This window comes from Suricata suricatta, chromosome 10 (genome assembly GCF_006229205.1).
Source record: "Suricata suricatta isolate VVHF042 chromosome 10, meerkat_22Aug2017_6uvM2_HiC, whole genome shotgun sequence".
NCBI classification, from domain to species: Eukaryota; Metazoa; Chordata; class Mammalia; order Carnivora; family Herpestidae; genus Suricata; species Suricata suricatta.
The window spans coordinates 92,788,538-92,859,571 of NC_043709.1; the positions used below are offsets into that span (position 1 = coordinate 92,788,538).

The window sequence follows — 71,034 nt, forward strand, 5'->3', positions numbered from 1 at the left end:
TATAATTGGAGTGGGGAGAAGAATATACACATGTATTTGTCTATGTCCAAAAAGAAATCTGGAAAATATAGCTGAAAACAATGTAACCTATTTCCCTTTCTCAGAAAGGTAGGTAGCTGAGAAGCAGGGGCTAAAAGGAAACTTTACTATATCTCCTTCAGTACATTTTGGAGATCTGAAATTTGCATATACTCTAAAAAAATGCATGAAAAATTTTAAAAGATAACTGTTCTCCAGTTGTCCCCTCCCAGAGATTCTGATTTGGGGCCAAGGAATCTGCATTGATACAAGAGATACAGGAGATGCAAACAACACACTGTGAGGAACTCAGATCCACATCACAGGTCCACATATCAAAGTCTTCCAAGAGTGGTATCACCCGAAAGTGACAGTAAAGACAGCCAAAGATGACATCCAGGTCATATAGAACGGAGAAATTATAACACTGTTTTGATACTGAAAAAATTGGAAGGGGAATTTCCCAAAATAAAGGACAAACCAGTCCATGTAACTATGATTGGGAACTAGATCCTTCTTGTCATTCTAACTGCAATTTTAATAGAGATTCTGTCATCAAAAAGAAATCGCTGGGGGCGCCTGGGTGGCTCAGTCGGTTAAGCTTCTGACTTCAGCTCAGGTCATGATCTCGTGGTTCATGGGTTCAAGCCCCGAGGCTCTGTGCTGAGAGCTCAGAGCCTGGAGGCTGCTTCAGATTCTGTGTCTCCCTCTCTCTCTGCCTCACCCCCTCTCATGCTCTGTCTCTGTCTCTCAAAAATAAATAAACATTTAAAAATTAAAAAAAAAAAAAGAAATCGCTGACATTGCAATGAAGTTATGAGTATGTCAATAAAGTTCCTCTCTTTGATTCCTCTTTTTCCCCAAAACTGCTGATTATGATCAACTCTAATTTTCAAACAAGCGCATTTTTATTTTTTCCTTCGCCTTCCTAAAACAGTGTACTTGGTATAGGACAGAACATGAGATACTAACATACACACACACACACACACACACACACACACACACACACACACACGCCTTTCCAATAGCTGTGTTCATGTTGCCCACTTTCCTGCCCCTCCCACCATCTCCCCCCACCACCCTTTCCCACTCCCTCCCGTCTTCATTTATTCAACAAATATATACTGAGAACTTACGTTTCTGACACTGAGTACTGGAAGCAGAGTCCTAACCAAGGTCCCTCCTCTCATGATATGTCCCTACTAATGGAAAGAGCTAGAAAGAAGAATAAAACCCATAGAAATCAAGAAATACTTTCAAATAATGGTAAGTGGGGGAGAGAAAACACTGGAGGTTGGGTAGTCAAGGGAAGTTTCTCTAAAAGGTTAACTGAGACCTGAATGATGAGAAAGAGCCAGTCAAGTGAATTTCTGGGGCAAAAAACATTCCAAGCAGAGGAACAGTTGAGTGCAAAGGCCCTGATTCTTGAAGAATACAAAGAAGACAGTATGGTTGGGGCAGAGTAAATTAGGACGAGGGCACTAACGTATTAGGCAAAAGAAGTAGCCTATGTGGGTGAGCGCACACACCAACTACAATTCATCTCCACACCTGTTGATAGTAGGCTGCATCCGTCATGCCATCTGCCACCTTCAGTGCCTGTTCCCTAAGAACAAGGATAGTCTCTGTACAACCACAATACACGTATTAATTTCAGAAACTTTAACGTTGGTACGTTTATCTAATCTACAGCTTTATTCCAATTTAAACAATTATTCCACTAAGGGTCTTTATAGCATTTCTTAGTACAGAGTCCGGTCCACGGTCACAGACAACATTTACCTGTCAAGTCTCCCTAGTTTCGTTTAAACTGGATCAACTTCTCAGCCTTTTCTTGTCTTTTAAGATATTGCCATTTTAAAAGAACACAGGCCAGTAATTTTTGTTTTTTTTTTTTTAAGTTTTTTTTCTTTTGAGAGAGAGAGAGAGAGAGAGAGCACAAGTGCATGAGAGCAGGGGAGGGGCCGAGAGAGAGGGAGACAGAGAATCCCAATCAGGCTCCACATGGTCAGGGCAGAGCCTGATGTGAGGCTTGACCTCATGAACTGTGAGATCATGACCTGAGCCAAGATCAAGAGTCAGTCATTCAACCTACTGAGCCACCCAGGTGGCCCCAGTCTGGTTATTTAGAGAATGTTCTTTTATGTGAGTTTTTCTGATCTCTTTATCATTTGACTCAGGCATGCCACATTTGCCGGTGGGCAATTTTCTGTCCTCAGAATATTAGTCCAGAGGCATATCATGCCTCGTTGATGATGTTAGTTTTGATCATTTGGAGAAGAGATCATCCAGGTTCTCCACTGTGCTGTTACTTAGTGGGGAGATACACATTAATTTATACCCAACAAAAAATTGACTGACATTCCTGGGTTCAATTTTATGAAGTAGTTAGGAAAAAATATTAGTGTGTTTCAATCAGGGTCCAGAGAAGGACCATATAATGCGTTTGGTCGCTACGTCTCTTAAGCCTCTGTCAGCCTCTGACAAGGGATCATAAACTCTTACCAATTCGTACAAGCACGGAATTCCACGATGGAGGAGAGGCATCAGGGGGCACACAGTGCAGGGTCATTATCCTAGTTCCGGCACCTGGCGCAGACAGCTCAGGAATGTTGGATGAAGTGCGGGATCCTCACTTTCCTGACTTGCACACACAGGGTCTCATTCTGCTGCAGGGAGGAGCCGTGCGGGGGCTCTCCAGTCTCCAAAAGCTCAATGCTGGGCACGGAGAAGAACTGGGCCAGGGTTCTAAGACATTGGCATGACCAAAGTCCCAGCAAGGCCTGGGCAGAGCCCTTTCATGGCATGGAAATACCCAAGCGCCACCCATGTGCTCCTTGTTCTGACAGCTGGTGTGAAGAGCTTAACTCTTGGGTGAGGATGGGCCATAAAATATTTAGATACCATTATTGGCCAGGATAGAAGCTGGAAAAACTCCCTTCAGACACTGCAACCTTGTTGGGAGGGCTGTGTACGCATGTGTGTTACAGCAAAGCCTTGACTCCGTCCTTAGTGCAGGCTACAGTGTTTGTGGAAACTGCTCAGACAGCCCCGTAGTTCACTGAGTGTGAAGCAGAGTCCGTGGTGGGAAATGCCAACATTTGGGAAGCTGTGGTCCCCAGGCACTAAAGGACTCTGACCACTGGCAAAAGGGGTCATCTGTGTGTGAGCGGAGGTCAGCTGTGCAGACTGCCTCCTTTAGGGGGAAAAAATGTCAGTTTTTAAGTATGAACTTCGACTGTGCTATAGTGAAAAACTAATGGTTATTGGGTGGGGGACATATCCTTGTTCTTATTTAGGCAGTTACAACCAAGAGGGGAGTATCTTTGCCAAGAGGCAAAGAGGACTGCAGGGCAGACTGTCAGGACCTCACTCCTGAGCAAGAGCCCAAAGACAGTAACTGCTGCTGTCCTACATACTGTATTTTTAATGTTCTTCGTCCTTCCAGTTTCTTGAGCCAAACACCTTGGAGTCATCCTCAATGCCTGACTCCCCATTTCACCTACTAGCAGAATCCTATGAGCCGTACCTTCAATTTCACCCAGAACTCAACCACATCTCGCCACCCCTGATACCCCCACCCTTGTCTGAGCCATCAACACGCCTTGCCTACATTAATCCCCTCAAGGACCTGCTAGCTGGCCTCCTGCTTCCACCCATGCCCCCACCTCCAGTGGCTTCCCATCTCACTCAGAACGAACCCAAAGTCCTTATGATGAATGACCTAAAAGGTCCTGCATGATCTGCCCTACATGCCCTCCGTATTAGGCAGGGTTCTTATACAAATTTATATGAATGTACTTATTAATTTAAATATGTCTAATTGTTTATTTAAAATTTATATTTATATATTTATATTAGTATTTGTATATAATCTTTTAACTTTATATATTGCATATATACATTATTATTGTAAAGAACTGGCTCATGTTGTTATGGGGCTGAGAAGTCCCACGTTCTGCTGTCTGCAAACTGGAGACCCACAAGAGCCCATGGCAGAAGTTCAGTCTGAGTGGAAAAGACCACTGTTCCAGCTCAAAACCAGGCACGATCTCGAATTTTCCATTACCCCTCCTTCTGTTCCCTTTGGGTCTCTACCAAATTGGATGAGGCCCACCCACAATGAGGAGGACAATCTGGTTTACTGGTCTACTGATGTTAGATGTTACTGGTCTACTGATCCTGATGTTAGTGTCATCCAGAAACCCCCTCAAGGACATACACCAAATAATGTTTAGGCAAATATCTGGGTGTCCCCGTAATCCAGTCAGGTTAACACATGAAGTTAACCACCACACCATCTCAAGTCATCTTTCTTCTTTCCTAGTTGAAAATTCATTATAGAGCACTTACTGTGTGCTAAAGCACTGTCCTTGGGGCTTTACAATCCTTTATCCTTATAACAAGCCTATGAGGCAGGTATGTATTATCATTATCCTCATTTTACAGATGAGAACCTTGGGGCACAGAAAGGACAAATAACTTGCCCAAGGTCACCTAACTTGTATGCAGTGGGAACTGGGCTTGTACCGGGGAAGCCTGGCTCTAGAGCCCAGGCCTACAGCCACTCTTGCTACTACTACCTTCTTCCTTTCTCAGGCACCTCCAACCACAGTAGCTTTCTCATTTGCCTCAACACACCAGGAATTTTCCTACCTCAGGACCTTTGCACATGTTCTCACTGGCTTGAAAACTTCTCCTCTCGCTATCTCCTCATTTATGCCCTCATTTCTTTGGGTCTCTGTTCAAATGTCACTGCCCTATCTAAACTGGCACACACAGTGGGGCACCTGGATGGCTCAGTTAGTTAAGCGTCTGACTTTGGCCTAGGTCATGATCTTGCAGTTCATGGGTTTGAGCCCTAAGTCCGGCTCTGTGCCAATAGCTTGGAGCCTGGAACCTGCTTTGAATTCTATGTCTCCCTGTCTCTGCCCCTTCCTCACTTGTACTCTGCCTCTCTCTTTCTCTCTCAAAAATAAATAAAACATTAAAAAATGTTTAAATAAAGTGGCACACACTGACACACCTCTGCCTCACCACACACCATCTGCCCTATTACATATTTATTGGTGCATTTATTTACTACCTGTCTCCCACATTAAAATGTTAACTCCAGAAAAGCAAGGCCTTTTGTCCATTCTGCTGACTGCTCCAGTACAGAGTCTACCTAAACATGAAAAAGTGTTGAAAATGAAAGGAAATGAACTGGACCTGAAGAAGCGTTGAAAATTAAGGGAAATTACCTTTTGTTTTTGTAATTTGGAAGCAAAATTGCAAGGAAGCAATTCCCTGGTGTATAAATATCTGTGGAACTGATTTTTTGATACGTTCTAAGAGGAGACAGAGGAAGAGTCATCACTACCATGGGCAGAGAGTGCATCTTCCCCGAGGTCGGAACATGTGAACAGTCAAAAAGGATGACAGCCTTGATGAGAAAGGCTGACCAGGGAGGCAGTCTTTGCACAAACGGGGGAAGGAGGTAATGAGGAGGGAGGTCCCTCCTCTCTGAGCCGCACTCTCAGACCTCACTCAGAAGCCTTTGGGTTGCACGAGATGGCCCTCTCTGCTAGCATGAGTCAGGAACACCAATTATTTAGCCCCCACTATGTAAAGTCTTAGTGGGATAGATCCCCACCACCTGGACCAGACGCTCCAGCCTTCTTAGAATTGATACAACTGTGTTTTTCTGCCATTTAAAGTGTCTCTCCTACAAATCTACCTCTCTCCTCAGCAGCTGAATTCTCTCTCCTTACCACCCTCACATCACCAGCCTCTCTTCCCACAGCTCCTCGTTTTACTCTCTTTTCCCTCTAAATGGTGGGTAGGTAATTCAACAGGCATACAACTTTGCTTGCTAGAGCTCTGCTTGGTTTTGCCTCACATGTAAACATGACTACCTGTGTGATTTTGCTCTCAGCCTAGGTAAACCTGGCTTCTGAGTGTTCCTCCCATCAAGCTCCGCATTTTAAGTGAGTTCTTTGGCTGTAGATATCAACCCCCACATCCACTCCCCATCTCTTGATTCATCTCTCTTCCAAGATATCATTTCCAAGGAAACAAAAGCAGCATTGCTTTGATTCATTGTGCAGTCTCCGAGTGCCTTCTTGCCCACCCTCTTCAGCACTTGGTATTTTGGAAGTTGGGGGGTCATACTTCCTTCTCTAGCATCGCTCTGGCCCCACAGTACCTGCTTTTAAACCCTACGCTTATCATTACTAGCTGCTTGCACTTAGGCAGATTACCTAGCCTGTGTATGCCCCTGTTTCCTAATCTATGACATTGGGGAAGTACTAGTCCCTTTCTCCCAGGGCCAGTGTCAAGATTAAATGAGATAAACCACATAGAGCACTTTGGATGCTTACTGGTTTATACGCAGCCCTCATGGACTGTTATTATTATCCCTCCCTACCAGATTCTGCTTCATTGTAACTCTGGATCCTTAAAACCACTGCATAAACAATACACACACTATCTTTTGTCTCTAGTACACACACAGTCAACATTATTCAATTTTAATAGCTATTAAATTGCAAAGAGAAGTATCTTACAACATATCAAAGTTTGCAGATAAAGGAAAACTAGTAATCTGTGCTTTAAAATGATGCATCCATACAATGTTCTTGAAGCAGCTGGGTGCAGTTCTTGGTAGTAGAACCAACTTGACCCTAGGGATGGAGAGAGTCTAGCGCTTAACAGTCCACACAGAGCTTTCAAGTGCCTGAGCTATTTTGATCCTGCAGACAGCACTGTAAGGGGACATTATAACCCCAATGTTGCAGATGTAGGAACTGAGGCCTGCAGCCGATAGGGACTTTGCAGAGGAGATCCTAATCAAGGTAGCAGGACAGAGCCAAGATAGAATCCAGATCTTCTGATTCCCAAATGTTTCTGCTACTTGACCAAGCGAGAAATAGGCCCCATTTCACTGTAAGTAAAATAGACAATTAGATCTAATGTCAAGAATAATTCTGTTAATCATTGGAAAGTCATTGAGCAACCCTTGGAGGAGGGTAAAGCTAAAGAAAAATAGATCTTTGCCCTGTAATAGACTAGTTTGTAATAAAGGGGACATGGCTGTGAAAAGGAAAGACTCAGGCACTCTTATAAAGCAACATACAATCTCTTGAGAATTGTAATCTCACACTATTTCACATTTTAATGTCTCTGGATGATTTCAAATCAGTTAAATGTCATAGCTTACTAGGTAACATTTGTTTCTTCCTTGGTGGCATATAAAATAACAGTGCCTCATAATCAGTATCATCAAGAAAATGTAAAATAATTAACCATTTATTTTATAGCAATCAACAAATATTAGTCAAAAGTAGATCTTTTTTATACATAGTCAATATAAGTTAAAGTATGTTACCACAAAACTGGAAGTCATCAGCTTGATTCCCACTATCTAGCTCAGGTTCAAGGCCCTGTCTGTCAAGATGCAGGCACAGCAGGGAGTCCTTCACGACTGGGGCAGAGCAGCCTGCACAAATGAGGCTAACAATTAGGTTAACAACTCCAGATGACAATTATAACCAGTGAGTTAAACGTGCATTTAAACTCCTCATAAACAAACAACACGGTAGGGGAGTTCAAACAGAAGGACTGCACAGTGTTTCCAGAGACCCAATGAACGGTGTGCTGTCAGAGAAGTATTCTGGATATTGACGCCATGTTCACGGATTCAAATCCTGGCCACCCTGCACACTGGTTTTCCACCTTCAGAAAATCAGTTACTCTGAGCATCGAGCTCTCCTTCGTAAAATGGCTATTAAATGTAGCGGTGTGAGGAGGTGATATTTGTAAAATGCTTGCCAGGGGGAACAGGCACCCAACAAATGGTAATAACATTGGTTGGAAGGTTTTCGAATAGAAGGGATGAATGAGCAAAGCCATGCTTTGGGAAATTAACGTGGAATTTGTGATTAAAGCTGGTTGGAGGAAAGAAAGTAATGAGAAAAGTAATGAGTAATAAGATGCTTTTTCAATCGTAAGAGGAGAGGTAATAATGGGGTGGAGGGGGAGACAAACTAGGATGTCAGTGGAGATGCCGCAATCAGGAGTCAGGAGCTACCGAGACTTTGAACCTACTCAGTCTCTGCAGGGGACAGAGCCTCAAAAGTGAGGGCCAAAAAAGCCCGAGAGGAATCCAGAGGCTTGGAAGTGGTGTCCAGGTATCTAAGAGTGGAAGCAGCCGTGGACAGAGAGGAGGGCAGCGGGACGTAGGAAGTTCTCCATTACCGCTGCCTAAATCAGGACGTGGGAGAATCTGTTTCTAGGCCCCGCGAGAACAGTCTGACTCAGTGGAGGGGCGGGCCGTGGGCGGGAGCGGAGGCGGAGGCGGAGGCGAGGGCGGAGCGCAGCCCCTCCGCCGCCGCGCCCGCCGAGCCCCGCCCACCTCCCAGTGCCGCTCCGCTGGGCGGAGCCCCAGGAGCCCAGCCCGCCTCCAGCTGCCCGGCTCGCTCAATCCACCCTTGCAACCCCGCGTCCGCAGGTGCTTTCGGGGCGCCGGAGCCGCACCATGCTGGGCATGATCAAGAACTCGCTGTTCGGGAGCGTAGAGACGTGGCCTTGGCAGGTCCTGAGCAAAGGGGGCAAGGTAGGCCCGCAGGGCTGCCGAGGACCAGAAACGGGGCTGCGCCTCCCACCGCACCCTGATCTGGGGGTGGAGCGGGTTCTGACGGCCAGGTGGGACAGCACCGGGCACCGGAATGTGCGTCCTGCCGGGGGCACGGCCCCCCAGTGCCCAGCACGTGAACTGGGAAGGAGGAAGTAAGGGAAGTCCAAAACAGGCCTAGGGCTCTGCTGGGAGGAGGGGAGACCAAAAGGAGAGGTTGCTTTGAGGGAGGAGTCCTCCCCTGCGATACAACAGCGCCTGTTGATTGCGTTCCTTCATTTAAACCTCCCAAGCATTCTGATCTTTTGCATCCTGGGAGACCTTCGGTTGCAGAAAGACCGAAAACGTGCTTGTCCTTAAGACACTCCCAACTCCTGGAGGACTGAGTATAGTGGAACAAGATCTGGACTCCACAGAGGCACCGGGGCAGGAACAAGCCATTCTGCCAGGGGCTGATGATGGGGCCTGCCCTGAGGAGGTGTCTTCAGCTGGGCCTCCGGGAGGTTAGAGGTGCACAGAAATGGAAAGAAGCGAAGAAATGGCGCAAAGGCCCAGAGCTGTGAAGTGGTATGTTGGCTAGTGGAACTCTCAAGAGTTGAGTCCTAGAATTCAGGCTGGGGAAAGAGGGCATAACTACTGTCTCCCCCCAAATTTACATCAGTGCTAACACAAGCAAATTGGACTGCCACCTGAAGACAGAGTCCACCACTAGATTACAGTCTCCCTGCAGACAAGTACTTTGTGCATTTTGTAGACTCAGCTCCCAACGCCGCATCTCATATGTTAGACTGTGTTATCTGGCGGCCAAGTTTTGGTACCTTTTACAGATGGTCACACAAAAGCCCTCAACTAGACTCTAGTCTGCACTCTTCAAGCAACTATATCCAGATGCCTGTCCCTTTGTCTGTCTGTCTGTCTCTCAAGTTTCCACAACAGCATGTAGAATGACCAAAGTTAGCCCAGATCAAGGGTGATATATTCATATGCCTACAAGCATCCAGGCAGGTAATGGGAATGAGTGGCGCTGGCCATGTGAGGCACTAAGGCAAGGTGGGGACTGAGGCAAATCAGAGGGAACTCAGGGCCTCCCGTAGAAAGGCAGTAATGTGCCTTTAAAGACATGTTAACCTGGGTTGCCAGATTTTGAAGGAAAACCAGAACTCCAGATTCTTCATGTGAACTCTCCCAAGTTAAGATTAATTTATTCAACAAGAAACTATTTGTGGAGTGTCATCTGTGTGCCAGTCACTCTTACAGGCCGTGGAGATAAAGCATTGAACAAAACCAAGAAAATTCCCTGTCCTCATGGGGCTTAAGTCTTGTGGCTAGTGAACAAATAAACAGGTCAAACATACCGTTATCAGATGGTGATCAGGGCTATGAAGAAAAGCAAGCAGGGGAGAGAGGAAGGAATGGGGAATTCTGGGAGAGAGGCTGTGCAAATATGTCGGTTTTAACTGCTGACAGCTGCCTACAAATGTTTGTAAACTGCAGGCCATAGAATCTGTCTGTGACTAGACTGTGCCCATGTGCCCGTGTGCCTGCCAGTCTGTGGCCTCAGCCCAGGGAGGTCTAGGGTGCTCGTTGGCCCTCATGCTTAAAGAACCCACATGTTACCAACAGGTTCCAAAGAGCATTCCTTTCTGTAGTGGAATCCAGTTCACATGGTCTCTGCGCTGGTCTGCTGCCTGTTTGCCCTCAGGTCCCTTCCTCACCCACTCCCTGCTTTGCTGTCTCTCTGTGTGGAGTGGGTGAAGAAGGGACCTGAGGACCTGGGGCGGACCCCAGTTGCCTGTTTCCCAGGCTGTGATGTCAGGTGGTTGGCAGTGAGGTTCACCCAGTGGGATGTACTAGTGGGAGATAAGAGGGAGGGAAGAAGGGAAGAAGGTATTTCTCCAAACACCTGTTTCTCAGGTCTCTGGCACCAAGAGTTTCTCTGTGGCTCCAGCTCTTTCTAGACAGGGCACCATGGTTCTAGCTTCCACCAAGTGATCCAGGTGTCTGAGCCCAGGTAACATAATCCTCCCTCTGCCTCTCCTGAGGTGCTCACTCAGCTCTGGGTTGTGCCACCGCTCCCTGCGGCGGCATCTCCGCTCTTCTGTTATCTATGAAATTAGTTCCTTGAATCAAGGTGCTACTGTTCAAAATACTCCAGTAGCTTCTGTTTCCCTTATAGATACAGTGTCACCTGCCACTGATTTGGTGCCTCTAGGGACAAACACAGCTCCCTGATAAGCATCTTCCCTCACCATTTGATGGGAGTATGGTGCCATAGGGGATGTTGCTATCAGACTGATGCAAATCATTTAACCTGACAGATCTTAGTTTCTGCAGCTGCAGAATGGATATAAAAATATCTTTCCCATCTGCTCCCAGTGTTACTATAAATATTAAGTGTTTAAAAAGTGTGTAAAGGCAGAATGCCTGGGTGGCTCAGTTGGTTAGGCATCTGACTCTTCATTTCAGCTCAGGTCATGATCTTGGTAAGATTGAATCCTGCATAGGGCTCTGCACTGAGCATGGAGCCTCCTTGGGATTCTCTCTCTACTTCTCTCTGCCCCTTCTCCACTTTGTGCTCTCTCTCCCTCAAAATGAATAAATAAACATTTAAAAAAACATGAAAATGCTTTGTAAACTAACACACCCCACAAATGTAACATTATCATATCATATCAGAACTCAGCTCTGCTCTTACTGGCTGTGTGGTCACAGGCAGCTTCCTTAACCTTTCTGAAGTTAAGCCTGAGAGGAAATAATAATATATATCTTATAAGAGTGTTTGGAGGTTTAAATGAGATAACCAATTATAAATGGTTCTAGCGCTTGGTCGGATATGTCATTAGTATCCCTTTAGCTTCACAGGTAATTTTGGGTAAGCTACTTGACCTCCTGACTACTCTGAACCCTGAAATTCCTCAACTGTAATATAAGAGTGACCATGGCTATGTGATAATTACTTGAATATTCAAAGGTACTTATAAGCCTTTTTAAATATATATGTATGTATACACAAATTCAGGGTGTTACTATTTTGAAAATGACTCTCCCTGAAATTGTCTCTCTTACCCTGGAAAGAGTGTGGGTCAGGAACTGTTGCCTACCTTCCCAGGCAAATTGATGGCAGACAGTGTACCCTGTGTAGGTCAGGTTCAGGCTCACCAGATGTTCAGGACTGATTGTGATGGGGGAGGTGTAGGCTGCTGCAGACCTTATCAGGTGCCTTCCACATCGCTTCAGGAGAGAGGAGGGCACACTGCTCTCTGTTGGATTGGGTGGGTCTTGTGGGTGCTCAGAGCAAGACTGATATTAATAACTGATGTTTTTATGGGAATTTTTTCCAGCCTGTGCACATTGGTTAGGACCCGACAGCCTGGGTTTGAATCCTGGCTCAACCACCTGCCCACTGTTACTTGGGCATGTTATTTGACCCCTCATGCTCCAGTTTCATCTGAAAATGAAGATAAAAATACTAAATTCTTCACAGGATCATCAGAGGGATTGAATGAAGGAATCCATACAAAATATTTAAAATAATACCTGACATAGAAAGTACTGAATTAGGTTGATTGTTATTATTATTTTTTTATAATGAGAAAGTTGGCTTCCAGAATTAATATGTACATCTACCACATCAGGTGGCAAGGGAAAAACGACTGACCTTGCAGAGGACCTTGCATATACCATTATGGGAGGCATTGTGGTAAGGTCCCTGTCTGGGATTTGAACTTGACCAGGGTTCCCACTGAATGTTAAATATTGGTGTTAGTAGTTCCGGGCCAGATCCTTATCTGATTGGGAGCATGAGCCATCTGCATCTGAGACAGAGCTGGGCTTGTTATTATGTTCCTTGTGACAAAGAAGCACACTAAAGACATTAAACTGGAAGAACCAAATGTGTTAACTGGGTTAACCTAGGCACTTTATTCTCTGCAGAAATAGAACGCTATTTAAATTCTCCCTGGAGAACTAGAGTAGTTTTGTAATATCGGTCTCTCAGACCTAAATCCTCACAGTGATCCAGTGTTCAAATGAAAGCTTATGGACGTAGATGCTGTAAAAACAGGTGGGATCTGTCACAGTTCCACCTTTAGACATTGTGACCCTGCTTTTCTCCAGCGCAGATGCAATTAGACTGGTTTTTCATCTGCCTACCCTGCTGTCTATTGTATTTCTTGTCGTTAGGGGAAGACCAGTCTTTCCTCCTCAGCCTCCTTTCCCACAGACACTTCTAGTGCCTACTATACGCAAGACACAGTAGTATATGCTAAGAGATACAGACAGCCCCTGGCCCCATGGGGCCTACGGTTGCAGATGGAGGTTAAACACATTATTCTTCAGTTACAATAACTATTGTCTCATGAAAGACCAAAGGCCTATACAATATGCCATGGGAACTTGTTTTAAATTGGGATCCTCTTTGAGGAAGTGACTTTTCAGTGGGGACTTTTTGGATAAGTAGGGGTTCATCAGGCAGAGACAGGAAAGAGATGTTCCAGGGAGAGGAAGAGACAGGTTGGTTCAGAGGCCCTGAGGCAGGAATGAGCACAGCTCTGAAGGAAATAGGCCAGTGAGGAAGTGGTCTGAGTGTGGCTGGCAAGGTAGGTTGGTGAATGAATGCTTGTAGGTAGGGGCTTGATTAACATGATAAAGTGATACAGAATCCTCTGTGTATGTTCCCTGAGCTATCTTCGCTTCACTCACAGCTTTCGTTACCCCTTTTGCTGATGACTCCCAAATTTATATCCCTGGATCAGTCTCATGCTGAGCTCTAGACCCATGTGTCCAGCTGCACAATGGACAGTTTGCTCATCTATAACCGGAGGCCGATGAACAGAGAGATATGAAAGGGCCCTTCTAACCTTAGTGTTATCTGCCTTTGGAGTTCATAGGAAGGAGGGGTCACTCAGGAGGAGGTTGAGTTGAGCCTTCAGGGTTGGTAGACTCCTCATGGGAGCCTTACCTCTCTGAATCAAAGTGGATTCCTTTCTTTGCAGCCTTTCTTCCCTGGACTTTCTGCCTGGGGGACAGGCTGAGAGCACAGGTCACCTGTACTGTCCCCTGAACTCCTTTCTGCTCCAGGACCAACCCACTCAAAATTCCCTATTTGGATCACAAAGTCAGTTGAATTAATTTAGAGAAAAGGAAACGGATTTGCATGCTCTGCTTGCCATCACTGGGACAGTGGTTACAAAATCCTTCTCCCTATGACATCCTATGAGTTCTTTGTGTATCTGGCCCCTTTCTTGCTGTGCCCTGACCGCCTTTGCTCCAGCTCTGGTGAACCACTTACATGCTTCACCTTCAGCATTTTGTTCTTCCGTTGTTACTGTTGTTGTTGTTGTTATTATTATTATTAATAATTATTATTATTATTATTCTTTGTCATTTAATGTTTCATTTATTTTTGAGAGAGAGAGAGAGAGAGAGAGAGACAGCATGAGCAGAGGAGGGTCAGAGAGAGAGGGAGACACAGAATCCGAAGCAGTCTCCATGCTCTGAGCTAGCTGTCAGCACAGAGCCCAGTGCGGGGTTCGAACCCACAAACCATGAGATCATGACCTGAGCCGAAGTCGGAAGCTTAAGCAACTGAGCCACCCAGGTGCCCCTGTCCTTCCTTTTTGTACTCATGGTGTCCACTCCCTGAATCACCTTCCCCAAACTATCAGAACATTTACTACATCATACAATAATTTCATAAATTTCTCACTGCCCAACTAGACTTCCTATATCATATTAATCTCCAAAGCTGTAGCACCAGGCAGAGGTTTTCAATATTTATTCAACAAATCAGTGCAGCAGGACTGAATGTCCAGCTGGGTGATGTATAAGCATCTCAAAGTCAGCGTGACCTGGCCAAACACATCAACATGCACCCGTGCCCTGCAAAATAACCCAAGTAGTCTTTGTCTGTGTCCCCACACCACCCTGCCTCTCCTCTTAAACATATCAGATTATTACCTGTTTTCTTGGCTACTTGTGTTAGCCCAGGCCCCTCCTTATGTCAGAGACTGTCTTCTCTGTATCATAGCCCCGGCACAGTGCTCAGCACACGGTAGATGCCCCATGGTTGTAGGTTGAATGAATAAAAGAAGGAAAGAAAGAACAAAGGAAAGAGCCAACCAGCTCTATTCTCTATTGAGAGCTTGTCATTGGTTTCTTGAGTTGTGAGAGATGAGGGTCAATTACATGACTTTGGATGCCCCTGTTCTGAGTTTGATACAGGCATACAAATGTCTATCAGAAGTAACTAACTCGGGACGCCTGGGTGGCTCAGTTGGTTAAGCATCCAACTTTTCTTTTAAGTTATTTCTTTAATGTTTTAGTTTTGAGAGAAAGAGCGTGAGGAGAAGGGGCAGAGAGAGGCAGGGACAGAGGATCTGAAGTAGGCTCTGTGCTTATAGCAGTGAGCCTGATGTGAGGCTCAAACTCACAAACCATAAGATCATGACCTGAGCCAAAGTCAGACCCTCAGCCAACTGAGCCACCCAGGCGCCCCAAGCATCCAGCTCTGGATTTCAGCTCAGGTCATGATCTCACAGTTCATGAGATTGAACCCTGCATCCAGCTCTATGCTGACAGCACAGAATCCTGCTTGGGATTCTCTCTCTCTACTTTTCTCTCTTTCTTTCTCTCTTTCTCTCAAAATAAATAAATACATTTTAAATGTAATAAATGCCTTTAAAAAAGTTAACTTAAAAAAAAAGAAATAACTAACTCAATAGCTAAAGAAATATGCTTTAAAGCACTAACATCATCCCCGATACAGTGTAGAGTCTGGCAGTAAGCATTAGACTAGGGTTTGGAGATGTGATCTCTGGTTCCAGTCTCACCACTTAGTAGCTGTTTGTTCTTGGGCAACTCAATCCCTCTGGTGCCTCATTTCCTCTGGGAAATTTCAGGCTGAAATTCTGTGATTCACGGAGTAGCATTTCTGGAATTTAAAACATAAATGGTGGGGCGTCTGGATGGCTCAGTCAATTCAGGGCCTGACTTCAGCTCGGGTCAGTGTCTCGCAGGTCATGGGTTTGAGCCCCGCATTGGGCTCTGTGGTGCTGACAGCTCAGAGCCTGGAGGCTGCTTCGAATTCTGTGTCTCCCTCTCTCTCTCTGCCCCTCCCTGGCTCATACTCTGTCTCAAAAATAAGTAAACAAAAAAATTTTTTTTAAATAAAATACAACATAAATGGCGGGACTCCGTGGGACCTCCGGTGGAGGGTGAGTCTAGTCACTGCTGTGGCAGAGCCAGCATGAGCAAACCACCCCAAGTTTATGCTCCATGGTTTGCTACTGGAGGCCCTTTGGTAGTGTTACATTCTCCAAGGGGATGGCCTCACAGCAATTATTGGAATAATTGGAATTAGTAGCCACAGCGGATTTGCAGCCTCTTGATTCCAGGTCTGGTGAAATTCCTCCCCCCACCCATCCCTTTCTTGCTATTCTCCTTTAATTTTGCATTACAAAAACAATAGGTACTTTTTTCATTCTAAATGTAAAATTATAATGTAAATATACAGTTTCCAGACGACTATCCAGGCCACTTAGCCCCACCTCCAGAGAGTCATTTTGTCCCCATGGGAGTTGAGAACCTTCAGTCTAGGATGTCATAGGAAGGCCTGTTTGCCCAACCAGGGGCAGTCAAGTCCTCTCTCTCGTGTGTCTTTTTTTCATAATGGTTAGTAAGTGACGTAGTTCTTTAATCAATAAATAAACATCTATTGAGCATCTAATTTATGATGCTTCATGGTATAGCTCTTGTCCACAGAGACTTTACAGCAGATTTTTCAAACTGCACCAGTGTTCCCTTGGCAGATGGCAAGATCAATATAGGGCACATGTTTCTTCTTTCAGTGGAATAGCATAAAATTTCCTTGAGTAGTGTGGAAGTCAACAGGGAAGGGAAGAAAGAAAAGACCAGATTCAGAATGTATCCCCTCCCTAAGGGTAAAGTATTATTTTATGAAACTTTGTTTCTTCTTGATAGGACATGCTGTAAAAAAAAAAAAAGGTATATATATATATATATATGCATTTCTTGTTATGTATCATGATTCTCTTTAACGTTTGAAAAACACTGTCTTATAGTGTATGTTGATGAAAACGAAATTATCTGAGATATCACAGGGCAAGGAAGAGGAGGAGGGGGTGAAGGACAGCTGTGTGGGTCTCTATGGCAAAGGACCCTAGGGCAGCGACCCACACAGAGAGTGGTCATGCTGGGCGGGGGTCCCGCCAGGAAGGCTCTGGAGAAGTATCCAGCGGAGATGAGTATGGGGGGGGGTACCATTTAGAGAGACCAGAGCTGCGTCTGGGAGTACAGAGTGAAGAGAACTACTCTGCTCCTTCTTGCCCTGTGGCCCCGCTTCTGGAAAGAGGCCAATCCCAGAGCCTTGGAGTCTGTGGCATTGTTGTTCTTTCTCTTTGTCCAACTGTCCTCCCTTTCTCCAGGCCCTCCTTGTCATTCAGATGTTGGATCTCCTGGCCTGACCCCTCATGTCCTTTTCTCCTCTGTTTTCTACTTCTTTGCCTTTTCACTTGACTTTCTGGAAGATTTCCTTCTGCTTTATCTTCTGACCTCTCCACTGAATTTTTCATTTCTGTTATATTTTTAATTTTGAAGAGCCCTTTGATCTCTGGACATCCTGGATTTATAGCCTTCTGGGGGGTGTTCTGAGTGACTTGGGATGCAGTCTCTTTTCTCTCTGAGACTATTGATCACATGAAGTTTTTTCCTGCTGACTCTACACTTGTAAGAAATCCCAGGACCTTTTCCTCATGGCCCTTTGTACCCCTACTGTCCGTCTCTTCTACCCTGCCGCCGTGCCGGGGCTCAGCATGGAAAGTCCTTTAGCAGCTGGGGCCTCTTGTAGCTGGACCGTTACTGCTTCTGGAGTCGCCACACATGCCACCTTACATCTCTTAAGCATGTGTCTTCTGCCCCTAGGAAGAAGTCTCCTATGAGGAGAGGACCTGTGAAGGTGGGCAGTTTGCCACAGTGGAAGTGACAGATAAGCCTGTGGATGAGGGTCTGCGCGAAGCCATGCCCAAGGTCATGAAGTATGTGGGGGGCACCAATGACAAGGGTGAGTATCCCTGAGGGATGTGGCTCTAGTCTCAGAGGCCAGCTTGCTACGGCTCACATCGTCGGTGGAAACACAGGGCGGGGCCACAAGCGACCTGTCACCACGTGCTTCTGTGCACGCATGTGAACTTGTGCTGTGTGCATGAGGGCGCTCAGTGAGGGGACCATACCGACTTCATCCCAGCCTCCCCTCCGCTGTGTGGTATCCCTGCTCAGTATTGCTGCCTCCAAGCTTCTCTCCCGGGTGTGAACATACGCTCTGAGGTTTTCAGCCGCACAGTGCTTATCATGACTGAGTGAAGGAAGCCAAGTCACAGAGCCAGGCCAACCTCTGCCTGAGCCAGAGACCTCTGCCTCCAGGCTGAACGTTTCTGCGCTTCCCCTGGTCTGGTTGCTCAGAATCTGCAGGGTACTGAGACTCAGTGAGTACTGAGCATGGCAGGTCCCCAGCTCTGTTCTGGTAAATGAAGGGTCTGAGAATTTGTAGGCTGCCCCACTCTTAAAGAGACCAGAGCCGCGTCTGGTCTTAAAGACTTGGCAGCGTGTGATGGCTGCGCCCCTATTTTTAAGATGATGGGCGTGAAGTTTCAGTGTGCCTGTCAGCCTGAAAACCATGTTTAATACGAATGTAACGCTAAAGCTCTCTGATTTAAACTGCTCTTTCTGCTCAGTGCAAACCCAAAGTGGACCAGAAAGCAAGGTGAAAAAAGAGATGTGCTGTTTTATTTTTAGGGTATTTCTCAAGCTGATAATTTAGAAAGTTAGAAACTGGCCTTAACCTCAGTAACATTTACTAGGACCAAAGTAATCAGGCTTTGGATGATAAGTCAACGAGGAGGAGGTCAGGAAGAAATCTTTTCCTTCTTAATACTGTCATAACTTTCTTTTAAGAAAAAAATATGTATAAAAATTATAAAACTCCTTAAAGAAAATCTTGAACATAACACAACAGCACCCCAAATAATACAATCACTGTTGTCTTCTGAATGTATTTCTTAAGTGCTTTTTAATAAGCTTTTTTATTAACATTTTCTTTATTTTTGAGAGAAAGACAGAGCATGAGCAGAGAGGGGCAGAGAGAGAGGGAGACACAGAATCCAAAGCAGGCTCTGGGCTCAGAGCTGTCGGCACAGAGCCCAATGCGGGGCTTGAACTCACAAGCTGTGAGATCATGACCTGAGCCGAAGTAGGATGCTCAACGGAATGAGCCACCCAGGTGTCCTTTAATAGGCTTTTAAAATGTAATCATAGTGTTTGTGCAATTGTATTTTCTTCTGTTACCTATTTCATAACTATTTTCCACCTTTGCGAAGTAGTCTTCTTAAGCATAATTATTGATAGCTACTTTATATTGTGTCATGCACCTGTAATTTACTTAGACATATTGCTGTTTTGAGCACTTATGTGGCTCCCAGCCTCTCACAGTTATAAATTCTGCTACAGTGAATATCCTATCACCTATAGCCTTTTCCATATTTTAGATTATTTCCTTAAAATTTATATTTAGAGGGTAATTAGATACTGATCTATTTAGATTCTTGATATATATTAGCAAATCATGTTTTCCAAATGAGTTGAATTACCACACTCCTATTTCCAACATATGCAAGTAAGAGGTGTTTTGTATGTAACTGACTATATAGTTTAATACCTATAAAAGGTTGATTATAAATTTCAAGAACGAAAACATCCAGTCTCGGAAGAAGAACGAGACGGGCAGATCTCTCACAGTTCTGAGCAAGTTCTGTCTGTGTTTGTGTGGAGCCGGTTCTGTCCACAGTACTCTCACTCCGTGGGTTTTGATGTTTCCAGGAATCGGGATGGGCATGACAGTGCCGATTTCCTTTGCGGTGTTTCCAAGTGCTGACGGCTCCCTACAGAAGAGATTAAAAGTCTGGTTCCGGATTCCAAACCAGTTTCAGAGCAACCCGCCCGTTCCCACCGATGACAGCGTTAAGATCGAAAAGAGGGAAAGCATCACTGTCTATTCTCTGTAAGGAGAGGAATCTTTTTTTTTTTCCTTTTTTCAGGGTAGCTCTACTTGTTTGTTTGTTTTTTTAACTTATTTATTTAAATTCAGGTTAGTTAACATGCGGTGTAGTATCAGTTTCAGGAGTAGAACTCAGTGATTCGTCACTTACCTGTGACCCCCAGTGCTCATCCAAGAGGTATCCCCCTTAATGCCCATCACCCATGTAGCCCACTCCTCCGCCTCCCCATCCACGACCCTCATTTTTTTCTCTACATTTAAGAGTCCCTTATGGTTTGCTTCTTTCTCTGTTTGTATCTTATTGTTGTAAGGAGAAGAATCTTTAGGCATCCAGGGGTAGCACCTGACTTCCATCGCCACTCAATCATCTGGAGCAAGCATTTACATTACATTTATATTTTATTCCAGTTTTATTGAGATATAATTAACATATAACATTGTAGTGGCTTGAGGTGTGCAATATGTCATGCCTTGATATATCAAATATGAAATGATCACCATAATGTTTAGTTAACATCCATCACCTGACATAATTACAATTTCTTTTTCTTGCGATGAGAATGTAAGATCTGCTTTCTTAATAACCATGAAAATTTATTACAGTATATTGTTAACTATGATCACCTCACTTTACATTATATCCCCAGGACTAATTTATCTGATAGCTGGAAATTTCTACCTTTTGACCACCTTCACCATTTTTCCTGCTCTCCACCCCCTTCCCTCCCTGTCTTCGGCAACCATCAAGTTCTTCTCTGTTGGTTCAGGGTTTGTTTTTGTTTTTGTTTTTTAATTCTACATGTAAATGAGATCATATAGTATTTTCCTTTCTCTGACTTATTTCATGTAGCATAATGCCCTTAAAGTCATCCACAGTGTCACAAATGGCAGCTTGTCCTTTTTTTATGACTGAATAATATTGCATTGTATATATGTACCAATCTTAGTCCACTCATCTGCTGATGGACCGCAGGTTGCTTCCATATCTTGGCTATTATAAATCATGTTGCAGTGAACATGGAGCTGCAGATGTTTTTCAAATTAACATTTTTATTTTCTTTGGATAAACACCCAGAAGTGGAATTGCTGGATCACATGGTAGTTCTACTTTTAATTTGTTGAGGACCCCCCATACTGTTTTTTCTAATGGCTGCACCAATTTCCATTCCCACCAACAGTGCACGAGGGTTCTCTTTTTTCCATCGCCTTGCTAACACTTGTTATTTCCTGTCTTTTTGATAATAGCTATTGTAATGGGTGATACCTCACTGTGGCTTTGATTTCTATTTCACTGATGATTAGTGATGTTGAGCACATTTTCATGTACCTATTGGCCATTTGTATGTCTTCTTTGGAAAAATGTCTATTCAGATTCTCTGTTCACTTTTCTAAGATGTTTTATTTTGGAGAGAGAGAGAGAGAGAGAGAAAGATCTGAAGCAGGCTCTGCCAGACTGTCATCACAGAGCCCAGTACAGGGCTTGAATCCATGAACCATGAGAACATGACCTGAGCCAAAGTCAGGCACTTAACCAACGCCCCTGCTGTCCATTTTTTTATCAGATTTGGCTTTTTTGCTCTTGATTTATAAGAGTTCTCTGTATATTTTGACTTTTAATTCCTTATATGGAATTATGATTTGCAAATATTTTGTAGATTGCTTTTTCATTACGTTGATGGCTTCTTTTGTTGTGCAGAAGCTTTTTCGTTTAATGTAGTCCCATTTGTTTCTATTTGCTTTTGTTGCCAAATACAAAAAATGTTGCTGAGACTGAAGCCAAGGAGCTTACTCCTTATGTTTTCTTCTAGGAATCTCATGGTTTCAGGTCTTATGTTCAAGCCTTTAATTTATTTTGTATTCATTTGTGTGTGGTGTAGGATAGAGAGAAGTCCAGTTTCAGTCTTTTGCCTGTGGCTGCCCAGTTTTCCAGACACCATTTACTGAAGAGACTATTCTTGGCTTCTTTGTTGTGAATTGGGTGACCATATACGCCTTGATTTGATTCTGAGCCCTCTATTCTGTCTCACTGATCTATAAATCTGCTTTTATGCCAATGCCATGCTGTTTTGATTATAATAACTTTGTAATACAGTTTGAAATCAGGACATATGCTTCAGCTTTATTCTTTTTTTTTTTTCTCAAAATTGCTTTGGCTGTTTGGGGTCTTTTGTGGTTCCATACAAGTCTTAGGGTTGTTTTTTTTTAGTTCTGTGAAAAATTCCATTGGAATTTTTATGGAGATTGCATTGAATCTGTAGATTGCTTTCGATAGTATGAAACTCCTTACAATATTAATTCTTCCAATCCATGAGCATGGAGTATCTATCCATTTATTTGTGTCTTCTCCAATTTTCCTCATTAATGTCTTACAGTTTTCAGTGTACAGACCTCTTACCTCCTTGGTTAAATTTATTCCTAGGTATTTCATCCTATTTGATGTAAATAGAATTGTTTTCTTAGTTTTTCTATACTGTTGATGAATTAAGAAATACTGAGTCCTTACAATTTCTCACTTCGGTTTCTTCAGCTTACAGCACACAAACACTTGCACTGTATCTGAATAAATGCCTTGGCCAGTTGCCAAATTGACTTGGATAGAGAGCATCCCCGCAGCCTAAGCTGAACACCTACATTAGCCACAGCAGGGTTCTGGGAGACTCGGGGAATATCTAAGTCAAGCTGTAGTTTAGGCTCATGAATATGTAAATGAGTGCAGGAATACATAAAGGACTTGGGGGATCTCCTTGTTAGCCCATGTTCCCCTTGAATGCCAGAAGGGGAGGAGTATTTGCCGGAGCTGGACTGCCGCCCCCTTAGTTCTTCATTGTCCATGGTCCTTTGAGCAGAGCACACATGCATCCTATTATCATTCTAGTCCTGTTGCCAGGGCCTCAGATGGGGTCGCGTTCCTTTTGACTATACAGCATAATGGGTGCACATGATTGTATGTTTTTATTCTTTGAGCCCCACCCTCCTTTCAGAAACCAAGTCTCTTGTAGATAATCAATGACTCCCTGTTTTCAAAATCCTACTCAGTGACAGACACTGAACCATGTATAGTCAGAGACCGGGAGCTTCACCAGTATCAACTATAGGTATGGATTTGCTCCTGCTCTAGAACAACCTAAAAAAATAAGTAAATATACAAATAATCTTGCACTGGAGAGTCTTTGTCCACGCCCGGAGACCTCAAAGCATACTTATTGGACTGCCCCACCCCAATTCTGCACGTGAGGATGCAACTTTCTCTGTTGCCAGCACTAATGCTGGGAATGAGTTTGGCTGCTCTGAGCAGTCCTAGGCCGGGTGACGCAGGGCCCCTCAGAGGACAGTGAGTGTACTGCAGCTGGGCCACTAGCACTGGAAACTCCAGCGTTTCTCCCTCCAGTCATCAGACTTTCCAGCCTTCACTACAAAGTCTTCAGAGAAAGCAAACTCTAAGTAAAGAAGTCTTTCCCCGGGTGGTTGGGTGGCTCAGTCAGTTAAGCATCCGACTTCAGCTCAGGTCAAGATCTCACAGGCCATGGCTTCTGGCCCTGAGTTGGGCTCTGTGCTGACAGCTCAGAGTCTGGAACCTGCTTCAGATTCTGTGTCTCCCTCTCTCCCTGCTCTCGCTCTCTCTCACAAATAAACATTTAAAAAAATGTCTTTCCCAAGGGCAGAGACTAGACTGGGGAAGCGAGGTGCCTGTGGCACAGAATTTAAAGAGGCACCCACTTTCACAGTTGTCCAAGTGTAGGGTTGGCACTGAGTAAGTGCCTCCTTAAATCTTGTGCCCTCTGTCTCCCCTGTCTGATCTTGCCTGATCCGTCTGTTCCATTCTCTTCCCTGTGTCTTGGGAGGCAGCCTGGTGGACTCCAATGAATAAGTATGTTTTTGTTTGAATCCCAGAAGCTTGGGATTTTTTTCCCTTCGCACCTTTTGATTTCATGAGGAATGAGGTTAACATGATTAAATCAGCTCACATAAACCTTCAAGCAGACAAGGCTGACTTTGAATCATTTGTTTGACCAGACCCAGGACAATGAGTTGGTATGAATTTTTTTTCTTTTAACATTTTAGGATGGAAATTTTCAAACTTATAAAAAGATAGAATAAGATAGTGAAGTCCTGTGTAACCCATCACTTACCTTCAGTGATAATTAACTCAAGGCCAAACCTGTGAAATAAAAAGATACAGTAAAGTTAGTAAAATCCTATGGAACCTATCACTCACCTTCAATGATCCTTAACTCAAGGTCAAATCTGTGTCATGGGTACCTCACAACTACCACACGGCCCCTCCACTGGGTTATTTTTAGGCAAATTCCAGACCTAATGTTATTTCATCCACAGATACTTTGGTGTGACTACTAAAGGCCCTTTAAAAACACTGCCACAATCGCCTTCATAATGCAGTGGGCAGTGCGTCAGTCTTATAAAAACACAGTCACAATATCTGATGACTCCTGAAATTTTAACATAATTTCATTAATGTTATAATGACATAGAAAATGTCCTGAGTTCAGATTTTTCCCACCTTAACCTTTTCATTTTTCATTGCTGCTTATAGGCCATTTTGTCCTATTGTTTCCTGTAGATTTTACCTGATCATATGTTCTTAAAAGTTTGTTTGAGGGGTGCCTGGGTGGCTCAGTCGGTTAAGCGTCCAGCTTCAACTCAGGTCATGATCTCATGGTTCATGGGTTCAGGCCCCGCATCGGGCTCCATGCTGACAACTAGCTCAGAGCCTGGAGCCTGTCTTCAGATTCTGTGTCTCCCTCCCTCCCTCTCTCTCTCTCTCTCTCTCTCCCTCCCCAGCTCACACTGTCTTTCTCTCTCTCAAAAAAATAAATAAATAAATAAAACATTAAAAAAATTTTTTTTAAGTTTGTTTGAGCCTGGATCCAAATAAAATCCATCCATTGTAATGCATTGGTATGCCTTTTAAGCTCTTACTAATCTGTGGCCTTCTTCACCACTACACCTTTTCATTTTTCATTGCTGCTTATAGGCCATTTGTCCTATTGTTTCCTGTAGTCTGAATGGTACAGATTGCCTTTCTGTGGCATTTTAACATGTTTCTCTCGCTCCAGCACTGCCTGTAAATTAGTAGTTAGAACCAGAGGCATAATCCGATCTCAGCAAGGATGTTTCATTAAGTGGCGCTGTATCCCTCCATCAGGGGCTCATAAGGTTTGTTTGCCTCCGTTTTTGTGAGGTCAGTGATTATAGATCACACTTACCTAGAGGTCTTTCTTTATTAGAGTTGGTAAAATGATCATGTCTTCTATTTTTCCTTCAGTTATTAGCTGGAATACTTTGATGCAAAGAAAAACCTCTTATTGTCTCCGTTTAGTTCCCCTGAGATGGAGTCCTAGAGAAAGCGCAAGATGCCTTCTCTTTAGCTTGTTGCCCTCTCCTTATCCGTTTTCAAAATAATAATTTCATTCCTGAACGTCCTCCACAGGCAAGGTAATGTTGATCTGTGTTTTGAGTATTAGATAAACCTATGAATTTAAACATAATTGATGTGTTTCTTACTGGTGCTCAAACTGGCCATCTTTGGCCAGTGGGAGCCTCTTCACATTGGTTTCTTAGTCCTTTTGAGATGACTCTAGTGGCTCTATGGTAGCTTCCTTGCTTTCTGGTATGACAAAATGGGTCAAGTGCATCTTGGCATTTCTTGTTCTAGAGCTGGAATTAGCCATTTCTCCAAGGACCCTGGTTCCCTATGGTGAGAGAGTGTATCTCTTTAAAAGTACTATTAATATCAGGTCTGTGGAAGTTTCCTTTTAATTCTCTGAAACCTAAACAGATGAAAGTGATAAATATGGTATCCAGCATGTCTAGCATGGCTTAGTGAATGTTTTTTTTTAACCTAACATATGGCCCTAAATTAGCATATGTTATTCCTCAACTAGCCACTTGGTGTCACTGCAAGTCAAATGTACATTTAAAAGTACCTTCGTGTGGAAGGCAGCGTGAATGAAGGTAGTAGAAGGCAAAAGAACTATTTCAATACACAGTAAGTGCATTAGATGACCAAAAAATTAATTCCAAAATGAAAGCTTTGCATCCTTCATTCAGTCTTCCTTTTGTATGACCTTGTGAAGGGATGTTTAGAAGGGATTATATATTTATTAGCAGTATGCATTACCAGTCCATGAATAGAAGGCTAGGAAACAATAATACTATCAGAATCCTTTTAGTATTCATAAAAGGCAATAGAAGTACCCTCACATTTATATGAGTGGCCACACTCCAGACCACTGTCCTCCCTCTGTGCTCCACAAAGGCCACTTAGGTTACAGCTCAGTCTCCTCAACGCAACACAGGACTGAGCTTAACAGAGACCGAAGGCAGGAGAGGGTTTAAGACTTTAGTGAAATATCTGTGTATAAAGGAAAGAGTTGGAAACCAAAAGTTCATTGTCAGGGTGATCTGAGATCCAATCCTAGTTCAATGGCCTTTGGCATGTTACCAAGCTTCTCTGTGCCTCAGTTTCCCCAGGTATAAGATGGGGTGAGAGTACCTAACCCACAGGGTTGTTGTGAGGATGAAATATGGCGTCATAAATGCCTATACAATGCTGGACATTAGGTGGACACTCGGTGAGAGTTAGCCTCTTCTCTTCTTGACTTCACCTCCTTCTGAGAATCGGGTCAAGTTTTACTAGAATTAACAAAAAAGTCAGGCTCTTACAGATATACTTCAGTTCAAACCTCAACTCTAATAATTATGAGTTTTAGAGTTGAGCTTTGTGAACTTTAGTTTTCTCACCTGTAAAATAGAACTTATGGGCACCTGGGTGGCCCAGTCAGTCAAGCATCCTACTCTTGATTTTTTTTTTTAACATTTATTTACTTTTGAGAGAGACAGAGCATGAGTGAGGGAGGGGCAGAGAGAGAGGGAGACACAGAATCCAAAGCAGGCTCCAGGCTCGGAGCTGTCAGCACCGAGATGTATGCGGAGCTCATGACCTTAGCCAAAGTCGGACACGTAACACACTGAGCCACCCAGGTGCCCCAAGTGTCCAACTCTCTCAAAAACTTATATTAAAATAAAATAAAATAAAGCCTATGACGCACTGTTGTTAGGGTCTGGTGAAGTGTGCACATGACACAACTTTGTAGCCATGAGGCACCTAGGGATGCTGATGTTGTTTTTCTCTCTAAATGACCAGGCCCTTGGGGTGTCTGGGTGGCTCACTCGGTTCAGTGTCAGACTCAGGTCACCATCTCACGGTTTGTGGGATCGAGCCTCACATCAGCCTTATGCTGACAGCATAGAGCCTGCTTGGGATTCTCTCCCTCTTTTTCTGCCCCTCCTCTGCTCACTCACTATAAATAAATAAATAAATAAATAAATAAATAAATAAATAACCAGTTCCTAACTTAGGACACTGGCAGCTTGGGAGGTTCTGCCTATAGAACAAGAACTTTGGGAGAAAGACTACGACCGCTAAGCCTCTAGGGTGTTCCCATATTACTGCTTCAGGAAGCTATAGACCCATGTTAGCAAAGTTCCCGGGTAATTCCAGCACCCATCTGTAATTCTAGGAGGCTCAGGCCAAGGGTGACATAATACAGTTTTGCCTCTTTGGTCAGCTCAATACCCAAGCTCTGTCCTTTTGATTTCAAGGAGCCTCCCCTGACCATTCTTTCAAAAATGGCATCCCTTCCTTTTCTCTCCCGTTACCATGCTTTATTTTTCTTCACCTCATCTATTCTCACCTGCGTTATATACCCATTTGTTCATTTGTTCATGTCCTCTCCCTCACTAGGATAGTCTTGAGGGCAGGACCTTGGGCTAGTCTCTAGTCACTGCTCAGTTAAAAGCTGGTGAATAAATAAGTGAGTGAAAGTCCGGTCCTCACCTTTCCTGCACTGCACTTCTCTTCTCTTCTCTCTCTCTCTCTCTCTCTCTCTCTCTCTCTCTCTTTTTCTGTCCTCCCCAAAGATCTTAGTCCCCTCCCATAGCTTCAGCTGTCACCCTTCCATTGGTACATCTCCAGCCTGACCATGTCTCCAGCTCCCTTGAATGTCTTAGCAATCATCAGACTCAACATGATGCCTAAGGTGAGGCCATTGACACATTCATTCCGTCATTCAAAAACACCACAGATTCATTATTCCCTTATTCTGTGCCAAGAATTGATGTAGGTCCTCACCAGGACCTACAACCTCACAGGTTTTCCTAACAGGAAAAACATTCTAGTGAGGAAGAGAGACGAGAGACAAATGTCTCAGGTATTTGAGGACTTTGTTATTTCTGAGAGAAGTGGTATTTGTGGGTTAAGATTGTAGGGAGAATATTTCTTACTCAAGAACACGCTGGCATGAAATACCTAACAGTAAGAGGGACAGGTAACAAGGTGAGGAAGCCCTTTCCCTAGAGGCGGTCTAAGCATCGTCTGCGAGACGTGCAGCCAGTGTGCTGTGCAATGTCCCCACTGACTGGGAGATCTGGTTTCCAATGTGTATCAAGTACCTCTGACATTTAAGCTGCCTCCCATCTAAGAGCCTCCCGGTGGTGAGATTCTGAATCCAAAAACACGTCCCCCACACAACCGTCAGGTGTCCCGCCAGGCTTTTATAAACGGGCACTTGGAAGGGACTTTCAGTCACCATTTCTGGGCAAATGAGCCTGAGTCAACATGGCTAGTGCCATCTTGTCTCCCAAACACCAGCCTTATGCTCCCAGTTCCCAAGAAGGCGTCTCTGCAAAATCTCCCCAGGGCCTCCCAAGCCAGCACGTCAGCCGTGGAATTCAGATGTCCTCCCCACATCTGATACCCGGTGTCCTGTCTCACCAGAGGTCCCTTCCATCCTCCTACACATCCCATTCAGATGTCATCCTGACTTCTTCACCTTCTGCATCACCTGTTGGCCAAGCCCTGGGTCACCCCTAGTTGTGTGTGTGTGTGTGTGTGTGTGTGTGTGTGTGTGTGTGTTGTTGTTCAATGTAACACGGCCTTGTCCCTTTTATTAAGGACCTTCTTGGGGCATTCATGAGAAGAAAAGTGGCTTTCGTTGTACCTCTTAACTTACAACAAGTTTCAACACATCATTCTTTTAGCTCTTTAATTACCCCTTGTTATGTCATGCCATTGTAGGCATATGACACAGGTTTTTAAGGCAAGCAAAAGAAAATGTTTGGGGTGGGGTCCTCCAGTATATCAGGGCAGAGGAAATGTCCTCAGAATCCCTGTAGACATAGATCGTAGAGCTGTCTGATGATTCAGCTACACGTACATATTCCAGGACACCTGGGTCAATAGATGCAAGCAAGCTCCTTCCAGCCACACTGCCCTCGTCTTTAGCACCTCTTGCCTGAACTGTTGCCGTGCCCCCCCTGATTATTCCTAGTTCTTCCACCTCTGCCCCTTCTAAGTTGTCCTTTTATCACCACCTGCCATAAAGCACGGGACCAATCACACCGCCTCCACCCGCTGCTCAACTGCGGTCATGGGCCTCAGGCCCGCCTCTGACCTAGGCACACATCAGAATTGGGACCAAAGCCCAAGCTAGTAATCAAATGAGAAGGGGTGTGGGGAAACCCTGGGCTGAGTCCCCAGATTGTAGCCAGGCAGCGAAGCCTAGTAAAAATGCTTTATCCTGGCATTCCATCCACAACGTAGCGCCCCTCCGTGTCCAGCTGATCTCACCCCCCACCTCCCGGGGGCCCCCTCAAGCACATACACATGCAGCCTCCACGTCCGGGCTTTCACTCACATTCACCCAGCTCCTCTGACAGCCCTTCTCCAGCTTCTGCTTCTTGGAAGCTGTGTGAGGACAGGCATTTTTGTCTATTGTTCACTGCTGGCATTAAGAAGAGATGCTCAATAAACAATTGCTTAATATCAGGTCCACCATAATGCCTTCCCTTCATGTTGTAAGTCAGAACCAATCACTCCCTATTCCCCACCCCCAGAGCATTCCGTTTGTACCTTCTACCTTCATTCCAGTGCTTCCTGCTGCCCTATATAATCTTTATGTGTTCTGTCCTGACCACTACAGTTAGACCTCGAGAGGGTAGAGAGACGTCTTCATCATCTTTACAGCTCTGTGGTGTCTGGCTTGTGTTTGGTGCCCCATGATGCTCAACTCCGTAAGCACAGTTCCGTCTGATTACATGAAATGCATCAAGCTGTGTCTTCTTTCCTGTTGACATGAAATTATCGGCCCCTCATCTTATACTTTTCTTGCCTAGCACAGAGCCACGTGCAAAGCAGACTGTCCCCAAATTTGTATGGACTTGTCAATAAGATTTTAGACCAAGTTGGATGGTCAGGCTCAGACCACCCATTTCTCTTCCTACTTTACTGCATGCCTGAACCTACATGATTTTGTTTTTGTTTTTTTACCTTGTTGGACCAAAGCCACTGTCTGTTGGCCCACCTCATTGATGCCTCCATCATCCACCACCCCACCCCACCCCCATCCCAACCTCTTCTAGACCTTTTTAGTCAGCTCCTTTTGTGTTTCTGCAATCCAGGGTGTGTGTGTGTGTGTGTGTGTGTGTGTGTGTGTGTGTCTTTCCTCAGTTCCCATAGTAACCAAATTCTTTGTTCCAAATACTGAACTCTGATGTGGGGGGAGAACTTTGAAGATGGAGACCGAGACTTGTTAACAGGCTTACAAAAATAATGTATACACTTCGTGTTCATTTCCTTTGAGGAGCTCAGAGTGCTTTACGAGAATTCTCAAAGTCACACTCAGACATGCTTGTGAACTTGGAGAGCCATGGGCACTGTGTTATCCCCGATGGATAGCGTGGAAGTGTGGCAGGGAGGAAGGAGGCGGCTTATCCGTGGACAAGCTGAGGAATAACACTGAGCCTGCATCATGTGTCAGGACCACGTGCCCTGTAGGGCTTGGTTTTCTGGCCTGTTCGTGTGGTTCTGTGATTGGGTTTGGATGAGTCGGTTGATTTACCAGTGAGGAGAACACACATACCTGTTTTGTGGCCACCCGCTTTGTTTGTCTTCTAGTAGAAACTTCCATAATGAAGCAATAGGGAAATTTGTATAAGCATCTCAGTCAGCATGGGAATAAATATTTTTTAATTGTTTTTTTTTAATAACCTAAGAATCCCCAAATGATGACATTCTCCATATCCCTTGCTGGGTCTCCTTGTACTTCTCAGACAAGTTCCTTCTCCCATGGCCCTTGCCAAGGCCACTGTTTCCGCTCCCTACTTGGGGACTAGGACTCCCAAGAGCAAACCGCTGACCTTCTGTCTGCTCACCATCCAGGCCTCATCTCCCTCCTTACTGTGATGATAGTCGGTAAACTACTCAGTGATGACTCCCAACAGCTGTCACTAGGCCCACCTTCTTCTCAAATCAGGAGCTCTGACTCCAGTTCTTGACCAGTGTGAGGAGAGTTTCACAGTGCCCAACACACACTTAGGTACACAATAATAGTTGCATGAACGTATCTCACGGATGCCCCTTCATATCAACATGCCCCCAAACTGTATTAATTACCGTCCTCACCCCTCCTTTTCTTCAGCCTGGCATCCCTGTTCTGGTTAGTGGCACCAGTTGGATCCAGAGACTTGACTGGAAGTCTGGAGAATCCTCAACTCCTCCACCTCTCCCTGCCCTCCCCTCATATCCAGTTGCCTCTCAACATTTGCCTTTGTCCAGAGGCCTGTTCCACCTCACCTGGCTGTTCGTGGCCTTCCGTGACTCCATCCCGTTGCCTCCACTGCCACCAGAGGGGTTTCTCCAAAACACAACCTGATCACGTCAGCCTCTTGCTTTCAAACCCCTTGTGGGTCCACATTTGCATCTAGGATCAGGTTCAAAGTCCTTGGCATGGCATTCAAGGCCCTTCCCAGTGTGGCTCCAGCCAATTCAGTCTCTTGTTTAAATTACCACTACTGTCCCCTTAGTATGTGCTTCAGATTCGTTATATGAGTAAGTGAATATGGAGACCAACAGACCTAAGTGCTATCATCTTGAGGTCTGTCAACCTGAAGACACTAACCTTTATTGTTTATCTCAGAATTGTTCATTTAGCCAAGGGACCTAATATGTGTCAGGCATTGTGTTAGGTGCTCAGGATACACCAGAGGACAAAGTAACAAAGATCCCTGGGTTCACGAGGCCTATATTCTACCACGAATTCAGACCATAAACAATGAACACAATAAATGAATTATATAGTATGTTAGAAGGTCATAAGAGCTGAGGAAGGAAGGGAGGGAGAAAGGAAGGATAGAGAAGAGGAGAGGAAAGAAAGAAAAGAGAGTAAGAGAAAGAACAAAGAAAAAAAGGAAAACAAATGAGGAGGGAGAGTAGGGTGAAAGAGTAAACAGCATTTGGAGAAAGGGTCCAATGGAGAAGGTGAGACTTTATCAAGCCAGTTCTTCTTTATGAGGCTGTCTCCCTGGGTTCCTGATAGTACTGTAGGTCACAGCTGTGTCCCTCAGCCCGAAGGCGGAGAACTAGACAGTTGTTCTGAGCAGAACTGCAACATAACAACAACATCTTCTGTTCGTTGTGGGCTTGCTTTGTGCCAGGCACTGTGCTGGGCAGTTCACAGTCTTTTCTCCCTTCATGTTTACAACAGCCTTCTGAGATTCTGCTCTCAACCCTTTTTAACAGATGAAGGACCTGAAGATTAGAGAAATTAAAGCATGTCCCCAGGAGCTAGAGAAGGGCAGAGGTAGTAGGTTGAGCACACAACTAGCCATTCTGGTCCCGACTGATGAACGCAAGTATTTGAGGACCACGCCTTCTTTGGACGTTTCAAACAACCAGTAGCCTAAAGAGCCAATATTGTTCGTTTTCAAGGATAAAATTTAGTGTCACAGCATGAGAGGGGGATGCAGAGGGCCACTCCTACATTCAGCATCTGATTGTCTCAGGCAAGTGGCTCCTTTGGAAATAATCCCATTGTCTTGCAGGCTTTTATTGCCAGAACAGTCTTTCCTTAAGGTTCTCCCTTGGTCTGCTAACCCAGTTCCTCTCATTGAGTTAGAGTTCAGCTTTTCTCGAACTGCCTTAGAGTCTTTCTTCGACATATTTGAACCCACTTTCTTCTCTTCCAAATGGGTCTCGACTCCGTCCGTGTTCTATGGCGATTGTCTAGACATTGAAAAAACCAATCCCTTAAAGATGAAATCCTGGGTGTTTTTACATCAGTAACCCTGTAATCAACATGCTGAATGCTTGCCGAGCATGACTAACCGCTTATAAAAGAGCGAAGCGTGACTCAGAGAACCCCACCAAAAATAATGCATTTGGCCTAATCTCGGCCTGGTGCAGATTCAGACTTTTGAGTCATAAAGCTCATTAGAGTTGGGGACATATTTGACTCTAATAAAGATTTTAGTGCAGCCCAGATTTAGAGTGGTATATTTAGGGTAGGCCACAAGATGAATTTTGGAGTGTAGGCAGATGACGTAAGGAGGGAATAATCATCTGGAAAAGGCAAGCTTTCTTCCTTCTCTGTCCCCACCTTCTGCCATCAAGAGAAAAGCCAGATTTAGGAAAGTCTTATTCCTTGCTGGAAAAAGAAGGCTGTCATGATTTGAACAGGAGAGGGGACTTATTAGAAGTGATTTCTTCATTGGGAGCATGCTTACAGCTGCCAAGGGGCCTCCCAAGACTTCCTTGGGTCCCTGCCTTGGGTCACTGTTTTTTAACAAAGCTGCTCCCTGTCACTGCTGTGATGTGCTCACTCCTCAGAAACGATCTGCCCGGGGAGGAACTTTAGCTGCAGCTCCACCCTTGCTAATGTCCCCGTCTCCTCCTTCCCCAGCAACAGCCAGAGGGGCCCAGAGGAGTTGCTGCCCCAGCGGCAGAGATCTAGAAAGAAGGCCAAAGGCACAGCCTACGGGAAGGTCAGCCTACCCTGGCTCGGAGAGATTCCAGTATGGAAAGGGAAGCTCACACTTAGTTTTGACTGCTGTGTTTCAGGCTCTACATTAGTTTTTCACATCCATTACTGTACTTAATGCTCATTACAACCTTGGAGGAAAAAGACAGCATATCCCTGGTGTCCAGTGTCCACACGAGGACCTGGGGCTCACACCCACCCATCTAGGAAATGGCAGACATGCTGTCTTACTGCTCTTGCATGCTTGTGACAGTAAGAGTGGCAATGACTTCTTTTTTTAAAGATACCGCCCCCACCCCCCCGGCTTGGAGATCATTTCTTTCCATAACCAGCCCCTCGTTCTTCTATCCCAGGCAGTTTGGTGGTTATGCCAAGGAGGCCGACTACGTGGCGCACGCCACTCAGCTGCGGACCGCCTTGGAGGGCACAGCGACCTGCCGGAGTGACATCTACTTCTGCACTGGGTACGACCCTCCCATGAAACCCTACGGACGCCGCAATGAGGTCTGGCTGGTGAAAGCATGAGTAATGCTCTGAGTTAGACCTTCCTGGACAAGTCTTTCTGTGTCCACTTCCTCAGGGAAGGGGGGGAGCCACAGCTTACCCACCCTTCCTTCTGAGCCCTTCACTGCCAGTTTTCTGAAATCAGCATATTCTTTCTGTGCTCTTTCTCGTGGTGGGAAGTAATACAGCCCAGTAGGCGGCATCCTTCTAACTGACTTAGAAAGCTCTGTTGTAAGCCAGGAAAATCAGCAACATTTTCCCAGATATCTGGGGCACTCAAAACTGATTTAAAAAATTTTTTGAACCTGTATTTTTGCTATGAAGGGAAAAATATGACTTGTGCCTGATCTTTCATCATGGTTCTTACAAGATCTTTGTCTGAAAAGAAACTGAAAATAAAAATCTTTGATTGAAACAGCTGATAGCAACCCTAAGTATAGTTATTTCCAAGACTCCAGAGTCTCATAAATAACCTCGTTATGAGTACTAGCCATGATGTTTACTGTTACAGGAATCCCAAATTTCGTTCCAGAATATGAAGACAAAGATCCCGGGGTAGAAGGACATGTGTGTTATGCTTGAATGTCTCCACATTAGAGACATTTACCATGACTGTGTTGTGATGATTCTACAACCGTGAGTTGAGGATCCTTTTTGCAGCTGTGGTCCACGAAGAGTTCTAGGAGTCACACAAATAAACCAATGAGAAAAATCATCATATTCTGTTACACATCCCTGAGGGCAGGAAATTTGATTGGAGGACGTATTCATGGCAATGAGATGAGGTTAGAAAAAGCACAGGTCCAGGGGCTCCTGGGTGGCTCAGTTGGTTAAGCATCCGACTTCAGCTCAGGTCATGATCTCACGGTTCGTGGGTTCGAGCCCTGCGTCGGGCTCTGTGCCAACAACTCAGAGCCTGGAGCCTGCTTCAGATTCTGTGTCTCCCTCTCTCTCTGCCCCTCCCCTGCTCAGGCTCTGCCTCTCTCTCTCAAAAATAAATAATAAACATAAAAAACCATCTAAGGAAGAGCAAAGGTCCAGTCTCACGAGCTGAGGCAGAATGTGCAGTTCAGCGTGCAGAGAAGGAAAGGGCCCCCTGGCCACCCATCTCCAGTGGCTGCAAGGGGCAGGCGGGAAGGTGGCTGAGCAGAAACAGAATGTGTGAGTGAAGCAAGAGGACAGAAGAGCCTGGCGAGTCATGGAGCGGGCACTGGGACTCAGTCCTGTCAACAGCCCTCCTGGGGACTGCCAGAAGGGTTTTCCAGGAGAAGCCCACCTCGGCACCCATCAGAAAGCTACAACGTGAGCAGCGAGGAAAGAAAACTGAGCCTAGATCGTCACCAGGATAAAATGGGATTTGCCAAGGAAGAGGGTAAGAGCTACACCATCACCTCTCTTGGTGACCATTCAGAACAGCCATCTCTTCTAAGGGCCGGGCTGGGCCCCTCTCTGAAGACCTGTGAGAAAGCACACTGGCTACTAAGCCTCGGCCACCTGGAAACACCGTGCCGGGTGCCTTACGGGCAGCCCCACGTACCCCACGCACACGCTCCGGGAGGGAGGAGCTGTTGTGAGCCTCACACACAGCAGGGCGCCCACAGGCTCACACACTGAACTCAAGGCCAAGACCAAAGTGCAGCCACAGGGGCCTTAGGTCATGTCAGGGTATTTCAACTATCCTAAGCGAAAGGAAACGTACGTGAGTGACTTTGAGCAGGAACACAACATCATCGTGTTTTAATGAGAAAATGTTGTCCCCCAGGTGAAAAATAGATTGGAAGGGAATGCAACTGGAGGTAAGAAGACCTGTCACAAAACTCTAGATGGCGGAGGCCTCAGGTGGGATGGTGGTGTGGGGATGGGGAGAAGTGGGCATTTCGAGAGAAACAAAATCAGCAGGACTCGGAGGTGAACAGGTGAGCGAGGGGAGGGAGAAGGGGTCAAGGGCAATGCCCAGGATGTTGTCCTGAGCGGGCTGGATGTAGCTGCCACTCTCTGTGGCCGGGAGCACAGGCGAGAGGCACGTGATGGGGAACAGTGTCCACAAGACAGTAGCGAGGCCCGCGGGCACCTGAGGGAGGCTGTGTCCCAGCGGGACGTATGATCTGATGCTAAAAAAGATATCTGTGATGGAGGTCATCAGTTTACAGATGGACTAGATGAATTACAGACTCTCCCAGGGAAAGGCTGCGGAGTGAACAGAGAGAACCTAGGTAAGAATCCAGGGGAAACCCCATATTTAGAGAAGAGGGAGGAAATGAGTCTGACAAAGACATGGTGAGTGATGGAGGAAAATGAGAAAACTGGCAAGGAGGAGGTGACCAGCGAGCATTACTACATCAGGAAGAGCCAGTGAGGCAAGTCTGCCTCCACTGGGACCATCCTAGGGCCCATCACCATCTTTCTTCCCTGGCCTCCCCGCAGCAGCCTCCTGACTGGTCCATTTCTATACAACTTTGGGAGGGACTTTGCTTTAAAACTCTCACTTTGCACTTAGACTGAAGTGTATGTTCCATTTCATGCCCTCGGGGTCTTGTGTGATTTGGCCCCTGACCAGTCCTTCCCCTTCCTTTCTTTCTAATCTGTTCTTTCTATCCTTCAGCCTCAGTGAACTTTAACTTCCTTGATCTCAGTAAGGTCTTTATTCCCCCAGGGCCTTTGCCCTAGCTGTTGTGTCTGCCTGAAATTCTTTTTACTTCTTTTTCAAATGGCTGGCCCTTCTTTTCATCTTATAGATCCTAACTTAATCCTGTCATCCTCAAAAACGTCTACAATGGCGCCTCTGTCTAAACTAGGGTCTTCCACAAGTTTCTATCATAACATCATATTGATGTTTTCCTACTTAATACAAACCACTATTTGTGATTTGGGGACTTGTTCTTTTTTTCTCTTTCTTTTTTTAAATTTTTTTTATATTTATTTATTTTTGAGAGAGAGAGAGAGTGCAAATGGGGGAGGGACAGAGAGAGAGAGACATAGAATCTGAAGCAAGCTCCAGGCTCTGAGCTGTCAGCAGAGAGCCCAACACGGGGCTCAAACTCACAAACCACGAGATCAGAGATCACGACCTGATCTGAAGTCGGATACTTAACTAACTGAGCCACCCAGGCACCCCATTCTCTTTCTTGATAATGAGTAAGAGGCCCATACCTAGTTTGTCCTCCATTATATCCCCTCACCTAGTTCTGGGTCATCGTTTAGGGATGAATTAAGCTGTAAGTAACAGATAACTGAACCAACAGTAATTTAAGCTAATACGGTTTTATTTTCTCACATAGCAAGAAATCTAGTGGTAAGTTCATTAACTCAATGCTTACATCTCTTCCACTTGCCTTGCTATTTCCCTCATGGCTGCAAGACGGCTGGTGCAGCTCCTGCCATCGCACTTTCATCCATGTTCAAGGTAGGAAAAAAGGGACAGGAGGAAAGGCTGTATTAGGAGTATTGTCTAATTTTATAAGGAAACAAAAGCAGAAGTTCCCCTAGCGATTTCCGCTCACATCTAATAGGTCAGCACTGATACAGGGCCCCCATCCATGCAACAGAGATGGGAAGGTGTATGTGTTGGACTTTCCAGCCTCTGTAGCGGGGAGCAACAAGGGAACATGACATTCAGAGTGGCTTCGGAGTTGCTCATCTCCAGAGTTTCTGCAAGGGCACAGTAAGTAGGGCTGTTCACCTGGAGTCAAGAATTTGGGACAGTGAGAAATGAGAGACAGCTGGAGAGATGGGTTGAGGCCAGATGGCAAAGGATCTTAAAGGTTTTAATTCTACACTCTCACTTTTTTTTTTTAATGTTTATTTTACTTTTGGGAAACAGGGGGAGGGGCAGAGAGAGACAGGGACACAGAATTTGTTCCAGGCTCTGGACACAGAGCCCGATGCGGGGCTCGAACTCCCAAATCGTGAGCTCATGAACTGAACTGAAGTCGGACACTTAACCAACCTAGCCACCCAGGCGCCCCCCCTCTACAATCTCACTTCTGAGCTTGTGCAAATGGCGCACTTTGCTGCCTTCCCCTGCCTGTTCCCCCATCTCTCCCCTCTCCCCCTTTGAAAGCCCAACACAGTGGCGCATCATCAAAAGTGCAGAAGGGATTGATTTTCAGTCCCCTACCCCGCAGCAAGGACATGAGGTGACTGGATGGTGATATAGTGAATTGAGAAAAAAGCGGGACAGGAGCAAAGGAAATACAATGTTTAGCTTCCATCTGGATTTAATAATGAAAAACAGAACCACAGAGACCAGGGTTTCTAATTGCCAATCTGTGACTAGTGAAGTAATCTCTTCTCCTGACTCCCATGTACTTTCTTGTCTGTATTTTTCCCAAAATAGAACTCTATGGAAAGGCCCTCTGGCCCCGTCTCACTCCTTCTCTCCCTAGGGTCTGGAGTAGAGCATATGGTTAATATTTTAGATTATCACGTAATGAAGTTGGAAGCCAGGAAACAGTACAGAGTACAGATATTAACAAAGACCTAAACTATGCTCAGTTTGTTCCCACGATCACAGCCTGGAACTGCATTGACAAGGATGTTCTGCCTTCAGCCAGAAGCCATCTTCCTGTGGCATTAATGCCTGTGTACGTTTTGTGAGTATCACTCAGTAAGCTTTGTCCTGTAGGTAACACAGCACAATACCCCATGTTCCTGCTTCCACGGTGCTTAATGGCCGTCAGGTGACTGTGGCTTTGAATACAGTGGAACATTTGGTGGAGCTCAGGGAACTGGTCATCACTTGTTTAAGGAAGACCTCCTTCATTTACATTTGGCTTCTCCACTCTTGAGTAAAATTACTTTGATCTTGAGCACAGTAATTACAGCTTCATAGCATGCCACATGGATGGGTATTTATTTGGTGGAATGCCGTGGATCTTGCCTTTGATTGAATTTATATTCTTGACTATAGAGTATCTTTAAGGATATTTTGTTCCTATAGCAATCGCCATTCTATAGAAATCTGGGGAGAGACCCAAGCGCTCTGCACAAATGCAGAACAGAGAATCCATATGTGTCAGGTGGAAATGCCAAAGTGGACTGAAAGTGTGGCAGGAATCAATATGGCCTATGGAGAGCAGTCTCATCACCAAACTTCAGGTACAACGTGAATGTAGTTTTCCTTGGCAATGAATTCATTAGACCCTCATCAACAAGTCATGTTATGAACTGGCTCAAATCCAGTTTCTTTTCATGTCTTGCCTCTTCTCTCCTGGTCTCCTTATCCTCCAATAGCATGAGAATACATGCTGGTTCCCCAAAGGTACCCCTCACTTTCCCCATCCCGTGCCTTTGCTCACACTGCTCCCACACCTAGAACCTCCCCAGGCTTCCCTATCCATCTCTGCCTGTCCCTCAAATCCCAGCTGAAGAGACTTCAAATTCTTTGATTCCCCCAATTACACCCCTCATCCCCACGTTGCCCCCAGAGTATAAGGATATGTGCACAGTGGGTGTTCTGTCTTACTAATGTAGATTGTTCTCGATTTTTAAATGAGAGCTATTGGTAATGAACATTTAGGGAGCATTGGTCATGTCCCAGGCACTAGGCAAACCCATTACATGAATTACATTATTTATTCTATATAACAACCCTATGAGGTAGTCACAGGCACCACCATTGCTACCCCATTTGCAGATGAAGTAGGGAAGCTCAGGAAGGTTCATTAATACGCACCAGGCTGCACAGATGGTGCATGACAGAGCTCGGGAAGTCTGACTCCAGGACCAAATACTCCTAAACATTGAGTTCAACGTCTGGCATGAAGGAAAGGAGGCCAAGAGGGAATATACTGGGTGGATGCTCCCTCCTCCCTGTATAATTTATTCTGAGGCTGAGCCAAAGTGGCAGTGATATAATCCCTTAGGGTACATGGCACAGCCTGAAATTTAGGTGAACAAGCTCCAGGAACTTAAAACTCTAGAAACAACACAGATACCCAGCAGCAACCTATTTGCCACCTGTCAAACCAAGCAGCCTTGTCTGTCCCGTCTCGCTCTCCCTCTATAGATTAAAATTCAGCGGAAAGAAGTTCTTATACCACCAGTGCAAACATAGGACTCTTGCCCCTCCTTACACAGTGTCTACAACATACTTCTGAAAATATCATGGGTGTCTGTAGTCATGTTGTCTCCACTCTGATTTTAGAGTCCTTTCTTATGGGCCATCAAATGGGGGCATGCACACAGGATGTTTGCAGGGTGAGCAGGACATGTTTCATCAACAGAGAGGCCTCAACCTTTCTAGAAACCAAGAGGAACCTTCAGCACTTGGTGGTGTCCACAGAGACCCCATGGAGGAGCAGAGTTTATGGGAGTCTATGTAATTCTTAGAAGAAGGACTTGGTGGTCGTTGGACAATACCATCCTTGAGTCCTTCCTTCTCATAGAGGATGAGGTGTCCTGCCATCCATCCAGGCCAATCCTGTCACCTCTGCCAGGGCCAGGTCTCACTTCCATAAGAATTCTGGACTATCTTACTCTACCCTTATGATTTCTATCTTTCCCTCTCCCCTGGCTCTCTCTTCTCAACATATGATCATCTCACACCCTCCAGTTAAAACAGAGAACCTTCCCTGGGTGCTGTCTTGTTTTCCAGGTACCATCTCATTTCCTCCACAAATTGCCTTACAAATTACTTTACACACAGGGGGCCTGGGTGGCTCAGTCGATTGAGCGCCCGACTTCAGCTCCCGTCACAATCTTGCAATTAGTAACTTTGAGCCCCGCATTGGGCTGATGGCTCGGAGACTGGAGCCTGCTCTGGATTCTGTGTGTCTTTCTCTCTCTGTCCTTCCTCTGTTCACACTCTCTGTCTCTCTATGAAAATAAGTAAGTAAATAAATAAATATAAATAAAAACAAATTACACACAATGTTCATTTCCTTGCCTCTCGTTCACTCTATTGATTGACATTTACCTTCTCTGAAAGTGATCCTCATTCACAAAGTCCAGCAGGTGCATTTTGGTCTTTATCAGGGTAAACGGCTCCTCTGTACCATTTGATAGAGACACTGCTTTTTCTCCTGCATTCCTCCTTTGACACCTGTGATCTGTCATTCTAGAGGTGCACCCACCCCAGACTACTCCCTACGGCCTCCATGGTTCCTCTCTGCCCGCCTGCCCTTAAGTTGCTGTGGTTCTCTGGGGCATAGAGCGGGGTAATACTCCCCTCTTCCTGCCGCATCATGTTGCTCTGTACACCCTCCCAAGCTGGGCCCACCCATGATGTCACAGATCATGCACTTGGGTTCTGTGACCATCCATGTGCTGGCGACTCCTGAGTATTCGGTTCCAGCCCAGACTTCCCTCTTGTGTGCATCCCATCTCCTTTCAAAAGGTGGCCTGCAGGCATGTGGAACTAAGAAATGGGCCCACTGCTAAGACATACACTGAACAGCCCCCCTCTCTGTGGTGCAAAAACACAAGACCTTTGAAGTAACCACTTGTGGGGGCTAAGAGGTAATTGATAAGGCCCACTCTCTCCTGGGGTCTCTGTCCGGTAGGAAGGGAGGGGGATGTATTCATTTATTCTTCAAGTGACACCTTCGAGTGCATCAGTCTCCATCTTTGTCAGCATAGCTCACCAATTAGATGTGATTTCTTGGGGGCTGACAGTTAGGCTTCTTTGTTTTTGTATTCTCAGCTTCCAGCAGAATGCCACTTCTTAGGAAAGGCTCAGTGTCTGAGTGCAGGATGAATAAATGAAAGAATGCTTCCCAATTCACGCAGCTGCTGAGCAACAGCTGGAAAGTGAGGGTGGAGGATGCCCCATCTGCCTGTCTGTCATCCAGCTTGGTACCAACAGGAACCTGGCACATAAAGAAAAGAACAACAAAAAAGCAAAAATAGATCTATACGCTCCAGATTGCATTTATCCAACAAACAACTTGACACATTCAAACACACAGTTCACAGGTACCCCAGGCTCGATGTGTCCAAAACTGAACTCTCGGTTCAGACTCTTCCAGCCACCAAAACCTTTTCCCCTCTCAGTCTTCCTTGTCTCTCTAAGTAGCACACCATCCGCCCTACTAGCTTGAGGCAAAAACCTGGAAATCCTCCTGGTAAGAGACAAATTCTTAGTTCCTGGGTGGTTCTCAAGCACCTTTTCCCTCTCCTGCTCCCCTGTGTGGCTATCATCTGAGATCAGAATATGTCTCTTGCCAACGAGGCCATTCTTCTTCTTGTAAAGTCCACTTGGTCAGTTGGCCAGTTGTTTATTGTCTCTTCCCAAACTTCTCTTGCAGAGGATGGAGGGGTGGGTGGGGAAGAGTGGAAGCCCTCTCCTGGAGCACAATTCCCACAGTGCCTCCAGCCAAGCTTGGCCAACATGACAGTCTAGGGGACCACATACATTTTGCTGACCTCTTCTGCTCAATTTTCTCTATGAACCGTGCTTTAGCCTATGTTTATAGTTTGTGCTGTAAGGCTCTACTCTCTGGCTTAGCTTAACACATTCCTGATTCCTTCTCATCGCTCATTCATTTCACAAATATTTATGGAGTCCCCCCTACATGCTATATGCCCACTATAGGCCCACTGTTGTGGGCAGATTTATCAGTGAAGGGGCACCTGGGTGGCTCAGTCGGTTAAGCATCCAACTTCGGCTCAGGTCATGATCTTGCGGTTCGTGAGTTCGATTCCTGCATCGGGCTCTGTGCTGACAGCTCAGAGCCTGGAACCTGCTTCAGATTCTATGTGTGTGTGTGTGTCTCTCTCTGCCCCTCGCTGCTCACGTGTGCTCTTTCTCCCTCTCAAAAATAAACAAACATTAAGAAAATGTAAAGATTCATCAGTGAACAAAACAAAGATCCTTGCCCTTGTAGAGTTGGGCACATAGGTAGTAAACAATAGACATAAATCATTTACTACCTTATATTTTAGAAAGTAATAAACGCTATGGCAAAATTAGAAGGTAAAGCTGGATAAGAAAATAGGCAGTGTTAGAGGATGGTGTGATATTTTTACCAGTGTGGAAAGGCCCCATAGAACAAAGACTTGAGGCAGTGAGCGAGCTAGCCATGTGGATATCGGTGGGGGCGGGAGGGGGTGAGCCCATTCTAGGCAGAGGAAATAGCCAGCGCGCAGCCCTAAGACAAGGTAAGCCTGTGTGACTGAGGCCCAGCTGACAGGTCAATGGGGCTGAAACCTCAAAGGCCAGAGCACAGAAGGTGAGGTCAGAGAAGGGCAGGTCATTTCAGGCCTCGGAGGCCACTTTAAAGCTTTGGGATTCCCTCCCAAATCCCAAATGCGCAGGGAGAAGCGCATTCAGTATTTGAAGCAGAGGAGGAAACAGAATCAAAGCCATCCTTTAAAAGAATCCCTCTGCCGCTGTACTGATTATGTACCAGGGTCGGGCTTGGGGTGGGGACAAGAGGAAAAGCAGATGGCCAGCTAGGCGTCTTCCTTCAGCCACGCAGACAAGGGGTGATGGTGACGTGGGCCAACAGGTGACACTGAAGTGGTGAGAAGTGATCAGAGTCTATACATACTTTCAAGGAAGAACCAATAGGATTTCCCATTGAATTGCGTATGGGGTGTGAAAGAAAAAGTCAAGATGATGCCAAGGTTTTTGAATTGTGGAACTAGAAAGATGGACTTGCTATAAACTGACATGTGGAAGGGGGCTGGTGAAACAGGTTGGGAGGCTCAAGGGCCCAGTTTTTCTTCATTCTCTGTCTCTCAACCACCGGCAAGTCAGAGATTCCTCTTCCAAAGCACCCCTTGAATCCCACTGGCTCCCACCTACGACCCCCACCAGGAAACTAACAGCCAGCATCACATCTCGCCTGGTCTGGAGATGGCCTCCTGCTTCCTATCCTGATCCTCTCCGATCCACTCTCACGCCCCCAATTCCTCAGCAGGTCAGTCTGCAGCCAAACTGATCTCTGATACCCAAGCTGGGTCGCATCACTAACCTGCTAACCCTTTGGCGGTTTCTGTTGCTCCTGACTCCGTGCCCTGGGTCCCAAGCACCTGCACCATCTGACGCTCACTTGCTGTTCCACGCTCATCCTTTGCTGCAGACACAGTGGCCTTCTTGCAATTTCTCAAACCCTGCACGCTCTTTGGCACCCTCCTGCTCCTGCTCCTGCTCATCTCACCTCCCTGCCTGGATTCTTCTTCCTCCCGCTCTGCATGGGCGAGGCTGGCTCTTTCCCGTCCCGTCCCATCCCATCTCTGCTTCACCATCACCTTCTCTGAGAGACTCTCCTAACCCACCCTAACAGAGGCACTCCACTCCATTTTTCTCTATTACAGCATCTTTGATAGTACTTTCCACATATATTTACTTTTATAGTATATATATCCTCTTTTAAAGTACTTTCCGGGGCGCCTGGGTGGCTCAGTCGGTTAAGCCTCCGGCTTTGGCTCAGGTCAGATCTCACGTTCGTGGGTTCGAGCCCCGCGTCAGGCTCTGTGCTGACAGCTAGCTCAGAGCCTGGAGCCTGCTTCCGATTCTGTATCTCCCTCTCTCTCTGACCCTGCCCCTTTCATGCTCTGTCTCTCTCTGTATTAAAAATAAATAAAAAACATTTAAAAAAAATTTTTTTAAATAAAGTACTTTCCACATATATTTATTCCACATGTGTATATTCCACAAATATATATTTCCACATATACTTACTTTCCAGTAAATATATTATATATATATAATATGTGTGTATATATATTATGTATAATATATATACACAGTAAATTTGCTGTTTTACTGCCTGTTCTCCCACCAAACTGTAGGCTCACTGAGGCCATTTGACACAAGAAATAGTTACACATATTCCATAACCATGTGTTGATAAGGGAACAAATGAATTATATTAAGTGTAAGGCAATATAAAGCTTGAATGCAATAAATAAAATTACCTTCAGAATAAGATCTATATTCTTTAAAATACAAGGCCCAGGGCCTCTCCTCCCCCGTTCGTGCCCCACCCCTCATGCACCTACTTGTCATTCCTGGCCTCAGCCACTGTGCATGCCGGCTGTTTCCTCCGTCTGGAGCACTGACTCCTCGTTTCACATAGCTTAGCTTGGCTCACGTAGCTCTTCCTCTGAAAGGCCTTCTCCGATTCCCCGCCCCGGTGTGCCCACAGATTATTTCCTGAATGCCTGATGTTGCCATTATCTGCTCACTCTCCACCCGCCTCAGTCGACAAGCAACTTGAATACAGCAATGGGCCCTAGGTCTGGTTAGCTGGGGAGCTCAGGCACAAACACGGCAACTGGGAGGAACAGATGCTCAAAAACAGTCATTAGAGGGGCGCCTGGGTGGCTCAGTCGGTTAAGCGTCTGACTTCAGCTCAGGTCACAATCTCACAGTTCTTGAGTTTGAGCCCCACATGTGCTGACAGCTCAGAGCCTGGAGCCTGCTTCGGATTCTGTGTCTCCCTCGCTCTCTGCCCCTCCCCCACTCATTCTCTGTTTCTGTCTCTCAAAATAAAATAATAATGACATAAAAAAATTTTTAAAACACACACAGTCATTAGAAGAACGAATGAATGGGTGCCTAGGTGCCTCAGTCTGTTGAGCATCTGACTCTTGGTTTCAGCTCAGGTCATGATTTTGCGGTTCTTGGGATCGAACCCCACGTGGAGCTCTGCACTGACAGCCCAGAGCCTGCTAGGGATTCTATCTCTTTCTCTCTCTCTCTCTTTCTCTCTCTCTGCCCCTCCCCCCTCACATTCTCTCTCTCTCTCTCTCTCTCAAAAATAAAATAATCTTTTCTAATAAAGAGCAAATAAATGAATTAATGCTGATAATAGAGTTCTAGAAAGAGGCTCTAGAAGTAAATAAATGAGCTACCTTACTTTATAGACCTAACATTTGAACTTAACATAATGCTCTGCATGTTGATAATTAAGTTATGAAATTCCTTTAAAATTAATAGTATCCCTAGATTCAACAGTCTTACTTGAACTTTCATCTGGTTTTGTATCATCATTTTGCTTTCAAAACTCTTTAACCCAGCCCACACCAAATTATACAAAAATCGTTGATCTTTTTTCTTTATGTAAATATACCCACTGGGAAGAGGAAACATTTATGTAAGTTCAGAGAAATCAACAAACTTGTCCGAGATCAGAGAGCTAGTTGATCTGATATCCAAACTCAAGTCAAATTCTGGGCCAGTGCCCATTTGATGGAACTAGTACTTTTCAAACTTTTTAAACCCCAACCCACAGTCAGAAATACATTTTACATTCCAACCCAGTAACAGCACATGCGCGCCCATGCACACAGATGAAACAAATGTTTCATGAGCCAGTATTTCCCATTACTACCAATGGTAAATGAAAAGATGGCAGAGTTAACATTGCATACTGTTTTGTTGATATTTACATGGAATATAAAAATCCAAAATTAAAAATACAGAAACAAAAAGTTATACATGATTTTTATTTAGTGAACAGATGTGCTTGCCTGTTTGTAAATTCCTTCCAGTAAAATACCTAAGGACAAAGCCATGTATATATCTGGTACACTGTTGAACTTGGTTCTTTGCCTTTTTAAATCCACCCAAACTTGAAAACCCTAAAAATTCACCCAAATGTGTTGTTGTGATTGGTAATATAGTACCACTCTCTATGTAGCACTGAAAATTTATTAAAATCTCAATCTAAATAACAAACATAATATCTCTTAATCATTCTTCAGTATCAGACACAAATGCAATTATTTATTCTCTTTTCTGTTCACCAAGGTTAATTCAATTATTGATTCAGAGTTACTGACTCAGATTCAGTGAAAACCAAATGCATCTTTTATTCAATATCTTTTCTGCAAACTTCAGATTTTCTTCTACAAAGGAATGATTGGGACTTCGAAAGAAAAATGAAGTGTAACACTATCTCTCATTTTATTTCATCCAAACTGATTTTCTAAAGTTCCCTTCTATTTGTTGCAATAATGTCGGGAACATACAGCAGCTAGGATTATTACATTTTTAAGGAAAATTTGAGGACTGAAATGATCATCCTTTCAGCAGAGTTCTGGCCGCTCTGATCGTATAGGGACATGTGCCTGCGGCTAAACTGAACCAGACTACACCCCCACTTACCATGTCAGTTTTCATCTGGAGCACTGAATGAAGTTTCAGTGTACTTCAAAGCTTGATGACAGGAACAAAGATTTAGAGGTTAGATGCGAAATTGGCATGTGTTTGAGACTAGAGCAACTACAACCTTGAAAAATATTATTTGCACTTCTACTACACAAATAGCTGATCTGTCACTGGGACATCTTCATCAAAAGTTTATACAGAGTCTTCTGTTAGAATCCAACCGTTTATTAAAGCTACATTCCGCATGCGGGCAGGCATTGGTATTGTCCACAAATTTTTCAGAGGTATTGATTATTTCTAACATTAGCTAAGCTAACATTTGCTATCTTATTAAGTACCATGCAGTATTCCAGATGCTAGTTTTTTGGTCATTTGACCACTCAGTGGGTAATTAGGTACGTATTCACCTCTGGAAATGAAGAACAAGAGAGTAGCGCATTAGCAAGTCAATTAAAAAAAAAAAAAAACCAACCCAACTCTTTTAGTAGATTTCTCTCAACTTTTTAACTCAGACTTGGTTCGCAAATCCACTCAGTAATAATTGTCAATGTCACCTTTGCCTTCAAAGTGGCTTCCCTCACCCAGTACTGACTTGGCTTTTTTAGAACTCTGTAGAAATAAACATTACATTCAGAAAACTCATAGCGATGCAAACAATTCTTGCATATAGACATGTACATAAATTCTGTTCAGTGAAGTTTCAGTGAAACACCTGGGACAAGAGGACCCATTCCCAAGTGGCTTTTCCATTCCCATGTCCGGCGCTCTGGTGTGGATGGCTGGAAGACTGAACTCAGCTGGCACTGTTGACCAGCAAACCTACCTGTGGTCTCTCAGCAGCTTGGGATTCTCAGAGCATCATAGCTAGCTGTGCAGCTGTATCTCAGGAGAAACCATCCAGAGATCAAGTATTCCAGAGACCAAAGCAGAAGCTACAAGTGTCATTTTGAGCCAGTCTCAGAATTCACACATCATCACTTCTACCTTATTTTATTGGTCACAAGAGAGTCAGCCAAGATTCAAGGGGAGGGGAATTCAACCCCATTTCTGGACAAGAGGAATGTCCCATAATGACACCCATCTTTTAAAACTTCCACCTCTCAGGACACCTGGGTGGCTCAATTGGTTAAGGGTCCAACTTTGGCTCAGGTCATGATCTTACCCTTGGTGAGTTCGAGCCCCACGTCCAGTTCTGGGCTGACAGCTCAAAGCCTGGAGCCTGCTTCGTATTCTGTCTCCCTCTCTCTTCCCTTTTTCTCCTCACACTCTGTGTCTCTCTCACTCAAAAATAAATAAACATTAAAAATTTTTTTCAAAAAAACTTCCACGTCTTTTGGTACCCTTGAATGTGTTTGACAGGTTAAAGTATAATTTTCTTCCAAAACTGTAATTAAGAATGTCCCAGAATCAGCTATATACACACTTTTACTATCCAAGTATCAAGTCCAAAAATATTTGCCAAATGAGATGTTTTCCCAGTTCAAGAAATCTAAATCTCATTTCTGAGTTTGTATCATGTTTTGCTTAATATTTTATCTTATGGCAACCAGGAATGCTACCATGCATAGTAAGTAGATGTGGTCAACTCCAATATCTGAACAAAATATTTCTACAGGCTTGGCTCACTGGCATCTCATTTGATTTCAATAAATTCATGAGGTTCAAGAAAGATTTCCTCAGGTGCCAAAGATCATGATGAATAAACCATGATTGTTTATCAGTTTTTAATAACTCTGACATAATTTCTGCTCATATTTGTAGTCCAAACACATACTTTTTTCTAATGTTTCCAGATTAAATAACATTGAATCAAGAGCAGATTGTTCCAACTCAGAGATTATATCTAGTCTAGTTGTAAGTCAAATTAAATGTAAACAAACTAAAAAGTCCTCCATAAAAATTGTCTTGTCACTCATATCTGATATAACTAAAAATGTTAGCAACTTATATCAGTAATGTTATCAAATTAAATCACAAACTTTATACCAGACTATAATTATGTTAAAACATAGCCTCTCTATGCTACGCAATAGGAAAGATTTGATGAGATATTATGGTACACAGATCCTCCTCCATGTACAGTGGGGTTATATCCTGATAAACCCGCCTTAAGCTGAACATAGAATAAGCTGAAAAATCATTTGATACATCTAAACCTACCAAGCATTATAACTTAGCCTAAAATGTGCTAAGTCTTAAATGTACTCAGGGGCACCTGGGTAGCTCTGTCGGTTAAGTGTCCAACTTTGGCTCAGGTCATGATCTCACAGTCCATGGGTTTGAGCCCCGCATCGGGATCTGTGCTGACAGCTAGCTCAGAGCCTGGAGCCTGTCTTCGGATTCTGCGTCTCCTTCTCTGTCCCTCCCCTGCTCACACTCTGTGTCTCTCCCCCTCTCAAAAATAAATAAACATTTAAAATAATGTTTTAATGTGCTCAGAACCCTTCCTTCTGCATAAAGTTGGGCAAAATCATCTAACACAAAGCCTATTTTATACTGAAGTGTTGAGTATTCTCATATAATTTATTGAATACTATACTGAAAATGAATGAATGAATGAAACAGGATGCTGATATTGGTACAGGGTGGTCATAAGTGTATGGAGTTTTTTGTCCTCATGATCTCACGGCTGACCGAGAGCTGTTGGCTACCACTGGCCAACATCAAGAGAGAGGACCATTTGGCACATTGTTAGCCTGAGAAAAGATCAAATTCAAATTAGAAGCTTAGTGTCTACTGAATGTATGTCTCTTTGGCACCACCATAGTCCAAAAATTGGAAGTTGAACCATGGGTAAGTCAGGAGACCATAAATTTCATTAGAAATTATGTGTCAAGTCTATCATTTTTGCTAAGCTTTGCATATTTAGTTAAATCACATTTAAGTAATCTTCATATTTAAGGTCTTGCATCTATGGTTTCCTTTTCTATAATGCACCTCAAATAAAATCAGTTTGTATTAGTCAACATTTTTCTCGATGTTGTTGTGTTTATACTTCCGAATCCAGCCGTTAAACTTGTCATACCTCTATATTCTTCACATCATCTGTTTTCTTCTAATGATGATAAAACAACCCAATATGAAAGCAATGTACACCAGTTCAATTAAAATGTTATAGTAGTTACAAACCAGAAAAAAATGTCAGGTAATTTCCTTTCCAAAAAATACCCTGCTCATTCATAAATGAGACTCAGTTGAGTCTTGACCATTTGCTGACTCAGATAAAACATCGCAGTGCCTCACAACTAACTGCACATCCTATTAATATACAATTGAACTGTGCAATGTTAACATCCTGATATAATACAAACCAAATTAACCATATATCAGAACGTTTAATGAGATGCCCAAAGCTAGCTACATAATTTGCAGGGCCCAGTGCAAAATGAAAATGTGGCACCCCACCTGGCCATGGATAAGTCAATTGCCCTTTTCCAAGAGGGCAAACAAATGGGATCAGAAGCTTGTGGAGTCATATGGCCCAGGAGATGTCCTCCTATAGCACCAACCCAAAGAGTCCCCACATATGCCACACCAGCTATGAACCTGAATCGATTCCAGAGCAAGCAGTTAATCTATAAAGGGCATGTTGTCCCTTATCTAAAAACAAAAGTGGGTCAAGAGGGCAAAAAATTAACATGTGCTCAAAACTACAACCTGTCTGTAGGCAAAATAATTTTTGTTTAAAAAGATGGCTTTTTTTCCCCCATTAAAAATTTTTTTCCTTCCCAAGTGACCTAATGACTTGTTAGACTGACGCCTATTAAACAAAACCCAAGGTGGCTGCATGGATTTCTTCTTAGTAGCCTCAACACCATTCCCACAGTTCAGCACTCACACATGTGCACTGAGTTTACTCAAAACTAGTCTGTTCTGCTTCTTCCTCTTCTTCCAGGATGGGGGTGGGGGTCAAGCCAGGGGCCCATGCGATGTGGTCTGCAATCCTGAGGAACCCCTTGCCTTCCCCCCACCCAAAGTCAGGCCTTCTGTCTTTTGTTAATTTTTCTTCTTGCTGACACCCGTTTAAGACGGGCCAAAGGGGTAAGGCCCGTGGAGCCCCTTACTGTAAGTCACTACTGATAAGTTGTTTGCGGGACTGCTGGGGGACAGATTTACAGAGTTCTGTGAGAGTCTATTCTCATCTTGCTCGGTTTGGTCAGGAGCAGGAGCCCATGTGTTTTTGCTGATCGAGTCGAACCCGGAACCTCCAGGGTCTTTTAAGTTGTTTTCCTCTGATTGGCGGTTCTTTGGGGGAGAGGCAAACGGGTTGAAGTTTCCTTCTACCTTGCGATGCGGCTGTGTGTAGAACTCTGTTTCAAAAGATGACAGCTGCTGCGTTACTCCTAAAAGTCCACCCGCCTCCACACTGAGAATCACCCAGATGGCATCTCCATAGTAGAGTCCTGTAGCAGTGCACATCCGCCACTGTCCCTGATACATTCCTGCTCTGCTGGGGCTGCACACCTCAACCCATGGGGAGAGGTGACCCCCGGTGCCATGTGGCAGCAGTCATTGGGAAGGGGCAGAAATAGGGAAGCCAAATGATCGGGGTGCCAAGTGGTGGTGGGAGTGGGCGACAGAGAAGGTGCCGGAGGGAAGCAGCGAAGCAATGGGAGGCAGGATCATGCCTGAGCCCAGGGTCCAAGCCCCCAGTGCCTGCTCCACTGTCTCGTTTGACTTCATGTTCAAAACACAAATTCAAAGATGAAATTAAGAATTTCAAGATAGTGACCACGGAGCATTAAATTTGAAGCATGGGATCCTTCTGGGTGGGAGTCCCTGAACAACCATCCTGAAGCTGGTCCTGGTGATGCTAGCGAGTGAAATGAGCAGATAACCCATTCCTGGCCAGGACCCCACAACACACAGCCAGTCCTCCCCCGGCTGCGGGATTTGTCATGGGGCAGAATATCTGATGTGCTCTCATAATCTATCTTTTACCTTTCTTTCCGGTCATGACCCATGCGTCACATCCAAGTGCTCCTCTCTTTCAAGGCCTGTCCTCCCGAGGTGGGATGTGTCAGGGAGGCAGCCTAGCATGGAGGCAGGAATGTGCCAGCAATCACTTGGCTTTGGCCATCCCCTCTAACATTCCATACCTCCGTCTCTCTGGGCATCTGCCTCCTAATTATGAAATTCCTCATGTGATACTATTGGCTTCCTTCTTATTAATTATTAAGGAGAGGGTTAGACGAGGTGACCTCTACCATTCCCTCCAGCTCTGCTTCTGGAAGACAGAGACAACACAAATCGGTGTTTGGCAAAAGGCGTTTGGCCTCTTGACTGTGTTGCCTTCATTGTTATTGGACTTGTTATAATCAATATACTCTGATTCATCAAAGCCATATTTGAGCTGTTTGGTGTGATGTTGCTGCTGTGAAAAAGCCAAAAGTAAGGAGATATGAGTAATGTGGATGTGTATAGGCAAAGAAGGCCCTCATTTCCTTAAAGCCTAGCAGCAGATTAATTAATCTGCTGGGTTAATTCCATGACCCCAGATTTTAGAATAGCAATAATTAGTACCTGAGACAAACTCTTTTATCTAAGGTGCTCAAAGGGCTTTGTGGTCATTAACCCATTAATCCACCTGCCTCAAGCCATCAGAATCGCCTCAGAAGACAAGCATGCCAGAAATGGAGACATCACCGCAGTGAGGAGTGGCCATGAGTAACTCGCTGGAAGGGGGGTGGAGGGAGAAGGGGTCACCCAAAGAGTTCTCTTGGAAGAATTAAATGGGAAATCCTCTGCTGTTCTACAGATGGCAATTTAACCACTCACAAGGCTCTCTGAGTGAATTCTCATAGATGTCACATTTCATCATCTGGAAAATCTCTTTACCCTTAAAGTAAACTTTAGCTTTTACAGCTTCAGACAAACCACAATTAGGCCTAAAGCAAGTAAAGGAGAGGACTCTTCTCCCTGGGATATTCTTCTCTCAAAAGGGCAAAAAAGTAGCTCTTTAATGTTGAAGCGTCTTTAAAGATGGAGCACCACTTCAGAATGAATTTGTCTGGGGTTAGTTAAGGTCCCGACTTGTTTGCAGGCAGTTTCCATTAAAAAGCGTGTGTTGGAAAACCACTCTGCTAACACCTACCTTCACAAGACCCTGAATTCTATCATTAGACTCTTCCAGCTAAACAATTCACCCATTGCCCAGGGTTGCCAGGTGCTCTGGGGGCATAAAACGTGTAACTTGACCCCCCAAGCAGCTATAAATATAATCAAGGAGGTGAGACCAATACAAAAAAAAAAATCAGTACATTTATTATGTATTACTATTTTTAGTTCAATGATTATTTGTTTATTGAAAATTAGGGGCTCCTCGGTGGCTCAGTCGGTTGAGCATCAGACTTCCGCTCAGGTCATGATTTCACGGTTTGTGGGTTCGAGCTCCACATTGGGCTCTGTGCTGACTGCTAGCTCAGAGCCTGGAGCTTATCTTAAGATCCTGTGACTCCTTCTCTCTCTGACCCTCCCCTGCTCACGCTGTCTCTCTCTCTCAAAAATAAATTTTAAAAAAACATTTAAAAAATAAAAATAAAAAGGTTTAAGAAAATTAATTGACGCAAATAAAATGGGCAGAAAATATGGTTTCCCTAATTGGGAAGAGCACAGACCCAACATGCCATGGAGTTCATGGTAGGAGGTGATCAATCAGGGCTCCAAGGATCAAGGAAGTCAGGGAAGCTCACAGAGGAGATAAGAGATAAATCTTAGCGGTAGGAAAAGTATTTGGCTAGGAAATAGGATCCGTGGAAGTAAAGCAAAAGGCAGTTCAGGCCCTGGGCAACATCTAAGAGGAGTCAATCCGACTGGAGTTTGTTTCTTTATGACACAGTGGGAAAACCAACCTGGATAAATCATGGGGCCAGGAGACCTGAAAGAAATATGGTTGGACAAGAAAGAGAAGACCAGATCACAAAGTGACTTGAAACCACACTAACAAGTATTGACCTGGGGTCTTTGGAAGTCCTCTATCAAAATGCAAATATCCAGTGAAAGAAACAAGGAGTAAACTGAGGGGTGTGAAGGTGCAGTCAGTAGAGGCTGGAAACTATTATACACTATTATAAACTATCACAAGAGAAAAGGGATTTTATTATACCAATATTGGCTGGTAAACTCAACTGTGATCTTGGGCCCTGGGATGCCCCAATGGAACAAAACCCAGAACAAGTGTATCCTGTGGGGATGAGGAGAGGAAGGACAAAGGGAAATTATACCAAAGTCTTCAATGTTATCAGGGAGAGCTGGTCCAGGTCAGGGCCCACACTTGATGGACAGCCAAAGCCTGAGGAAAGACTTCCAATGGAGAAGGAGAAAGAGTAGCAGAGAAGACAAATTTCCCTAATTCACAATTTTGCCAACCACTGGCCCTTTTAATGCACATAACCCTGCTTTATGGCCCAGTAAAACTCTTATCCCTTCATTAAACGGATGCTCTTTTGGATCTCACAACCAGTGGGGAAGACTCCATATGGCTCTTTAGGGAGGAGGTCAGAAGGAGAATGAAGTGCCCTCACGTAAGGCCAACTGAGGGCCTCTCGCGGCTTCCTAAACACAGTGGGGTACATGGGGAGGATGCAGTCTTGCCTAAGGTCACCTTCAGGACCCTCTAAGACCAAGGTGCCTCAAGTTAGCAATAGAATAAGAAATAATTGTTCTCACCCAAGAAACCTCTGTAGAAAAGTTGCTGTGAAACTGGAATAGGTGTGTCTTTCTGACCTTCCGGTTCTTTTTATAGGCAGCACAGGGACCTGAGTGAGGGCCTCTGGTCCTTCCGCCCATTTGGGGAGAGGTTAAAGAAGCTGCGATTGTCTCCCTCTTACTCATTGGCAGTTACAACCTCACAGCCACCACCACCTCAGCTTCCAGCGTGGACACAGAGAAGGTAAGTGGGAAGGAAAGGGCCATGCCCTTAGCTATAAACCTCATTATTCCGGCCATCTGGCTCGGGAATAACTGGAGGGGAATAGAGCTAGAAGTATCCAATTGCAAAGTTCTTTTTTCCTAAAGACTGTGTGGAATTTTTTTCCTAGACAGCCTCAGCGAAGACATAGGTTTTGGTGCTCAGCAGTCCAAATAGTTAGTAGAAGTAGGGACCATTTTGCATAATTCTTTGACGAATGAATAGTAGGTACTTAGCAATAACATGTTGTGTTGGATTGACTTTAGGTGAAAGAAGGAGCAGCCGTTAGAATTACTAGGAAGAATTATCTGTCCGTCTCCCTCAAGCAGCGCATTCGTGTCTTGAATGATCTGATGATCCATTAATGTTGACAGTGCTTGTTCTGGAACCCGACATAACTGGAATCTCATTAACCATGCAAACTTTGCCACACACCCCATTTTATGAAAAAGATTCTGCCTCAGGTTTCAGAAAGCCTGAGCGGAAACTGACGTGAAAACGGATGAAGTATCTGGAAGTAGAGACGGTTGTGCTTCTCCCAGCAGGAGGAGCTAGGCGAGATTTCGGGGTTTGATAGTTTAAGGATGTCTCATCTGGTATGTCCAGGTGTCTTCTTTTGGGAATGACATTCTAGGACCCAAATAGGACTACCTGACAGGCATTGTTATGGGTGGATGTAGTCAGAAATTTGTCTCATCTTTCTACAGCAGGGAAACAGAAGTCCATTCTCGTGAGGTCCACCTACAAGTCACCATGTATGAGGACTGTGTCAAGTCCACTGAGGACTATTACTTCGTCTGTGACAACGAGGGGGTATGGGGCATTGTTCTAGAGTCCCTGGCAATAATTGGCATAGTAGTTACAATTATACTACTCTTGGCATTTCTTTTCCTCATGCGAAGGGTTCAAGACTGCAGCCAGTGGAATGTCCTCCCCACTCAGTTCCTCTTCCTGCTGGGTGTGCTGGGACTCTTTAGCCTCACATTTGCCTTCATCACTCATTTCAATCAGCAAACTGCCCCCGTACGCTACTTTCTCTTTGGGGTTCTCTTCGCTCTCTGTTTCTCCTGCCTCTTGGCTCATGCCTCCAACCTGGTGAAGCTGGTCCGGGGCAGAGTCTCCTTCTCTTGGACAACAATTCTGTGCATTGCTATTGGTGTCAGCTTGTTGCAGGTAATCATTGCCATTGAGTACGTGACTCTCATGATGACCAGGGGTATGATGTTTATGCATATGACACCCTGTCAGCTCAACGTGGACTTTGTTGTACTCCTGGTCTATGTGCTCTTCCTGATGGCCCTCACATTCTTCGTCTCCAAAGCCACTTTCTGTGGCCCCTGTGAGAACTGGAAGCAACATGGAAGGCTCATCTTCGTCACCGTGCTCATCTCCATCATTATCTGGGTAGTATGGATCTCCATGCTCCTGAGAGGCAACCCGCAGCTCCAGCGGCAGCCCCAATGGGATGACCCTGTCATCTGCATTGCCCTGGTCACCAACGCATGGGTTTTCCTGCTGCTGTACATCATACCCGAGCTCTGCATTCTCTACAGATCGAGCAAGCCGAATTGCCCTTTACCAGGCAATGCCTGCCCAGCCCCAGCCTACCAATGCAGCTTCAGAGTGGAGAACCAGGAACTCTCACGAGGTACTTTCTCAGGGGTTCCAGGGGGCAGGGAGGCTGTTCTGTTGGAGAAACAGGAGAGAAATTGAGAAGTGGGAGGAGCCAAGAGGGAACAATAAGAGAATGGCCACACTTTAGATGGGTGACTTAATAGTTCCAAAATGGAGGTAAAGATACCCAGAATCAAGGTTAAGCTTTTATGAAATTTCAGTTCTTCCAAAATACAGAGATTTATGGGGGAGAGGCCAAGACAGAAATGAATCAATGGCCCCAAATAAAGAAGGTGTGGCTCTAAGTGCTCACACTAGATAAAGAAAGGCACCCACTATAAAGTGAGCTAACTCGCCCTAAATTAGGCTTGGACCATGCAGTTGCATGACGTACGATGCTAAGACTAGGTGTTCGGGCCAGCAGGTGCAAAAGCCAATCCTGGCAACAGTGATTGACATTTTTTAAAATTTAAGTCTTGATGCTAATTGGCCCAAACATCAGAATAAACTGATTCACAGGACTCATCACCTCATTAATGTCACAAAGCCCAACAACTTCTAAACCTCTGCCTTTCAAACCAAAGCCTTCAAGGTTTACAAAAAGTGACTGGAAGAGTCACTGAATCAAAATTCTAATAAAGGCTCAGATGTGTAATCATTAATAGAAATAAAGCAACTTGCTTATGTGACATTTTCGTAAAAATTTCTGGTCAGATTTTGTTTTTATCTTTATGTAAGACCAAGCCACCTGTCTATACTTGGCTAATGAATAAAATATATTAACCATGACAACAAAAATGCTTGGACCCTAACAACCTGACAGAGAGTGGCTAATTTTGGTTATCTAGAAATGTGTCAAAACTCATTCATTCCCTTCTGAAACATCTGGCCCATTATTCATAACCCAATATCATAGTTTTATACCAATTTTTGTGTCTTAATAGGCATCTGATTCCTCACAATTTACTTCTAATGTGCAAAATTATGTTATTTTATATATTGTATAGCACACATAATGTTCACCAGGCTCAAAAAAATTAATAGAAGCCTTCTCTTTAAGTGCATACACTTTTTTGAGCTGTCATCTATGGCTAATTACACATTCAAATTAAATCCTGTTCAGAGAGATGCAGCCATTAGTTCTTTTCAGTTGACCGAGAGTCGGAAATTGATACCATACATCCTTCCTATAACAGTTTTTCCTTGCTTGTTGATGGTGCATCATCAGATCGCTAAGGTTTGTGGCAGAAATGCAGAGTCAACCCCTGAAACTACTTCTTCTAGTTCTCACTAGAAGATAAGATAAAATTTCTTATGTTGTTTTATTGTTGTTGTACTGAGGAAACAAAAGTCAAGAGAAAGAGAGAAGGAGTTCTTAGAGTTGTAAAATACCCCAAACATACTGGGACTTGTCATGATCAAGAGCACATACCCCAAAACCTAAGTGTTTCAAGTGTTCAAAGGAGAGTTTGATGGAAGAGCAAGGACTTGGTACTATCCTTGTTACTTGAGCATGGGTAGAAAATCCATTTCTGAGCAGGAAATGCCTGTCAGTGACAGTCACTGTCAAAGCAGTTTGGCGTTTTATTTGTTTGTTTGTTTTTATTGTAGACAGAGAACATGAGGGAGGGAAGAGGCAGAGGGAAAAAGGGATAGAGAAAGAGAGACAGAGACAGAGACAGAGACAGAGAGTCTTAAGCAGGCTCCACGCTCAGTGCAGAGCCTGACACAGGGCTTGATCCCACGATCCTGGGATCATGACATGAGTCGAAATCAAGAATCAGACACTCAACCAACTGAGCCACTCAAGTGCCCCCAGTTTGATATTTTGTTTAAAAAAATGATAATAATAAATCAGTAGTGTAGATTGCTCTCCACACTGGGCAGAATAACCAGAAACTTAAACTTGGACAACAGAATCAGAATCTAGCTCACCTGGGGAAAATACAAATATCAAAAATTAGAAGAATAATTAAAACTCAGTACAAAATAGATTCCACCAAGCTCGGAAAAACATACCAATAGACACAAAATAGATAAAAGCCAGACTAGTAGAGTATGATAACAGGAACTTGAGAAACCCTAAGTATGTATTGTAGGTCACAAGCTAGCAATAGGAAAGTAGCTTACCACTGCCTTTGTTTCCCTTTGCTCAAGAAACACCATGCTATACAAATAGACGTGTGGTCAGCAAGGACAATCAGGCTGTTGTACTCAGCATCAGTCAGTCAGTCGCCAACAAGAATACCCATTCCGGTTCTGGGATCCACCAATAAGAAGTTTGGGGGACTTTGGGAGGCTAAGGGAAAACCACAAAGATAATTAAAGCATTATAACATCAGACCAATGTGGAAAGGTTAAGACAATGGAACAGACAGTAGTTTTTAATGTGCCTTACTCATAGACGATGCAAGTTCTCTCTCTAAATTCCTTATACCGAAACATGACATTTTATTCGAGTCCATGAGGCATGCATTTGTCATGAGACTCTTCTGATTAATACCTCCTGTAGCTGTGACTCCAGTCAAATAATTATTTGATTTACCACTGGGTTGTGGGACCAAAGTTATTCATCTGAAAGAAGAGTAAGACAAGAGGAAATGAGCAAGGAATTTCACAAGTATGAAGACCTCTCTCCAAGAGGCTGTTGTCCTGTTGTTTTCTGTCTCCAACTAAAGACAATCTGTAGAAATTAACTCAAACCAAAGCATGAAGGACTTAGATTAAATGCGAAAATAAGAGTTGGTAAACACTGAAATAGATCAGCAAAGGGGATTAAGGACTCTATTTCCCTGGGAGCCTTTCAAAAGAAGATTAGGCTTTCTCTCTTTGAAGTGGCTTATGAACTTAATTCCAAGATCTAAAAACATCTGGGTGGAGAATAAAAATGCATTTAGGCATGTTACCACAGGACACCAAACAAATGGTTATAAATATTCTTTGCCCTCTATTATAAATGCATTCCTAGAAAGCTATATATTGATTATAGTTTTTTAAACCAGTTGTCCTTTTAACTCAGAATTTTAAATGCAATATAATTTGTGGAGATCTTAAACGTAGAATATAATATAACCACCAAATTTTTTTATGTCAGCACAGAGCCTGACTCAAGACTCCATTCCCACAAACCAAACTGAAATTACGACCTGAGAGAAACATAAAAGTCAAACACCTAACCACCTGAGCCACCCACGCACCTCAAGACTCATTTATCTTTTAAAGTATCACGTTATTGTGGGCATTTTTTTCTGTTTGTTGTTTGAGGTGTACAGACAAAGCCTGTATGATTCTTTTTGAAGGTTTTAGATAAAAACAATGGAGTCTATGTAGTCTAAAAGTGGTTCAATGACTATAAAATGATATAAACCAAGAGAATGTTCCTGCAAACTTTAGCCCATTCGTTGGGTTGTTTGCCTTTTGGCAAATTCCAGCTTTTTCTGGACAGCCTTTTTTAACAATTTTCAGCATATTTTCTTCAAGACACCCCCTTTCTTAGGAGAACCCTAATTTCAATGGTCCCAAGTGGTGTAATTTTTGTTTGCTCTTTCGCAGGAACAACTCTCTGAATGGCTGTCTTATTACCCTCCAGAGCTCCAGGTTACGGAGAGAGTAGTGGTGTAAAGTAGGGAAGAAAACAGTGAGTCTGGGCAGGATTTGTCTGGTCTGAAGATAGAGAAGGTTTGACATTCCTAAAGATCCAAGGAGCGTGAGATCATTGGGCAGCATGGAGCAGCAGAAAGAATGCAGAATCTGGGTTTGAGGCTCAGTTCTGCTTCCTGCCAACTTTGAGACCAAACCAAGCTCCTCTACATCTAGAAGCTCAGGCTTCTTGTCTAAATGATGGTTGTAATGTCCCTGCCTCTGCCCTGTACAAATGTAAGGTCTCCCTTACTTAACTCAGATTTCACAGCATGAGGTGGCTGCAGGATTAACAGAAAGAGGAAAACATTTTTCCTTAGGTAAATCCATGAACAACAACTAGTGCTGGAGAATTCTGGAGAGGAGGCTTCTCTAATTTCTAATCTAGTCTGATAAGAATGTTGATGAATGTTGGTCACCAGGGAGCTGAATGTGAAAGGAGTCTCATTATGCCTCAAGAAACAAAGTTAAACTAAAAATTCAGTTCATTCTGCCATGGAAGAAAGAAGAGCATTTCATATTTCACAGGGTCCGTCTAAAAAATGCCAGTGGGAAGACAATGTCAGAGCATCAGTTATGACCACACCACCAGCGCAGCAATATGGTGTTTTCTATAATCATTCCCTGTTCCAAGGGTCTTACACATATTGATTGACTTAATCTTCATGACAACCTTATGAAGATTTGCTATTATGATCATCATTATCCCGCTTTTATTCCCTTCAGGAAACAAAGGCAACAAAGGGTTAAGAAACTTGGCCCTATGTCACACAGCTAGCAAGTGAGAGAGCCCCTATGTGTGAACACTGGGGACATGGCTACGTCTGTGACCGTCAAACAACAAATATGCATTGTGCAAGAGCCTGACCTCAGAGACAGACACATCTCAAAAGTCTTGTTGAGGAGACCGACATTAAACAAACAACCACGCATGGATTGTTCTATGGAAGCATGAAATTGGCCTTAGGGATCTTTTTTATTATGTCTAGTTTTTTAAGCCAAACCAAAGCTTGTAGAATATTGAGCCAGAAGGGACTTCAGAGACAATCTAGTTAAGGCCTTTTATCTTACTGTTGAAGACCATGAGGTACACAGGGTCCCATAGTCGATACTCAGGGAGCAAAGACCTTGATCCACCACCAACAGAGTGCTGTTTCTCTAGAAGGTGATGCAAATCTGCAGCCTCTTCAATTACTAAATACAGATATGCCTCTCCTGAACACACATATGCTATACATAGCCAACCTTCCTCATAAGCATTAAAGCACTCTTTTTTAAATTCATAGATTTAAAACAAACCTCAACTGAGAAGTCCTTTCTAAAAGGTCAAGAGCCTCTTTGTAAGCCCTTGAGTCTCTTCATAGCCCTCATGTGCTGCTTCCACGTGAATCTCTGACACTAACCCAGCCCTTCCCTCCTTTGGCTTTCAGCCCGAGACAGTGATGGAGCTGAGGAGGATGTAGCATTAACTTCATATGGTACCCCCATTCAGCTGCAGGTAAATGTGCTCGCCTACGATCACCAAGGAGGGACATAGCAAGCACACCTCCCTCAGGAGAGCTATCAGGCTTCATTTCCAATGTCTTTACTGACCTGAGAGAGGAGAGGCAGGGCAGGCTCATCCCCACAAGCATGTGGTCATCCAGATATAATCCATACCAGGGCAGTGCAATAAAGGCAAGTCATGCCTTCGTCTCTGCCCGAGCCCCTCCAAATCCCCACTGCCCCGCCATTAACAACGTACTCCGATATAGATGAGGGTCGCTGGAAAGAAAAGGCAGCTTGAAGTGTTCGTGTGAGGGTGAAGAGGAGTAAGCTCACTGCTTTTTGCCTTGGGGACAACAGGGAATTGTAAATATGAATGAGGTCAAATCTGCTTTTTTTATCTATCCGTTGTCTAGATGGATCCCCTGAGCCCTGCTGATGGCCTCTTTGAGTCACTGTCTAGCTCCTGCAGCCAAGGCTGCCCCCAAGAACTGGGTTAGGTCTGTCACCATCATCACCAAATAGGCATAACCCAATTTTAATCCTTTCAGACAAAAGCAGAGGGAACACTACTGAGTAGAATTGGAGGCAACTTGCATTTGTGTCGTGATGGCTTGAGGGTACAAAAATGCAGGCAGCCAAAAATGCCACACTAGGACATAGTTCTTGCATTCTGATCCCCACAACTAAAATCTGAGGATGAAAGTCATGATCAGATTGTTTGTTCAATGAACCGTACGAGGCAACTCTAACTAACTAATCCTAATCCTTCTGGTCTGTTATCTGAGATTTTGGCTTTTCCTGGAGTGGCACACAACCAGGATATTGATATATCATTTGCTGTCATTAACCCTCTAGAGGGCACTTACATGATGAGAAAATCTTTATTACGCTGTCCAAGAATTTCTTGGACTACTTCAATGTCCCCTGATCAGCTATTTAAGAATCTTGCCAAAAGATTCTTGTTACAGGCTAAGAGGGAAGATGATAACAAAGTTCTGATGTGGGTAGCCTCAATATTTTTTTTCTTTATTAACAAAGGACAGAAGGAAGCTGAAATGGTATTTCAAACATAGCTCTGGAGAGTGTCATCCTTTGTGTTGGCTCAGAAAGTTGATGATGGCATTTCTTCTTTTCCAGACTGTTGATCCCGTAGAAGAGTGTTTCATCCCACTGCCTAAACCAAGCCCCCAGCAAGATGCAGAAACATAAAGTCCATAGGAAACGTGCGTAGTGAAAACCCAGAAGATCATCCCAATGGAGCCCTGATGGGTTGCTGGGGAGCCCAGAGTCATGCTACCAACAAAGTATGGACTCATCCTTCCTTCCCTGTTTCCTAGCCGATTCCATTCATCTTGGACCCATCATCAGAAGACCACGCTCTCAAGAAAAATTACAATCTTGCTGGCCACCCTACCTTGATTATGTGTCTCTTTCTTCCTTCGTGTAACTGAAAGATTCCTTTCATTAGCAATGCAAGAACAAATTGGCACCTCTTACTAATGGGGACAGAAGACCTTAGTCTGAAAGAGTTAGAACCATATTAATGTGACAAAATATAGAGATCCAGGGACACCTGGGTGGCTTAGTTGGTTAAGCATCTGACTCTTGATTTTGGCTCAGGTCATGATCTTGTGCTTCATGAGATGGAGGGAGCCCTACATCAGGCTCTGCACTGACAGCCAAGAACCTGCTTAGGATTCTCCCTCTCCCTCTCTCTCTGCTCCTCCATGACTCTCTCTCTTTCTCTCTGTGTCTCTCAAAAAGACAGAGAGAGAGAGAAAGAGGTCAGTAGCAACTTATTAATAGATTTCTCTTCTAGTCATTTTTTATAAAGGGCCCCTAAATATGATTAACCCAGAATTTGCGACCAAAATTAAAGCAAAATTAAAGCAAAAATAAGCTGGGCATATTAAATAACACAGACATTTCATGGGCTTGCAAGCTGGCAGGCTTTCTCCCATGGTTTTAGCACCCGATGACAGTGAGTACGGCAGCAGATGTGGCTGAGGTCAGTGACCTGCTTTGATGAACCACTAAGAGCAAAGGAAGAGCCACCCTAGCTGATGCTCATAAAGGATTTTAGGTGGTGCATATAAAAAACAAAGTCTGCCTGTCTTGATGTTTCTAATGAACTGATGCCTCTGCATTAATTACTTTGACTTCATTCTTCCTACAGCCCCACATCCTTCCCAATGGATTCTTCTATTCTTAATGCCCATTTGTTGTACACAACAGGTATAAGAGGTCCAGAGTAAGGGTGTGCCAAAATGTGATATCCAGACCAGTAAGTGTTGAGGGCCTCCTATGTGAAAGCAATCTGAAAAACAGCTAAGACTCCATACATGAAAGAGAGCCTTTTTAATGAGCAACATACAGCATGAATTACTCAGTATCACCAAGTATTTCCCAAGCTTGAGCCCTGAGCAGATAAGGCAGACAATGCTGCTTTGGTGGAGCTTATGGTTCTTGTAAGGGAGATGATACAACACAGAGACTTTCAGGATCACAGCCCCCTCCTTTCACAGATAAGGGAAGGGACTTGGCCAGAATAATATGGCTTGCGGGTGGCAGAGCTGACCAGATTCCCCAGCTACCGTTCAAGGGCTCGTTCACCCTCTACCCAGTGTTTCAACATTTCATGTCTTTTTCTGCTGCACTCAGATAGCTGGTCTGTGCCCTGAGCAATGTTCTCAGAACAAACCAGGATGTAGGTGAATGACCAAAGAGTGTGACCTTCTGCCTTTACTGGTAATAAAAAACTGAGGGAAAATGTTTAAACATGAAGACTGACCTATCGATTAGGTGGAATGCTATTTAACAAACCACATAAAGAACCGAACTCGAGGGGGAAAACAAGCCACAACCTTACATCTGCTCTGGAAGAAAATCATCATCACTGGTCCTCCTAGTCTTTATCCCCAAAATGATGACAGTGACATCTTCGACATAATTCTGTCTTGTTTGGTTTGGTTTGGCAGATGTTTTCATTGACTTGGCTAATCCATTTTAACAATAAGCCCATTAACTTGTCGGGATGAACACTGGGTGTTATAAGGAAACCAACTTGACAATAAACTATAATAAAAAATTGAAAAATAACAAAAAAACATAATAAGAAGAAGAAGAAGAAGAAGAAGAAGAAGCCCATTAAAACCATATAATGATGGCTAATGTTTTTTCCCAAAATGTTTTCTTAAAATTAGTAGAAGTAAAAATTGAACCTCTTTGTACCAACTTTTGGACTATTTGTTAGTTAGATTGGGGGTGGGGGGCAAGTGTCTCATTCAGGCTGTTTAAGGAATGGAGTTGTATTGTTAGGTTGCATATGGCAGCAGAGAAACAAAGCTCTCTGAGAACAGATATATCCAGTCAGCCAGCTTCTTGGAAATGGAATATTGGCAGGCATTGGTAGGAGCTTGTTGTCTCCACCTCAGCCCTGAAAATCTCCCTCAGCCATTTTGATAATTTCCTCACTGTCTCCTTTTGAGGTGTTTCCATGTATCCACCCACTATGGGCTCACTGATTCTCTCCCCATTTATCACATTCAGATTCCTGAAAGGGAGTCATAACGGTCCAGCTAATCATCATTGCTTCTGACTGGGAGCTCTTCAGAAGTGGCCCTCCTCTTAATTTACAGTCAGCTTCTGGACTGACAGCCCATGGGTCTCGTGCTCATCCTTGGTCCATTCAGCTGTGCCTGCCTTTGTTATGTGGTACAGACTTGGTCACATATGTCTGCTCCCTCAGTGAGAAGCTGTGGGCAGGAAATTCTCCTCCAGGCAGGAAGGCATAGCATACACCATGAGTGGCCGACACAGGAGAGATTAATTCAGAAAAATATGATTTTATTAAGTTAAAGAATATTTTAATGAAAGTACAATTTCATTTCTTTGAAGTTAATGCAGCAATTCACACAAAGCTAAAAACCCCAATAGCCTTCTAAGTCAAGATCCATGAGGAACCACTTAAAAGAAAAGATAAAGTTATTTATTATTAGCATATGTGCTCAATTGCTCAATTCAACAAGTATTATATTAAGATTTAACTTTATTTACTTATGTGCACCAGGTTGTATAATTTGAAAGGTGCTTATTCTCTTAGGCATTTTAGATAATCCTCTTTTGACTTAATTTATCCAGAAGAAAGGGTATCAGTGAAAAACTTTGTTATAAAGCATCTCCCTGGTGTAATGCAACTGGTTAGCTGAGTTAGACCATGATGCTAACAAAATACCTGCCAAGTAGAGTTAATATATCCTTCATCTTGATGATTTTTTCCAGACCTACAAACCATCAAAGATTTGTTCCCCTCCAAATGAAATTTCATGCTCTCCCCATGAGCTTAGAAGGCCTTCCAATTAGCATGCCTGTTTCAAGCTGTGGTCTGCCCAGGCTAGAGTTCTTTCACTCTATTATTATTCCTTCTACTTCTCTTATTTTTTTATTATTTTAATTTATCTTTTAGAGAAAGAGAGCACAAGTAGGAGAAAGGGCAGAGGGAAAGAGAGAGAGAGAATCTTAAGCACGAAACCCAATGCAGGGTTCAATCCCATGACCCTGGGATCATGACCTGAGCTGAAACCAAGAGTCTGATGCTCAACAGACTGAGCCACCCAGGCGCCCCTTCTTCTCTCTTCTTTTAGACAGATGATCCCTTTTTCTAGGATCCTATCTACCTCATATTGGCCAGATTCATGCCTTCTTATCCTCTTTTTCTCCTTCCACAATCAGTTCCAAATCCACCTTTCCCAGAAGCTTTCTCTGATGACAGAAGGACCCGGGGTTGTCATATACCAAACCCTTAAGTGAGGGCGGAATGGGGTTCTCTTTTTATCTCAAGCTCAGATGGTAAAGAAGATACTTCTGTAGCATCTTCCTTGCATTAAGCCTCCTCATCTCTTCTATAAGCACACGATCGATGAGCAATAAACTAGAAAATCTATTTGTGCTTCCTTGGTACAAAAGCCTCTGTGTTTTTCATGAGAAGAAGGTGCTTCTCAATTAACATTAAACAGGGGCAATCGTGAAGACCTTGACTTCTAAGAAGACGTGTTGACATCTCCTTGGAGTCGTTGAAAATATCTTGATGGTTCAAGCCAGTTTTAAGCTGCTGGTCTTCTGTGAGAGATCATACTTGCTGCTCTCCACAGACAGAGGAGTTAAAATTAAGTTTGCATTTTAACATGTACCAGAACTTATTTATTCAAAGGGCTTCAACATAGGGGATTCAGGAAGCATGAGGATACATCCACAGCTGACAACATTATTAGAATGCTTCTCCTGGAACAGCTTTCACGAAAATCTCAAGAAAATCAGTGTGATTGGATTACTGTGATAGTCCAGCTGTCAGATCTGAGAGGTGAGTTGAGTGATGAATTTCCAATATTGATCTCGTCCATCACTCAAAGAACTACCAAGTACACTTTGGAAATGCCATTGGATACTTTCTGGATTTTTCTAAAGATAGTGGAACTATTAGAACTTGAACCACATTTAATAAGTAGTAGATAAATCAAGTCTGAGTTTGGAAAAGTTGCCCCAGATCTCCAACAGGAGGAATTCTCCAAGCAGACTATTTTTTTAATGTGAAAAGTAAGAGGATTTTATTGACTTTTATATGTTCTTGGAGAAAACCATTCACAGGTACAACTTTGACATTTGATATGAGATATAGTCACACTTTATTTTACACAAGTTCTTCCATTTGAAGTTAGACATAATTTTTCATCTCAACAGGACTTTCACATGATTATAGTCACAAGCTCTTGAAATAACTTGTGCTATCGTAGGGCTCAAGATAAACTAAACTGGTAGGGATTTCAGTCATATCTGTTATTGCCCAATTACTGTAGGATGGAGTGTACGTTGTAAAGCAGATACAGAGGAAGCTATTCATAAAAAAAAGGTGGAAAACACAGGGAAAGAAAATAAACAAATTATAGTTTTGCATATATATTTTACTTGATGAAACTGACATTTTTAACTCACAACATGTTCTTTTATGGGATATAAAAGGGAGCACGCTTTTAAAATTCCTTTTAGGGGTGCCTGGGTGGCTCAGTCAGTTAAGCATCTGACTCTTGATTTTGGCTCAGGTCATGATCTTATGGTTCCTGAGATGGACAGTGCTGGAGCCTGCTTGGGAATCTCTGTCTCTCTGTCCGTCCCCCACACATGCACTCAGGTGCATGCTCTCGCTCTCTCAAAATAAATAAACTTTTAAATACAAAAAATTTTTAAAAATAAAACTCCTCTTAAATATGAAATTTACTGCTGAGTTATTCTGTTTTTAAGACGCTATAAATTTGCACATCTTCCTAAAACAGAGCCCACCTGAATGTACTAATGGGGCTGGACTTCTAAAAATATATTCTACAAAGGGAACATTTGGTTGTAGTTCCCACTTTGACTTTATTTGTATGTAAAAGACCTTTGTGTAGACTTCTACAATTCGTTTTTAAATTCCTTAATGTCAATTTCAATGGCATTATTCCCAGGGCAATTTCTGTCTGGAAAAACAGATTTTTTATTTTTTATTGGAATTTACAGCTGATTCACATTTTTAAAAATGTGTACTAGATCTGTTATTATTAGGGGGTTGGGTTAAAAGCAAATGAAAATTCACAGGAAAGGAACAAGCAAATGCCTATAGCAGGATAAGATCTTAGATATATGGATCTTTGGGGATGACTACACTTTGGGGTCCTTTAGGCCAATAATAATTTGTTTTAAATAGCACTTCACATTTTAGCACTTTACAATTTACAAATGGTTTTCACATCCAGTATCTCATTTAATCAATTAGATGGATGATGCAATGTATTTCTATTATGTATGTATATATACATATATGTATATATTTATATATTTAATTTGTATATATTCACATAATAGTTATATATTTTTATATATTTATATAATATATATTGCATATATGATATATATGTGTGTGTGTATATATATATATATATATATATATATATCTTTCCAAGATGCTAAGAATCTCTTCTAAAACTGCATTTGAACCATGACCACTTTGCTGTTTTTTACAGTCTAATTTGAACTACATCTGAAAATGAAATAGACATACCCTATGAGAGTCCTTATTTATGGGCAAAGATGTCACTGAAAGATTTCCCAAAAAGACTGTGCTTTTGGTGTCTAGCCACAGTTGTTATCACCACGTTCTGATGTTGATAACTTGCTTTTCTACACTCCAAAACAAATGGTAGAAGTGTTTAGGAAATAAGGAAAATCAGTCCCTTTCCTACTGGGAAGTCTCAGCTCCAGTAATCATACATGCTGTTTGCCAAATATTTTCAAACTCCCCTGCCTTCCAGGCATATGGCAGGATTGCCTTTTGAAGGTTGGGTGGAACCATGGCACTGATTCTGGCCAATAAGTTGGAGCAGAGATGATGCCATTTGCAAAGTCAAAGCCAGGCAGAGGCAAGTCATTGTTGGCACAGGACCATCAGGAGTTTGATTCTCTTTCTTTCGTGGAGGCAAGCAGCATCTCAAACAGTGGCGGCTCCGTGCATCTGGATTCCATGAACAAGACATAGTATAAGCAAGAAATAAAACATTGGTATTAAAACACCCAGAGTCAGACTTTTTACCTTAGCTAGCCCAGCACATTCCAACTAACTTAGCCATGAACCTGTTGGTTGGTGTCCTGAAGGAAAAGGAGGTACTTGTCTGAATATTTGCTTTTACCACTGATTGTTCTCATGCTCTTCAAAGACATCCTTACATTAAAGAAGAACCACCCCACTCTTGACTGATATATGCCAGACTGATCTGCCAGCCATGTGGCTCCACGGTTGTTCACATAATTACACTTCATTGAGAAAGCTGCCGTCATAAAAGTCATGCAGAGGGAGAGGTGGTAACTTAGAACACAGAGTCACTCTGTCTCAGAGACTGAGGGCAAGGAAGACTTCACAGCAGAGGCACAAAGCTTGAGCTCTGTCTTAAATGGTAGGCATGAATTCATGGGGCAGATGACATAGGGAATGGTACTCAGAGTGGCCATCAACAAGGAGACTTTGTGAAAACCAGAAAAATGTGCCCCCTATGGGTGCATGAACTAGAAAAGATGCTCCCCCACTCCCACCCCCAGGGATGCAGCCTCCTGCCAGGACACGGGGCTTGGTAAGTAGAGCGAGGCTAAATTCCAACCCCACTCACCATCTCAGCCTCTGTGCAGTACAAAAATCAACAACGAAGTACTCAGCTAATTGCCATGACCCAGGTTTGCAGGGCAGAAAAAAATCCTGTGTAAAGTTGTAGTCGCAAAGAAAATCAAGGCACATCCAGGGAACGGCAAGGCATTTGTTACTGCCAGAGCACAAATGCAACAACAGGAGAGGGGGCTGGAGAGCTGGGCTTGGTCCACTCACCCAGAGCTTATATCCCAAAGGCAGGAATCTAGCCCTGGGAATGAGGAGCTCCGAAGCAAGAAACCCATGCCGTGTTGAGCCACGTTGGAATCTCAGGCAAGAGGCAAAATGAGCGCTCCCGTTTATACTTAGCAAAATATCTCCCAAGCTTTGAACCAGATGGAAACTCTCCAATGAAAAAAAAAATCTCAGTCCATTGCCTAATCTGTTTACACGCCTTTGTCAACCCTCATAAACCCACGGGAGGGATCGGACAGCCACACAAGTCTGGGAACCAAGGCCTGATTGAAAACAATTGCTCCCATTGTGAAATAATGCAGGCTTGTAAAACAAACAAACTGCAACAGTCTGTTTTTATAAAATGTTGATGTGTTGCTTATCATGTCCCTTTTTGTATTCATTTTGCATTCATATTTTTAAACATATTATGTATCTTGATTACTGGGAGTCTTGGTGCTTCCTTGAATTTTGTGCCCAAGGTAAGTGCCTTACCCTCCTCCCCCTGGCCCCCCACCCAGCTGATCAGATTTGCCTCCTATGGAAGGAAGCGTGTAACTGGGGGAGAGAGAGCCCTGGATGCACATTAGAATCACCTGGGAAGTTTTTAAAGCTCTCCATGGCTTGGGGAGCATGGCTTGGCTTGTGGGACACACACATGGCTCAGCCGTGTGTGTCCACTCTTGATTTCAGCTCAGGTCATGATTTCACAGTTCATGAGGTTCAGCCCTCATCAGTTTCTACACTGGCAGCATGGCGCCTGCTTGGGATTCTTCTCTCTCTCTCTCTCACCTTTTCCCACTTTGCTCTCTCTCAGGATAAAGAAATAAACATTAAAAAAAAAAACAACCTCTCCAAGGCTTGACCTCACCACAGATCAATTA

General features: G+C 43.9%; 2 protein-coding genes, 2 long non-coding RNA genes and 1 pseudogene across 6 annotated transcripts in view; 2 read left to right on the forward strand and 3 right to left on the reverse strand.

Annotated features, from left to right (window-relative positions):
- Positions 1 to 6,626: 6,626 nt before the first annotated feature.
- On the reverse strand, positions 6,627 to 30,202 carry LOC115304111. Of its 2 annotated transcripts, XR_003914314.1 has the most exons (5): positions 30,146 to 30,202; positions 24,929 to 25,059; positions 23,834 to 23,862; positions 19,365 to 19,587; positions 6,627 to 6,946 (listed from the first exon to the last, which is right to left on the reverse strand). It is a non-coding gene; the product is annotated as an uncharacterized LOC115304111 (long non-coding RNA). The 2 variants fall into 2 exon arrangements; XR_003914313.1 differs by lacking the exon at positions 6,627 to 6,946 and having other exon boundaries at positions 19,331 to 19,587.
- Positions 8,418 to 34,464, forward strand: HEBP1 (heme binding protein 1). Its single transcript, XM_029954141.1, has 4 exons — positions 8,418 to 8,617; positions 17,576 to 17,714; positions 19,526 to 19,706; positions 33,892 to 34,464. The coding sequence occupies exons 1-4, from the start codon at positions 8,540 to 8,542 to the stop codon at positions 34,061 to 34,063; spliced, it is 570 nt and encodes a 189-aa protein (XP_029810001.1). The 5' UTR covers positions 8,418 to 8,539; the 3' UTR covers positions 34,064 to 34,464.
- A 16,607-nt stretch (positions 34,465 to 51,071) lies between these two features.
- LOC115305539 lies at positions 51,072 to 51,562 on the reverse strand (annotated as a pseudogene).
- A 4,135-nt stretch (positions 51,563 to 55,697) lies between these two features.
- GPRC5D (G protein-coupled receptor class C group 5 member D) lies at positions 55,698 to 63,165 on the forward strand. Of its 2 annotated transcripts, XM_029955439.1 has the most exons (3): positions 55,698 to 56,659; positions 61,695 to 61,762; positions 62,890 to 63,165. In XM_029955439.1, the coding sequence occupies exons 1-3, from the start codon at positions 55,765 to 55,767 to the stop codon at positions 62,959 to 62,961; spliced, it is 1,035 nt and encodes a 344-aa protein (XP_029811299.1). In that variant the 5' UTR covers positions 55,698 to 55,764; the 3' UTR covers positions 62,962 to 63,165. The 2 variants fall into 2 exon arrangements, with proteins under 2 accessions (XP_029811299.1, XP_029811300.1); XM_029955440.1 differs by lacking the exon at positions 61,695 to 61,762 and having other exon boundaries at positions 55,723 to 56,659; positions 62,890 to 62,965.
- A 4,136-nt stretch (positions 63,166 to 67,301) lies between these two features.
- LOC115304614 overlaps positions 67,302 to 71,034 on the reverse strand; it is a 6,493-nt gene continuing 2,760 nt past the window's right edge. The window contains exons 2-3 of the long non-coding RNA XR_003914524.1: positions 68,843 to 69,292; positions 67,302 to 67,640 (exon numbers count right to left, since the gene is read on the reverse strand). This is a non-coding gene — a long non-coding RNA (uncharacterized LOC115304614). The remainder of the gene's footprint in view (positions 67,641 to 68,842; positions 69,293 to 71,034) is intronic.

Bases quoted from the DNA above. Each gene is read 5' to 3' on its own strand.
- GPRC5D (XM_029955439.1), top strand. From the start codon at position 55,765: ATGTATGAGGACTGTGTCAAGTCCACTGAGGACTATTACTTCGTCTGT. The intron at 56,660-61,694 runs GTACTTTCTCAG...TTTGGCTTTCAG, and splicing joins GAACCAGGAACTCTCACGAG to CCCGAGACAGTGATGGAGCT. The intron at 61,763-62,889 runs GTAAATGTGCTC...CTTCTTTTCCAG, and splicing joins GTACCCCCATTCAGCTGCAG to ACTGTTGATCCCGTAGAAGA.
- HEBP1 (XM_029954141.1), top strand. From the start codon at position 8,540: ATGCTGGGCATGATCAAGAACTCGCTGTTCGGGAGCGTAGAGACGTGG. The intron at 8,618-17,575 runs GTAGGCCCGCAG...TTCTGCCCCTAG, and splicing joins TCCTGAGCAAAGGGGGCAAG to GAAGAAGTCTCCTATGAGGA. The intron at 19,707-33,891 runs GTAAGGAGAGGA...CTTCTATCCCAG, and splicing joins AGCATCACTGTCTATTCTCT to GCAGTTTGGTGGTTATGCCA.